This window comes from Notamacropus eugenii, chromosome 1 (genome assembly GCF_028372415.1).
Source record: "Notamacropus eugenii isolate mMacEug1 chromosome 1, mMacEug1.pri_v2, whole genome shotgun sequence".
Classification (NCBI taxonomy): domain Eukaryota; kingdom Metazoa; phylum Chordata; class Mammalia; order Diprotodontia; family Macropodidae; genus Notamacropus; species Notamacropus eugenii.
The window spans coordinates 432,242,051-432,314,139 of NC_092872.1; the positions used below are offsets into that span (position 1 = coordinate 432,242,051).

Below are 72,089 nucleotides of genomic sequence, written 5' to 3' on the forward strand. Positions count from 1 at the left end.
GGTCGATTTAGCTCCAACATTCTCTCTAAAAAATTGAGTATATAGAGATAAAAGGGAAACAGTTTCTAATTTCAAGGAACTTATGTTATACTATGTGGCATAGTAGATAGAATACTAGATTTAGGAATTCAAATATTACTTAAGACATTTTCCTGAATTCAAATCTGGTCTCAGACACTTCTAGCTGTGTGACTTTGGGCAAGTCACTTAATCCTGTTTGCCTTTGTTTCCTCATCTATAAAATGAGCAGGAGAAGGAAATGGCAAAATACTCCAGTGTCATTGCCAAGAAAACCCCAAATGGGGTCACAAAGTGTCAGACATAATTGATAAAATTACTGAATATCAATAATCCACTTATCTGCTCTGAGTCTTAGTTTCTTCATCTACAAAATGGAAATGATTAGCACCCACCTCACAAGGTTTTTGTGAGGATCCAATGAGATAATATATGTAAACCTCAAAGTGCTATAAAAATTGGCTATAAATAGCTAATTATTGGAAGACACGACATGTGCAGTGCTCATATAAAATGTCCCAAATTCCTCTCTGGGTCAGTCTTGCTCAGTGGGAGGAAGGAGCCCCCACTCTCAAAGATGGGACATTTCTCCTTGTGGAGAGATCTCCTTAATGAGTTTGAGCATGTGGGGAAACAGAGATGAGAGACTGGGGATGAGTACAATCAGTCAGTCCATCTACAAGTATTTAAGGTTTTATTATGTGCCAAGTATTGTGCTGAGCGCTGGGGTTGTAAAGAAAACGCACCTCCTTTCAAGGAGTTCACACTCTAATGAGGAAGCAACATGTAAGTTAATAGTTATACATATGACATGTACAGTAGTAAGAAAGCATTTATTAAAAGCCTACCATGTGCCTATCACTGTGCTAAGCTCTTACAAAAATTATTTGAACCTCACAAAAACCCTGAGAAGTGGATGCTATTATCCCAATTTTACAGTTGACAAAACTGAGGCAAGCAGAGATTTAAGTGACTAGTCCACAGTCACACAGCAAGGGAGTATCTGAGGTGAGATTTGAATTTCAGTCCTGAGTCCAGGCTTGACACTCTATCTACTGAACCACCTTGTGGCCTCTGAGAATAGATGGAAAGCAACCTTAGAGGAGAAAGCTTTAGCAGAGAAGGCTTTAGCTTCCCAATATTTATGCTCCAGGAGGCAAAATCATTCATACATGTTTCATCTATTATATAACAGAGTCAAAGTCTTAGTGATTACATTATTTTCCAAATAAATGCACAAAATACAAGTTGTAACCAATCAGCAGTCAAGTTTGCTGACAAATCTTAACAAGTAAGTGTTGACAGGTGAGTGGAATTGCTGGGAAGTCCAGCACACATAGACAGGAATACGTGTGTTTACGTTTACAATATAGGGTTATGTATTGCATTATCAAAATTTCAATGAAGGAAAACCCCCACAAATTTACAATTAAATTTAAGATGAGTCATTTAAAAGATATTTTATTATGAAATGAAATGACAAGAAAAACACTAAAGTGTTAAAGAAAGTAGATTTCCAGGGGCGCTGAGTAATTTTTTTTGAAAAGCCGGCAGTAGGCCAAATAAGTTTGGGAACCTCTGCTTTAGCATCTGGGAGTGGATGAGGGAGAGGGAAATGGGACAAGTATCACTTATCAATCAGTCAGTGAATCAATTAAGTGTCTACATATGTGTTAGGCACGGGCTAGGAGCTGAAGATAAAAATTCAAAGAAGGGTACAGCTCCTACTCTTTGGAACTGTTGCTGACTGTCATGATGAACAATCCAACCCTCCTTAAACTCCTAATTTCTACCCCCACCGCCACCTCTGTGAAAGATCTTAATTCCCATAGCACAGATAAGAGGGCAACATATGAACAGCATGGACTCAGCTACCATCTTGAGGTGCTACCCCCTTAATCCCCATGCTCTGTATCCTTAAACACCTTCTAGCTCCAGTCATCTATGTTGCTAAATGGAGCTTGGTACCTAAAGGAGCAGACGCGGGGAGACTAATCGGAGTCTGGAAGGACTGCATATAGGCTTCAACAAAGGGACCAGGGCCTTTCAGTCCCATAGGGTGTGTGCAGGTGTCTTGCACGGCCTGAGAAAACCCCTTTGTTTTAGCTCATTGGGTGGAAGGAGGACTACATTGTAGGGGAGGACAGGCTAATGATCCTGGGCACGGACTGAGGGAAAAGGGGGGGGGGGGGCTGGCCCTAGCCCCAGAGCTAAAAAAAGAGCTTCATGTTGTTTTTTTCTTTTTTTTTTTTCCTTTTTGATAGACGAGAAAGCTCACGTCTCTCCGGGAGAGAGGAAGGGGAGTGGGGAGGGCAGGGCTGGCCACTGGAGCAGCACAACCCCAATTCCTGCCGGTCTGTTTTCCACTTGTCCGCAGGCCTCACCCAGAGAGCTCATCAGGGGCAGTGCAGCCTGAGCCTTCCCTGATTATCGGGGCTGGGCTGGGGTCAGCCCACTGCTGCTGCTCCAATTGCCCCTCCTCCTCCTCCTCCTCTTCCCTGACAGCCGGCTGCTCCCCAGCTCCACTTTCCTAGTATTGTGTGAGGGCCTGGGTCATCGAGGAAACAGGGCGGCCGCTGGGCTGTGGGGACGGCAGGCCCACCCCCTTCCCCCCATTGTCACACTCCTGGCTCCTGCCACACTCTCCCCGATCCTGCCACTAAAAATAGGCCCCCGTGGGGAGTGGGTCCCCACCCCTGGGGTGGTCCCCAGGGCTGCTGGGGAGTACCAAGCTTAGAGGGACAGCAGTAGACAAGGCCAAAACGTTGCCTGCCCTCCCCTCTCCCCTTCTCCCCCCCCTCCATTTAGAACCTAACTACACTTGACTTTTCTATTGACTCCAACTTGTTCCCCTGTGTTACTATCCCTTTCCACCTGCTCATAGGGTTCAGTTCAGGAAACGGTTAGGGGATAGAATAGTATTAAGGGAAAGAGCATGGAGTCAGAGCAGACCTGGGTTTGGATCCTGGCTCTGCTCCTTACTTACCTGTGTGACCTTGAATGAATAACTTCCCAAGCTGTTCTGGGCTTCCTGCCTGTGTGGGGAGCAATCCTTACAGAAGTAGCTGTAGTCCCCCAAAACTATCACCTTTAATACCCCCCCCCCCACACACACACACACACACTGTTACTCCACGGGAAAAATCCTATGCTGATTTTCCTAGTGTGGTAGGGATGGGATCCATGTGAAATTCTTAAAAGCATTGTAGAGTCACTAGTGAGAGAAAGGTGAAAGGAGTGTGGAAAAAATAAGTCTGTCCAGCCAAGGATAGAATTTAGTGATTCCTTCCAAAGGAAGGAATTTTGTTTATGCCAACAGTCTTGGGATGGAGCTTTTACCTGCTGCCCCCAGCCCTGATTTATCCAGGGGCATTTATCATAAACAACATTAACACAGCATCACCTAATATTTCCATCATAGAATATCAGACCTGGCAGTAACCTCAGAGGGCATTTACTTAATCCATCCCTGAGCAGGAATTTTCTTGAAAGCATGAGTGAATAAATGAATGAAAAAGAATTTATTAAGTGCCTTCTATATACAAAGCACTGGAGCAACGACTGAAATATGAACGCAAATGAAAATAATCCTTGTTCTCAAGAAGTTCATATTCTAATAAGAGAGATAGTTATATAGGAGGGTTCAGTTTCACATCAGATGGAAAGGCCTCATTGTCCTTAGGATACAGAGCAAAGTATATAATTTTGGGAGAGCCCTTATAACATAAACTAGTAGAACATCCATTCATAAATCTAAAGCTAGAAGGGATACTGGCAATTATCCAATCACCTCATTTTATAGAAGAGGTAGTTAATAGTACTGGTGGGATTTGAATTCAGGTCCTGTTCATTCAAAAATGAGTGCTCTTTCCTCCATCCCATGCCCAGACAGTATCAGTGCTAGGAGGGACCTTAAAACACAAAACGTTAATGCTAGAAAGAATCTTAGGGAGACCTTTAGTCTGGAGTCCTTTATGTTATAGATGAGACCCAAAGTCACCTGACTATCAGCAGCAGAACTGAACCCTGAACTCAGGTCTTGGTTCCCAGTTCAGGGCATTTTGCTCCTCCTGCTCTATTCCATTTGAAGATATCCAGTGATGAAGAATTCACTCCCTCCCAAGTTAGCCAATTCCGCTATGGAACAGTTGTTGTTTAAAAGACTGAAAGTGTGACTTTATAGCTTCAGGGAACTCCATGACCCAGATCAGAAATTCTTGTTAAGAAACAGAGAGAGAGTTGGGGAGGTTTTATAATTTGTACTCCATCTAGCACAGCCAGTATATATCAGAGGCAAGACTTGAGCCCAGGTCATCCTGGCTTCAAAGTAGCTTTCTGACTATAATGTTCTGTCTCTCCTTCACTTTGGGACCACTGCAATTTTTAGTAATTTTTTCCTTTTGTTTATTGTCAAATTTACCTCTCTGCCACTTTTCAATCATTGTTAGCAGTTTTGCCTTTTGGGACCAAGTAAAAACAATAACAATATTGACATATATATGGCTATTTAACGTGTGCCAAAAATTTCACCACCCTGTGAGATGAACTGTAGTTATTAGGGTTGGGGTTAGGGACAGGAACTGTGATTTCATTGGCTTAGAGAATTCCCAGATGGGAAAACTCCCTCAACTTTTCAGCAGTTAATAGTCTTAGAAAATTACTTAGAGAAGAGATATCAAACATGAAGCCAACAGCACTTCTGAGAATGTGACCCAAACCAGATTAAAATGTAATTGGGAAATATTTCACAAAATAAATAAAAATATAATAGGACATAATGTTAATATGTGATTTTCTAAGTCAATACACAGCCTATGAGGATCCTTTTGTACTACATAATTAGTAGCTCCGGTTTCTTTCTGAGTTTGACTCCTTTGGTCTAGGGTACTCAGAGAGTATTTGTCCTGGGTCACACAGACAGCTGTGTGTGACTTCAACCCAGTCTTCCTAGTTTTTAGTTTATCTCTCTATTCATTACTTAAAGCTACTTCTCACTACAGGTATTATCTGTATTTTACAGATGAGAAAACAGACTCAAGAGAAGGGGACTAACATGTTGTAGTTATACTATTTGTAAGTATCCAAGGTAGCAGTCCGCCAGTAGGATGCTTACCTTGCTTTCTTATCTCCAAGTGGATCTAGCTGTGGCTGAATAAGAGACTACATTTCTCTAGGGCTATAGAGTTTATCAAGTGCTTCACTGACAGTGGTCTTGTCAGGTAGGTGGTACAAATATTGGCCCCATTTTATAGATGAAGAAATTAAGACTGAGAGAGAAATCAAATGCCCCCAAATCACACAGTTAATAAGAGGCTGAGCCAAAGCTAGATCTGAACTAATTTAAGTCTTCTGACTCCCAGAGTGATGGAGATCTAACCCTTGATTCAGAAAGAGTTGTCCTAAGTATATTCCTGGCTGAGTTTTCCAGAATTGTTGGAGAAGGAAGAAGGGAGAGGGAAGGCATGGAGAAAAACGCTCTGGACTCAGAGTCTGAAGACATGTGTTCAAATCCCTGCTCTGATACTTACTATGTGTGATTAAGTCATTTCAAAAATGCTATCTACCTCCAGAGGAGAACTGATGATGTCTGAATACAGACCGAAGCATATTATTTTTCACATTCTCTCCTTCCTTCCTTTCTTTTTTTTCAAGTTTTTTTTCCACAAAAGGACTAATATGGAAATATATTTTACATGCTTGCATGTAATATTTACATTATGTATGATGTATGCTTACTTTATGATTACGTGATGTATAACCTATATCGGATTGCTTGCCATCTCAGGGAACGGGGAGAAGAAGGAGGAAAGGATAGAATTTGGAACTCAAAACTTTTTTTAAAGTGCTAAAAATTGTTTTCACATGTAATTTGGGGAAATACAATATTATTTTAAAAAGTAAACAAGTCATCTCTCGTCTCTGAGCCTCAGTTCCCTCATCTGTAAAATGGGGATCCTTGTACTACCTACTTCACAGGGTAGTTTTGAGGAGAGCACAGGTAGATCCTGATTGGTTCATATAATGGATCCTGTGAAATAATTGCATGTATGTGAATTTGCACTTTTGGAAATTATAATTACATAAAATATGGAAACTGGTTCTAGCCTAGTGAAAATATTCAGTGTCGATTCAAGTGAGATGACTTCATGGGATCCATTATTTGCACTAATTGGGAGAGAATTGCACCTTTGCAAAACCTAGAGCGCCAGAGGAATAGGATCTTACAAAATACTGTGAAAAGAATTTGGAGAACATTTAATCCAACTCCTTTATTTTACACATGAGGAAACTGAAATCCAGAGAAGTTAAGTGACTTGCCCAAGGTCACACAGCTGTTGCTATTATTATTATTTTCTGTCCTTTGTGGCTTTTTCTTCTTTTCCCTCTTCTGTGTTCAGAAATGCCCAGGCTGTCCCTAGAGCCTTCCTCTGGGCCATTGCCCTAGGAGGGAAAAAGCAGCCTGGATTTCCTGGAACCCTTGAAGCTGGAGTCTGAAGAGCTGGGGAGGAAACAAGGCAGCTGGTCAGAGATCCGCCCTCCGCCCGCCTAACTCCCCCCTACTCCCAACCTCAATCCCACTCCCGGCCCAGGGGAGCTCTCAGAATGCAGGGCCGGAACCCCCTGCCTGTCCCCTCCTGGGAGACCTTCCAAAGACCGGAAAGGGGGGGCAGGATAATGAGAGGGGAGGTAGTTTACTTCCAATTCCGACTGACCCCTGATGGGGGGAGGAGTGGGTCTAGGACTTTAGAGACTACCACACCCAAAAGGTCCAGGGCACTAGAAGTATGGTGGGATTATGGGTTTTGCTAGAGGCTAGAGTCCTTCATCCAAAGAAGGGGAAACAGGGCCAGGATCAAGCCATGTGAAGGAGGTTTCAAAGTTGGTCCTGTGTTGTTCCCTGGGCATGGGGCCAGTCTCAACCCTGCTGATATATCCAGGCAGACCAGGAGCACCCCAAGCAGAGTCACAGACCCATAGGATGCCTATGGTCAAGAGAAAGAGTGGAGTAACCTGGAGTGGGACAGTTGAATCAACTGGAGATTTGACTTCCCTCCGTGGTGGAGAGAGAGCTGCAAGAAAGAGGCAGCTGTAGCATAGAGGGAACAGCACTGTTAGTACTCAGAACATCTGGCTTCTGACTCACCATGTGGAAGAAATTTACTGTGTGACCCTAGACAAGTCACCTCCCTTTCTGGGCCTCAATTTCATTCTTTGTAAGATGAGGAAAACTAGATGCTCCCTAAGATCCATTCCAGCTATGATATTCTATGTATTTTCAATTTTAAGTCCCAAAGTCCCTTCAACCTCTGACATTTCATGTTCTCTATTCTAAGATCTTTTCTGGGTCTTACACTCTATGTTCTAAGTTCCAAGGTCATGTCTAACCTTGGTATATTGTGCTTTGTGTTTTAATGTCCCTTCTAGCTCTGACAATCTTTTGTCTGTGACTCTGTAATCCAAAAAGCAGGTTAATAAAAATAACTTGATGAAAATGTCTGAGTCCTGATCTATCTGGACACTCTATAGAATGAGCATATGTCATAGAATTTCATAGACTATTAGAGATCCAAGGGAAATTTGAGATGAAAAGATGATAGATCTTGGTTCATAAAGGAACTGAGAGACTATCTAGCCTTATGACCTCATTTTAGAGTTGAGGAGACTGAGGTTAAATGACTTGACAAGGGTCACACAGCTAGTAAATAATGAGTCAGGATTTCAGCCCTGGTCTTCCTGGCTCCAAGTCCAGGATTCTATCCATTGCTTCATTCCATGCCTAAGTCATTCAGTCCTCTTCCCTCTCCACTCTGCTTTACAGATGATGAAGATACAGCTCAGAGAACATGAATCCAAAGCAGAGGGATCTGCTCAGCTCCATTTCTCCCACTTCACTCTTATTTCATTTTCCTTCATATTTTCATCTTCCTCATCAATTCCCCTGGTATTTCCTTGATTTTCTTCTCCTCTCTCACTCCCCACCTCTCCAATTCACATTCCCATTCCTCATCCCTTCCAAGCCTCTCAGGACCAATTTTTAAAAACAAAATTCAGCCAGTTAATTAATGAACAAACACTTAGCATCTACTTTTTACTAGGCCATGTTCTTTTTTATAATTTGGGAGAGACAGAACAAGTGTTCTCCAGTAGCTCATGCATTTGGTGAGAAAAAAGGTGCATTCATCAAAAGAAAGATGAAGTAATACTGTCTGATACAGGATGAGCAGTACAGATTGTAGCAATGAAGAGAGCTCTGGGGGCTGGGAAGGCTTCCCCAAGGAGATGGGGGAGGCCATGGGAGATGGTCCTTGAAGGATGGGCAGAATGTTGGAGAGGCAGGAAAGAGAAATGGTAACCTACTTAGGATCATAGAATGTCAGAACTAGAAAGGACCTTAGAACCAGTTAGTTCTAAGGAGCTGGAAGAAATCTTAAGCAGGGATCAGCTAATTCAACCTTCTTTTCTTACAGATGGTGAAATTGGGGTCTAGAGAGAGTGACTTGTCCAAAGTCACATGCCAGGTTCTCAGCAGAGCCAAGACTAGAACCCTAGAACCCTAGACTCCTGACTGCTAGCCCAGGGCTGTTCCTTCCCTACCTCCTTACAGCTAAGGGTCAGCCATTCCTCAGGCGCTGGGGGAAGGTGAGAGGAGACCGGAGGAGGGGGGCAGGGGTGAGGCAAGAGGGGCCTGCCAATCTTTGTTTGCTTTTGCGGGACAGAACAACGTTGTTGCTGTTTTTAATAAGAGCAACTCAGGTGACCTTCAGGTTGGGATTCTGAAAGGTCCCAAGGGCTTGGCCTGGCGGGACTGGGGCCAGTAATGGCTGTAATTGACTTGGGGGCTCTCTTCCCTCCCATTTACTGCTGCTTAAATACTAATATTACAACTTCCGCTCCTTGGGGCTGGCTTACGCAGGCCGCCTCCGGCCGGCCATTGTCTTAGTGTTTTCCGAGGGAAGCTCCCAGAGGAAATTAACCTGCTGCTCACCCCAAGCAGTTGGTTTCACACCCTGTCACTGTGGGGGACTTGAGGGAGGGGGGAGCAAGGGGTTCACATGTTCCTAGCAAGACCAGAGGGACCACATGGGAGTGGAAGAAATAAGGAAACAGGAGGGAAAGGAGGAAAAAGAGGAAGGAGGGTTGTAGGAAGTAGGGAAGGGTATGTATGTGTATAAGACAGAGAGTGGCACGGCAATTCAAATTAAATAGTGAGCTTATCATCATTGATAATATTCAAACAGAGGCTGGCTGACCACCTGTCAAGGCTTCAGGGTGATTCCAGATTGAGCTGGGAGGATGGACTGGCTGACCTGTAAGACCCCTTTCAGCTATGAGATTAAGATTCTATTATTTTAAGATTTCAAAGAAGAAGGAAAACAATCCCCACTCCCTTTATTTTCTAGAAGTTGTATGACCCTAGAAAAGTCACTTTGAGCGCTGTGCCTGGAGTCAAGAAGACCCGAGTACAAATCATATCTCAGACACTTACTAGCTTGTGTATTCCTGAGCAAGTCACTTAATCTTTGCCTTGGTTTCCTCAACTGTCAAATGGGGATAAAATTGCGCCTACCTCTTAGAGCTGTAGTGAGGCCCAAATGAGATAATATTTGTAAAATGCACTTTGCACTGTGCCTGGTGTATCGTAGGCACTATATAAATGCTTATTCCTACCCTACCTCCCATTATTATTGGAGGCTTTTTCTACTCTAAGAGGGATAGTCCTTTCTCTTTTTCAAATTTTTATTGAAATCTTTTATTTTCCAATAGTTCTCCCCTGCAAAAGAGCCATAACCCCAAAAAGACTTCAATTCTTATAACAAAGAATTAAAAAAAAAGGGGGGGAAGTTCAGCTCAAAACTAGCACATTCACCATGCCTGCCATTACATGCTTTCTTCCATGCCCATAGTTTCCCATTTCAGCAGAGAATGGAGGAAGGTCCGTTCCCATATCTCTTTGTCAGGGTCAAGTTTGGTCAATAATTACAGAGCAGTCAGTTTTTATTTTTGTTGTTGTTCTTTCCATTTATGTCATTATACTCATTGTGTACAGTTTTCCTGGTTCTGCTTTATTGCACTTTGTACCAGATAAATTCCTCTGTGTTCTTCATATTTATCATTTCTTACAGAGCAGTAATATTCCACTGCATGAGGCTAAGCTATTCTCTGAATGACAGGTTTCTATTTTGTTTACAATTTTGGGCTACCACAAGAATATTTTGAACATTTTGGTGTATATGACATGTTACTTTATGTCTCTGACCTCGTATACACTCAGTGGAGGGGATCTTTGGGATCAAAAGGTATGGACATTAGCATTATTCTAAAATAGTTGGACCAATTGACAGCTCTATCAACAGAGTATTAGTGTGCTTGTCTTACCATAACTCCTCCAACCTTGACTATTCTCACTTTTTGTCATCTTATTATTAGTGATTTCAAAGTCTTTCATATGGTTGTTAATAGTTTGCATTTCTTCTTTTTGAGAACTGTTCACTTATATTCTTTGAGAACTTATCTATTGACAAAATGGCTTTTGTTCCCATATGTTTATATCAGTTCTTTACATATCTTGGAAATCTGACCCTTGTCAGTGCTATTTGATGCAAAAATTTTACCCCCAATCTACTGTTTCCCTTTTTATTCTGGTTGCGCTGATTTTTTGGGGTGAGGAATAAAAGCCTCCCGGGTGAAGGATAATTCTACTAGTCTTTTATTCATACATTCACTGAGGTAAGAGAGGGGTGCCTTGGGGACCAAAAAATGGGCTTAGGTTGGGAGAAGAAGCTGAAAAATGGATGGGAAGACAGGAGATAAAACAATAAGAAAGAGTGTAGCTGGAAAGCAGGAATGTATGCAGGCCAGAAAGGAGCCTGACCTGATCAGAAGAGGTAAGGAGGGAAAGAAAGCTCAGTAGGTCAGGATAGACAACCCCTAGTCAGGACCAGTAGAATGTCAAGTGCACAAACATTGGCTTGTAGGATTATAAACTCCCTTTGCATCCTTACCCCCTAATTATACTACAAACTTCTTGAAAGCAGGAATGTTTCTTATTTCATTTTATAAAAAAATCTCTGACAACACCAAACACAGAGTACTGCTATATAAAGTAGGCAATTAATAAATGTTTGTCGAATGAATGATTAGCACAAGTCACTCTCTAGGGAGAAGCATTTGAGAGGAAAGAGTTCATAGACATTGCCTCCTATCAGGATTTTGTTCTGTCTTCTTAGGCTAGGAGCTTTTCTTCCAATCATTTAACTAGCTTTGAGTTCCAGTCAACAAATCAGAGCTTTGATACTTTCTACCTGTGTGACCTTGGGCAAGTCACTTAGCTTCTTGAGTCTCCCTTTTCTGACCTGTAAAATGAGAGGCTTGTACTCGATATCCTCTAAGATCATTTCCAGATGGAAATCTATGATCCTACAACCTACTTTGTGGCAAGTCCTGTGCTCAGCTTTGCTTTGGAGGGGGACCATGTTCCTTCCCCTTAGGCTGCTCACTGTCTGTCTAAGGAGCAAGATTTTCAGGCATGGTAAGTTAAAAATAACAGTAACAAGTCTTATTTTTTTGTTATTCAGTCATTTCAATTGGGTCTGACTCCTTGTGACCCCATTTGGAGTTTTCTTGGCAAAGATAATGGAGTGCTTTGTCATTTCCTTCTCCAATTCATTTTACAGATGAAGAAACCAAGGCAAATAGGGCTAAGTGGCTTGCCTAGGGTCACATAACTAAAAAGTGTCTGAGGCCAGATTTGAACTCAGGAAGACTTGTCTTCCTGACTCCAGGGCTTATACTGTATCCACTTTACCATCTAGCTGCCCCAACAAATCTTATAGTAAAAGGTTATTTATTACAAAATGAGACCTTATTTCACACCTCATTTGAACTATGGGGAAACTGAGGCCCCAGAGAGATTAAAGTGGCCAAGATCACACAGCTAACTCATGGCACAGCAGAGTTAAGAAACTAAGCAGGAGTCCTGACTTCTAACTCAGCTATCTTTCCACTACCTCATCTTATTACACATATTTAAGACAATAATATAGAACAATGTAAGAGATTCCACCAGGTCTATTGTGCTCAGTGCCAAGTGGTACAAATAACATTCTACAGGGATTTGTCGGATGAGAATTCACAATGTAGTACAGAGAGCACTGGGCTGGGGGTCAGGACATCTAGATTATAGTGCTAGACCTACCAGTGGCTCGTGCGATCTGGGGCAAATCCCTTTCTAGGCCATACTCTGCCCCTCTGCAAAATGAAAAACTGGATATTCCTCAAGGAAGTAAAAGGCAGAAAAGACTCATCTAATGAAGTGTTCTGGTAAATGTTGAATAACTTACTTTCTGGGGGGAAAATGCATGTGTAACACACTTTTAATTTAATCTACATTATTAACATTTCTTCATCACTTTCTTAAGCTTAAACAATCACCAAACATCAAAACAAATTCAGTTGTGTGTAGCATTTGCTGGTTTCCAAGATGTAAGTGATTATAGGGAAAATTTAACATCAGCTCTTGAAAATCAGTTTAAACTGGCTCTAGTACATGCATGCATATATGACAAAATTATCATAGCAGGATGAGAATCATATATCTGGATCTGGAAGGGACCTCAAGGGTCAGCTAGTCCAACCCTCCCATTTTACAGAGGAGGAAATGGAGGTCCACAGGTTTTAAGTGAAATTGCCCACAACCATGCAGGTATTAATAATAATAACAATTAACACTTGGAGCACTGAACATGTATTATCTGATCTTCATACACAACACTGTGAGTGAGGTGTTATCATCATTCCCACTTTATAGATAAGGAAACTGCAAGGGGAGAGGTTAAGTGATTTGTCTAGTTTTCATTCTTACTAGCAAAGTGAAAATGCAAGATGCACTTCACATCTGGTGCTCTTTCTACTATTACTTTCACTAAATGCTTCTTACTCTGTGGAATCCAAAGGTAAGACATTGTCCTTTATCCTCAATGACTTATAATTTAGTGAGTGGAGAGGACAGGTATAAAAATAACTACAGTTCAGGATGAAATATGATAAAAGGCACAAAGTACTACAGGAGTTTGGAGGAAAGTAAGGACACATACCACTTGAGATGTCAGGCAAGGCCACATGGAGAAGGGGGCATAATTGAACAGGGGCAAGAAGAATGGCAGAGATGCTGAGGAAAATAAAAGAAGTGGAGTTAGGGTCAGATGGAGAGAAATCCTCATTAGAGATATTACTGGATAACTAGAAAAATCTTTTTTTTTTAAAATGGACCTGTGACTTCATCAGAATAGGGAGTTCCTTTTAAGAAACTTCCTTTACTAATGCAGATTTGCGGCACTGGGCAGTTAAGTGACTTGTCCAGAATCTCACAGCCAGTATGTGTCCAAAGAAGGACTGGAAGCTTAGATTTTCCTCACTTAGGAGCTGGATCTCTATCCAAGATGACATAGTGCCTTGAGGAAAATAATAGAACAAAAGATTATTCAGAGCAAGGTTGGCACCAGTGAGTCAATGATCAATCAATAAACATTTATCAATCACCTAATATGGGCCAGGCACTGTGCTAAGTGCTGGAGATAAAAAAAGGCAGGAGCCTTCAAGGAGCGTGTAGGGGAGACAACATGCAAACAGACAAAGACAAAACAAGCCATATAGTGGTAAATGGGAAACAATTAACAGAGAGAAGGCACTGAAATAAAGAAGGACTGGGAAAGGCTTCCTATAAAAGAAAGGAGTTTAGCTGGGACTTAAAGGAAGCCAGAGAAGTCAGTAGGTAGAGTTGAGGAAGAAGAGAACTATGTGCCAGGTACCATTCTGGGCATTCAAAGAGAAGCAAGAACAATCCTTGCTCTCAAGGGAGTCAGAATCCAAAATGTGGCATGGGAACCACATGCAAACAACTTTATACAAACAAGATATATACAGAATAAATTGGGAATCATCCCAGAGGGAAGCAATTTAGGATTAAACTAATAGGCAAAATAATATTGTTGGAATATGCACTAATCTTTAGCAATGTGGTGGCTAGTGGTATCACAGTGTATGACTGTTACAGTGGGGATCCATCCTTATCCCAATTAGTTACATAAAGCCCAGATATCTCCTTGGGTCATTTAATAAAGACATGTAAATGCCACACAGGAACTATGTAAGAATTGGTTGAAGAAAATAAAGTTATGAATCTTAGCATATCATGTAAAAATAGCTAGTCTGAGAAAATTAGTCAAATAGGAGAAAACTCCAAATTGGGGACTAAGGATTTTAGAGGATTGATCTTGGAGGGAAAAGAGAATCTCTCTTCCCTCCCTGCAGACCTTTGCTACAGGGGAGATTAGATTTAGATAACACATCCAACTGGGATTAGGAAGAGACATACAGAAAGCAAGTAGGTCTCCCTAAAAATGGCACCTGAGTATGCAGAGAAAAAATTTACCGAGCTCTAACCCTGTGAACTCTGAAAGACTGAGAGACCTGGAGATCTCATTGGTCCGAGTAGCAGCCTCCACTAGAGCTGGCAGTAACATCTCTGGGATTACAGTATCTGCTTTGACAGCCAAAAGACACATCAAAGAACAACTAGTTTTGGGACTCTGCAAGGATGCTAACCTTCAGAGACCAGCAGGGAGCTACACCTAAAGAGAACTGATGACTATACAAAGATAGAAAAGACTTTCAGTAACCTGGAAATGTTACCCCTTTGGTATTCCCTACTTGTGTGCTTCACTAACATTTTATTTGAAGTTTGAATCTATTCTTCCTAGGGATGGATCTTTTATGTTCAAGGGGAGAGTGTAGAAGGAATGTTTTTGAAAAAAAATATTATTTATCTGCTTAGTAAATACCCTTTCTAAAAGCTAATTAAGTTTGGCTATCAGTGGGAAGCATACTAGTGGGGGCTCATGAGCAATGGTACTAAAAACTCCTGACCCTCAGGTTTACCCCTATAATTTTGAAAAGAGAAATAGATAGTTGTCTTTCTGGGGACCTGACATGTCAATGCAGTAGGAGTGAGCACAGAGTGGGTGCGACATTACTCATCCATCTTCCTTCTATTTTAGCATCTCATAAATCAATCCATTTTTTCTCCTAGCTGCCAAGACTCCTTTTCAAATTTCTCCTGGAAGGGGAAGTCACTTATTGAGGCTGTGTGCTTAACAGTGACAAATATCAAGTTCCAAGATCATTTCTCTTTAGAACTATATTTTAGGTTTAAATCTTTTGGTGAGATCAGATAGCTTGATCTGTTGTCATAAGCTGTAACCTAGTTTCTCACTGAAATCTCTCAAAAGGAAAAAAAAATTATGTTTGCTGGATCTCTGCTGTAAAAAGTAGTTAATATGGAGCCTAGTGTCATTTATCCCTCAGGCAATATTGATGATTCCTACAATAAGGGCATTGTCCATTTTGATGTAGGCTTTATAACCTTTCCTCCTCTGCAGCATGGTCTGAAGCTTGTTGGTATATCATTTAAGGAAGTAAGGATACTAGAGGGAAAAGGTCCCTTTCAACCCTGATGTTTTATATTCTCTTTTCCAAGGTCTCTTCCTAGTCAAGCCTTGGCTCTGTCATCCCCTCACGCATTCTGTATCTTTCCTCCCTTTCACTGCCAAACTACTAGAACAAATTGTCCACAGCCTCAACTTCCCCTTCCTCTCCTTCCTCCTCAAGCTTTGCCATTTGGTTTTCATTCCCTCTACACTCCTAAAAGTACTACTCTCTTACTATGGCTACAGCCAATGACCTCATTTCTGTCCTCATCCCTTTCAACTCCCCTAACAAAGTACTCTCATGGTTTTTCTACTTCTCTGAACACTTCCTGCACATCTCTTCTGCTGGTTCTTCATTCTCTCCTCCATTAATTAAGCAAAATCAGAAAGTAGATGATGTTACATCTCAGTAGTCTCCCACTTCTCTGGTGTGAGGAAGAAGTTTATTTCGTTTTCTCTTTTCCAAAACTTTCATTGGTTTTTTCTTAATTTCCTTTTGGTGACAATTTTTTTCTTTTTTACTTTACCTTGCTATAGTCATCAGGCATTTTGTTTCCTTGGCTCTGCTCATTTCTCTCTGCATAAGTTAATAAATACAAGTCTTCCCAAATTCCTCTGGATTCATCGTATTTATCTGATATTTGTTGTTGTTGGGTTGATTCAGTTGTGTCTGGCTCTTTACGATCCTGTGGACCATTCTGTCCATGTCGTTTTCTTGGCAAAGATAGTGGAATGGTTTGCCTTCTCCAGTGGAATAAGGCAAATAGGGATAAGTGACTTGCCCAGGGTCACAAGCTAATAAGTGTCTGAGGCTGGATTTGAACTCAGGTCTTCCTGACTCCAGGCCCAGTACTTTATCCATTGAGCCACCTAGCTGCCTGATTTTATTATTAGAATATTGTTACTATGATATTATTGCACAATTGCATTCCATTATATTGACCTAATAGTTTTTTTCAAACCATTTCCCAGAGATGGACACACATTTTATTTCCAGTTATTTCCTAATAGAGGTTTTTTAAAAACTTCTTTGAGGTAGGTATATGCATAGCATTGGCTTTCTTCTAATTTCTCACAATACTTTGCTTGAATATCTCCTTTGTATTTATCTCACTATTTTTTGGTTTATATTTATTTGTGTCATTTATCCTTTGACCTATTCAATTGTCAGCACCTTGAAGAAGTGGGGAGACGGGGGAGTTGTGAATATTATTCCGAGGTCACATTAGTAGGAATTTAACAATATTTCTTGAATTGAATTATTGAACATTCTTATTTTAATTTTTTATGTTTCCTAGAATGCTAGAATTATACTCTGTTCTAAGGTCCCCTTTTAGGTCTGACATTCTATGACTTTAAGACATAAACCCCAAGGGGTCCATGGATAGATTTCAGGAGACATGTGAACTTGGAAAGGAAAATAAAATGACATATGTATTTCCATATAATTGGTTTCTTTCATAATCCCATATATTTTATTTTAGACGTAGAAAAACATTCTTGTGAGACAGGATCCATGGGTTCACCAGACTGCCAAAGGGGTCCATAACACAACCAAGGTTTAAGAGCCCACACCCTAGAGGCAGACTTCAGAAAAACCTGGAAGACTTATATGAACTGATGCTGAGTAAAGTGAGCAGAATCAGAACATCACAGACAGTAACGGCAACATTGCGTGATGACTAAGATAGACTTAGCTCTTCTCAACAATGCAAGGATCTAAGACAGCTCCAAAAGACTCACAATGGAAAATGCTATCTGCATCCAGAAAAAGAACTATGGAGTCTGAATGCAGATGGAAACATACTATTTACACACACTCTCTCTTTCTCTCGTTTCTTTTTTCTAATGGTTTCTCCCATTGGTTCTAATTCTTCTTTACAACATGACTAATGTGAAAATATGTTTAATATGAATACATTATTTTCTAGAGCTAGAAAAAATAATATCAAAATTCATCTGGAAGAACAAAAGGTCCAGAATATCAAGGGAATTAATGAAATGAAATGCTAAGGAAGGTGACCTAGCCCTATCAGATCACAAATTGTATTATAAAGTAGCAATCATCGAAACCATTTGGTATTGACTGAGATATAGAGGGATAGACCAATGGAACAGGTAAGGTACTCAAGACACAGTAGTCAATGAATACAGCAATCTACTGTTTGATAAGCCCAAGGACTCCAGCTTCTGGGATAAGAACTCACTGTCTGACAAAAACTGCTAGGAAAACTGGAAAATAGTGTGGCAGAAACTGGGCATAGACCAATGCCTGATACCATACACAAAATTAAAGTCCAAATGGATACATGATCTAGGTATAAAGACTGATACTATAAACAAATTAGGGGAGCAAGGAATAGTGTCTTTGTCAGATTTATGGAGAATGGAGAAATTTATGACTAAACAAGAGATAGAGAACATTATGAAGTACAAAATGGATAATTTTGATTACTTTCAATTGAAAAGTTTTTGCACAAACAAACCCAATGCAACCACAATTAGGAGGGAAGTAGAAAACTGGGAAAGTATTTTTGCAGCTAGTGTCTGTGATAAAGGCCGAATTTCTAAAATATATAGAGAACTAAGTCAAATTTACAAGAATACAAGTCATTCCCCAATTGATAAATGGTCAAAGGATATGAACAGGTAGTTTTCAGAGGAAGAAATTAAACATATCTATAGTCATGAAAAAATGCTCTAAATCACTATTGATTAGAAAAATGAAAATCAAAACAACTTCAAGGTACCACATCACACATATCAGATTGGCTAATATGACAAAACAGGAAGATGATAAATGTTGGAGAAGATGTGGGAGAGTTGGAACACTAATTCATTGTTGGTGGAGCTGTGAGCTGATCCAACCATTCTGGCTACCCCAAAGGGCTACAAAAATGTGCATATCTTTTGACCTAACAATACTGCTTCTAGGACTGTATCCCAAAGAGATCATAAAAATGGGAAAGCATCCCACATGTACAAAAATATTTATAGCAACTCTCTTTGTGATGGTCAAGAACTGGAAATCGAGGGGATGCCCATCAACTGTTGTGACAATCAACAAGTTGTGGTATAAAAATGTAATAGAAAACTATTGTTTTTGCTATGAGAAATGATGAACGGAAAGACTTCAAAGAGGCCTGGAAGAGCTTACATGAACTGATGCTGAGTGAAAGGAGCAGAACCAGAAGAACGTTGTACACAGTAACAACTACAGTGTGCGAGGAATTTTTCTGGTAGACTTAACCCTTCAACAGCAATGCAAGGACCTAAAACATTCCCAAAGGACTCTTGAGGCAAATGCCATCCACATCCAGAGAAAGAATTATGGAACTGAAACACAGAATGAAGCAGATTATTTTCTCATGTGTTATATTATGTTTTGTTTTGTTTTGTTCATGGTTTCTCCCATTTATTTTAATTCTTCTATACAACATGACTTATGTGAAAATATGTTTAATAAGAATGTATGTGCAGAACCCATATAAGAACCCATGCCGTCTCGGGGAGGGAGGGGAAGAAAATCTAAGATTTATGAAAGTGATTGTAGAAAACTGAAAACAAATAAATTAATATAGTTAAAAATATGAATGTATATGTGGAATCTACATCAGATTGCACTCTGTCCTAGGGAGGGAGAATGAGAGGAGAGGGAGGGGAAGAAAATTAAAAACTTAAAATCTTACAGAAGTGAATATTGAAAACTAAAAATAAATTAGTTAATTTAAAATAAAAAAATAAAATTTCCCTAAGAGATTCTTGTAGAAATCCACAGAAGGAAAATCCTTCCTGGTGGATATGGGGAGTGAACTTTACCAAAATGTGAAAGTGTTAATGCAATTTCTGGATGTAGTTTGACCTGGAGGGAGTTAGAGAAAGGCAGAGAAAATGAGAGAAAGCAGGGCCCCTAGGATAGGGAGAAGAGAATGTAGGTAGAAAAGTAGAAACAAAAGAAATGGAAGAAAGTTGTTTGAGAAGGCAGGGCAGAAAGGATTGGGAACAGAAGCAGAGAAAAGAATTACGATGGCCATGAATGGGACAATGAGAAGGGAAAAGTGACCTATGAAAAGGACAGAGGCTAATGGATAAGGAATATGGTCCCTGAGATCTAGTGAAAAAGGTGATGGATTTGGAATCAGGAAGACCTGGGTTCTGGCTGAATAGCTGGGCAAATAACTTAACTACTTTGAGCCTCAGTTTCCCTTCATATAAAGTAGGGATAATCATTCCTGAAACACCTATCTCACAAAACTGGGATGAGAATTAGCCACATTAAGAATAATAATGAGCTTTATAGGGTGTCCCAAAAGTCTTAGTGCCACTGAAAACTGCACTAAAGCTTTTGGGACACCCTGGATAAATGTAATTTATTATTATTATGTCACACCCCTCTTATAGTTCTTACTGAGAACTGGGTTTGCCTCAATAAGAAGAAAGACAAAAATTCTGACTTGGGGGATGCCTTTCTTTAAATGATTTCTGAGCACTTCATCAGCCTGTTCTAGTGCCAGAAAATAGAATCAGAAATGAATGACCTTAGAATTAATTTAATCCAAACTCCTAATTTTACAGAGAAGGAAACTGAGTCCAGAAGAGGTCAAATGACTTTTGTAAGGTATCACATACCTAGTAAGAGACAGAGCTGGTATTTGAGCCCAGGTTCCTCAGACTCCACAATCCAACATTCTTTCCTTGGTATCCCACCAATATTATAGGCTCATTTTATGGGGGCTGAAGGTGAGGGAAAGCTCGTAAGACAGATAAGGGCAGAAGTTTGCTAGAAGCCTTTCCCAGAGTTGAATCTTGGCAAAATCAGAGACTAGACACAGGGGTCCTGGCTCCTATAGTCTCCCCTAAATTTGCAGTCTCCTAAAATAGGAGCTATCAGCCAAGGCCAATTTTGAAAACTACCCCTCGACCGACTGCCCTGGAAAGGACTCCAGCCTGCTGGCCTTTGGGACCAAAGGAAGCTAGACTGCTTCCCGAAAGAAAATGGGCTAGAGGGCTCTAGGCTAGGATAAGATCTGACTGAAGAGGGCGGAGGTCAGGCAGGAGGCTGGCAGTGTGCTATTGGAACCTAGAGAAAGTAACACTTCCAAAGTCCTGATTAGATGGGAGGCAAAGGTGGGGGGTGGAGGGGAGGGCAAGGGGTCATCTGGAGCCTACTTACTTGTGGGTGGCTGCTTGTATAAGAAAGAAAAAGAACACAGGACATTAGGACTGAAAGAATCACAGGGTTATAGTTTTAGAGCCAAAAGGGTCATCTAGGAGACTTTGGAGGTCATCTAACCCAACCCCCTTATTTTTACAGATGATGCAACTGAGGCCTAGAAAAATTAAATGATTTGCTCACGGTCACATAGGTAGTAAGTGGCAAAGTCACAATTTGAACTCAGGACCTCTGATTCCAAAGCCAGTGTCTTCCCACTATATCATGCTGCTTCATCAGTCACACAGCAGGGCCAAGACTTTCCCAGGACACTCATATTCTTTCCACTTTTAAAATAAATCACATGGTCCTTATTGCTAGAGAGGTATAGAGTTTTTGCATAGATATATCATTCAAAAATGAAAGATGTGAACATAAATTGTCATACTTTTAAGGGTCAAAATGAGAGGTACTGACAATAAGGATTGCAGGGGCTCAGAGGAAGTAGAAGTCACTGGGCCTAAGGGACTAGGAGGGGTGGGGAACCTGTGGCCTTGAGGCAGAAAAGAACTGAGGTCAAGTTTTCCAGAACAAATCCTTTTATTAAGGGGATTTGTTTTGTGAAGTTTGTATTCAGCCAAAGGGCTGCACTTGAGCACCTAGAGGGCCACATGTGGCCTCAAGGCTGCAGGTTTCCTACCCTTGGCCACTAGGGCATGTAGCATGATAGGATTCAGACTAGCACATGAGTTGACCTTTCCAGATAAGGAAAAGGGGAATGTGCACTGGACAGACAGTAGAGTAAGGTTGGAAGGAGCATCATAACAGTGTTGTTTAGTAGTTTTTTAGTCATGTCAATCTTTGTGACCTCATTTGGGGTTTTCTTGGCAAAGATACTGAAGTGGTTTGCCATTTCCTTCTCCAGTTCATTTTACAGATGAGGAAACTGAGGCAAACAGGGTTAAGTGACTTGCCACACTGCTAGTGACTGTCTGAGATCAAATTTGAACTCAGGTCTTCCTGACTCCAAGCATAGCATTCTATCCACTGTGCACCACCTAGCTGTTCCCAGTAGCATAACATACTACCAGGAAACAGGTGGGGACTCAACTCTGCTATTCACAGAGTTAATTTCCTTATCTTTAAAATGGACTCTCTTCCTCCTCCATATGACTGTGAAGATCAAATGAGGTCATGGATATCAAGTCATTTTGTAAAATTCCATAGAGCTATGAGGTTTTGTTTTAAATCAGATTGGTTAGATAAGAGAGAATAAGGTTGTGGATAGCACTTTGTACACCTTAAAACGCTATACAAATGTGAGTTAATATTATTACTGTGCAAGGACTTGAATGCCAGGTAACCGGTTTCTTCCTGTCATATTTCAGATTATGTTCGAGTTGGATGGTTCTATGCCCACCATATCCCTGTATCAAAGAGCTTAATGAATGAGTTTTGGAGATCTTGGAAGCCAAACTAGGTCCCTATCCTAGAAAGCAGACATGGTGTTAGCTCAACCACACTTGGCAGCAAGTGTGGAGGGTTGAGTTAGAAGGAATCGCCTGAAAAGTTAGGGTTCCCTAGCCCTGAAAAATCCAAACTTTTCCCAATCGCCACGTATTGTTCTGGGAATTAATGCTCCTGTGGCCCAGAAGGGTGAGGCAGATCTCCAAGACTGCTCCTCCCTAAGGGAAGTTGACTGCGTTCTTTTCTCTTCCGCCTTCCCACCTTTTTGTCCAAGGGGAATAATACAGCATGGGGGAAAGATCATAGGTCTTATGTAACCGTGGATAAGCTACTTCCCTTCTGTGAACCTTGGTTTCCTCCTCTGTAAAATGGGAATAATAAAAACTTCACTGACAGGCATAGCCTTTCAATAAGATAAGAAAGTTGGCCTTGGAGCCAAGGCCATGCGGCATAGAGGGAAGTGCTCAGGATTTGGGAAGAGAACTTGGATTTGAATCCAACTCTGCTGCCTAACCTATCTGAGCCTCAGCTCCTTTATCTGTAAAATGAGGGGATTGGATTCAGTGACCACTGCAGTCACTTATAGCTGTAAGTCTGTGAGCCTATGATCCGGGTTCATGGCCTTCACTTCTCGTTGCTGTGGGCAACTTTCTAAGACTAAGTTCCTGAGAAGTCAGAGGGGGTAGGAGGTTACAGCCTTATTATGTAGATAAAACGAAAGATGTGAATGTGGATTGTTATGCATGCTAATGGCCAAAACGAGTGGTACACGCTGTAATATGTGCAGTGGTAAAGGGCAGGATCTCAGAGAAAGGCAAAGTCTCTGCAGTGGGAAATGCTAGAGAGTCTAGAATTTACACCTCCCAGGAAACTTCTGGTCTCTGCACTCTCCCCAGGGATAGATTATGGGCACGTTGCTTGGGAAGTGGACTGAACATCTTTTCTGAAGGGTGTGTGTTCTATCTCACCATCTAGGCCACAGACTCACTGGGCAGGAATCACACTCTCTTTTTTTTTCCTTCCTTCCTTCCTTCCATCCTTCCTTCCTTCCTTCTTTCTTCTTGTTCTCTTTGTCTCTCTCTGTCTCTCCCCCCTCCTCCACCCCATTCCCCTTACTAAAAGGCAAGACCTTGACCTCAGACAGGCCTATGCATGAGGGAGATTCTCTTACCAGCGAAAACCTAGGTCTGATCCCCATCCCTCATTTTTAACCTCTCAGGCATGATTGAAGATCAAATAAGATAATAAAAGGGGTACTGTTGCTTAATATCTAATTGATACTAGGCAAGTTGCTTCATCTCTCTGGGCCTCAGTTACCTTATCTGAGAAACGGCAATGGTGATACATGTACTTCCGTTCTTCATGACCTGTGGTGGTAGGTAAAGATCCTTTGTAATATACTGAAAGGATGGCTGCTCCTGACACTGACCTCACTTCTGTGAAGGATCATCTTCTATGGAGCTGAACAACTCATTCTGAGGAAACCTCAGACCCTGACTCATTACCGTTTGCTATCCCAGGAAAGTTCATATCTGCCACAGGCCTCGATGCCATCTAGGAGCAGCTGGTTTCAATGAAAGGTAATTTCCATGGGCTCTTGGGAAATGGGAAGTTTCCTTTTCCTTACTAATCTTTAGTCTACACAACCACTCCCCTCAGCACTGAGAGTCTTATTTTATATTCTATATATTAAATCAGGGTTATTCCTTCAATCCTACCTTTGAGAGTCAAACTGGCCTAGGAGATGGGCAGTGACCTAGTGAAACAGCCTAACATGGGAAAGGCAAGAAGAATATATATGATCCTTCAGTTGGTGTTGGATGATGTGATAATATTTGTGCAGCCAATTCATAAATTTCCTTCTCCAGATCCCCATTGGGCGACTGAGTGATGCAATGTGGATAGAATGCCAGCCCTAATTCAAATGTGGCCTCAGACACTAGCTGTGTGACCCTGGGCAAGTCACTTAACCCTGTTTGCCTCAGTTTCCTCATCTGTAAAATGAGCTGGAGAAGGAAATGGCAAACCACTCCAGTACCTTTGCCAAGAAAACCTCAATTGGTGTCATGAAGAGTTTTCCATGAATAAGCAACAAAACAGTGCCAAAGACCCCCAGTGCCCTGAAGGCATCACAGTGGAAAGGATAGAGTACTTAAGTTGGAGTGGTGGGACCTGGGAATCGTGGGGATGTAAGTTCAAATCCAACTTCTTCCACTTACTACCTTGTGGCCTTAGGCAAGTCACAACATCTATGGCTCTCAGTTTCCTCATCTGTAAAATGAGAGGGTTGGACTAAATGATGTCTGAGGTCCCTTCCAGCTCTAGAACTGTGACCCTAAAGGGCAGAGGGGAGAGACTTTTGAACAGTTGATTTGCTGGAGGCTGTTCTGAGAGGACATCTTTTCCATTTCTAGGAAGTTAAGAATTATGTAATTTTGTACAACCAAATACCAATACAACCCCACTCCCCAGGTGCAAAACATGATTTGTCCCCAACCTCTAGAGACATCTTCGCTACTGGCAGTGATGCCCTTGGGCTTTTTACACCAACTGATGGTCTCGGATCTCTTTTCACTTTCTAGGGATGGTTTATAAACCCATTGCTTGGGAAATGGACCAAATTTCTTTTCTGGAGGTACGTCCTAACTCACCAACTATACCACAGACTCCCGCAGGGCAGGCACCAGTTTTGCTTTCGTTGTTCATTTTGCCACACTGCCCTTAGAAAGGCCTGCCCTATTCTAAGTTCATTAAATGGAACTTTAGAATGCAGAATGTAAGAGCTGGAAAGGGCTTAAGAATTGAAAAATCTCAGGGAGGATATAGGATCACTGGACTTCGAACGCATGTTAGGAGATAGAACACAGAATGCTGAGCTGTTAGAGACCTTCAAACAGAGGATGTCAGAGTTGAAAGGGTCATGAGATATAAAATACGAAAAGTTAGCTCTGGAAGGGAATTTGGAGACTTTGTTGTATAAGGGTTTTTAACCTATTTTGTATTGTAAGCTCCTTTGGCTACCTGGTGAAGCCTGTGGACCCCTTCTCAAAATATTGTTTTTAAATTCATAAAATAAAGCCCATGGGAGGACTAAAGAAACTACTGATCTTGAAATAGTTATCAAAATATAAAAAAAGTTAATGGACACCAGGTTGAGAACCCTTGATCTAGTCCAAATTCTTTACTTATAGAGGAAGAAAAAGGATCAGAGAAATTCATTGACTTTCCCAAAATTACACATTGAATTACTTGGGTGATGAGGCCTAAAACTCACATCTCCTCAGTCCTAGCCCTGGGATCTCTCCACCACACCCTGCTGCCTCCCATCTTTGGACTGAAACAGAACTTTCATTTTTACAAATAAAAAATTCTTCTTCAGATGCAGAGGAGGGCCTGGCTAACACACCAACCAGGCCAGCAGGTTCCCAGCCCAGAATCCTGGAGAAGGACTGGAGCCAATTCCAAGGCTGAAATGTTTGGGAAGGAAGTCAGGAAGACCAGGAGGAAAATGAGGAAAAAAACACCCCCAACCCAAATCCTACTATAAAAAGCACATTTTCAGACATCAGGCTAGAAATGGGCTGTTTTTTTCCTTCTTGAAGAAAGAGAACATCCACCCCCTCCTCTTCTTCCAGCACAAGCCTAGCACAGCTGTGGCCAGTCCAGTTCCCAGGTGATGTCAGACCTGGAGCAGGGCCAGCCCAGGCCCCGCAGAGACAGTCTTGGTGGGTTCAACGCTGAGTGTTTTTCCTTCCTGAGACTTGGGGACACCTTCCTGTCTCAGAGAAAGCAGCCCAGGGCCATGATGAGGGTGTCTGGGAGCTGAGTTGGGGGGAAAGGGAGGAGAGGAAGGCTCCAGCCCCAGCTGAGGTTGGGGAGGCCAGGGGGAGAAGACAGTGGCTGAAAGTTTCAGAGAGCAGGGCTGGGCAGGGGGAGGGGCAGGATGGAGGAGGGCCCTAGTTCAGGCAAGAAAGCCAGGGAAGCCAGGAGAGAGGGCAGTGGGACACATATCTGAGGGCCACAATGAGGTTGTCTGAGAGTAAAGCTGGAGGGAAAGGGGGAAGCTCAGGAGAGTCAGCACCCAGCAGGGAGAAGCCGAAAAGCCAGGGAGAAAGGACTAAGGGATAGGCAGACAGCTGAGATCGAAAGTTGGACTGGGGGTGGGGAGAGTGGGAGGTCCTATCTCAAGAAGGAGAAGCTAGGAATACAGGAGAGAATGGACAGAAGGATGGACATCAAAGGCTATTTTGAGGGTGTCTGAGAATAAAATTGGGGTTGATGGAAAGAAAAAGAAGCAGGGAAAGGGTCCCAGCCCAGGGAGGGAGACACATGAAGATGAGAAGTTGGTGTTCCAAGCAGTGAGGGGGAGAGGGAGGACACAGCCAGACTGCCGGACAGCTGAGGTGGCTGTTGGGAAGCAGGAGACTACACACAGACCCGTTACCACTGTAAACACTGGACTTCTCTTTAACCCTGGGGCTGCTGGGTGCCCTGTGGCTCTTGGGTCATTGGGAATCCCTTGGTGACTGGGAAGGGGCTGGCCAGCTGGGACTGAGGCTGGGGTTGGGGGAATGAGGGGAGGAGATATTCCCACGAAGTTTCTGTGGCTGGTCAGCACTTTCCCACTTAACCCAGGGCAGCTGGCTGGGCCCCCTCTACGGTCCCTGGGCCTAAATGATCCCATTCCAGCTGAGTACTCAATTCTAAACATTTACTGAGTTCCAACAGCGAACCAATCCCTACCAATAGCTGTTTCTAAGTTATTTGTAATTCACTCTGTGCCCCTGGATAGATCACTTCTCATCTCTGGGTCTGCTTTCCCATTGCTAAAATAAAGAGATGGCACTAAATGGTCGCTGAGTTCCCTTTTAGCCCTATCATTCTATGGTCTTAAGGTCCCTTCCTGCTGATGCTCTATATTGCTAAGGCCCCAACCAACTCTAATATATGTCCATATTCTAAGGTGCGTTCTAACTCTGACTTTCTGTGTTCTGGATTGGGAGTCAGGAGTCGTGGATTTGGGTCTTATCTTTGCTATTCACTCTGCGTCCTCTGACAAGCCCCTTCTTCTCTATGGGACTGTTTCATTCTTTGTAAATGGAGGCGTGTTAATAATGGTCTCTAGGGTTTCTTCCAGTGGTGAAGTTCTCTGTATGTTTGCTGTATGTATGTATGTGTCTGCACATGGACAAATAGGTATCTATACATGTACATATATCCACATGTGTGGCTCTAAGTAAGGATTTGGCTATGTAGATTGGAGATTGACACAATACTGGCAAGGATGAAGCCTCCTGCCCTACAGAGAATGGGGGAAAGGAAGAATGAAGACTGTAGAAACACTGTAGAAGGAAGAAGATATCTCTCTAAATGATTATGTCTCAGGGAGAAGCATCAAGGTCATTAATAAACTCTTGGAGATCAGAGATTAGATCTTATTTACTTCTCTTCCATCCATGCTTGGGCCAAAAGCATTAACAGAAGTGTGTTGAACGGACACTAACTTCACGTGGGAAGAGATAGATAGCTGTCATTGATTCTCTGCTACTTGGTTAATCCTACTTTCCCAGGATTTTATAGTGGAAAGGGCCTTGGACTTGGAATCAAAAGACATGAGCTTAGGTTTGAAGATCTAATGTGTCTATCTGTGTGACTTCAGGCAAGTCATTGCCTCTCTTAGCCTCAATTTCCCTAATTGCAAAATGAAGAGATTGGCCCTTCATTTGGAGAATGGCTGAACAAATTGTGATATGTGAATGTAAAAGAATACTATTACATTGTAAGAAACAACAAATAGGAAGAATGCAGAGAAGCACTGGAAGACATAAGAATTATTGTAGAGTGAAGTAGGCATAAGGAAAATGTACACCCACTGACTACAAAAATGTAAGTAGAAAGAATAAAAAAAAATTGAACTCTGTGTAACTATAACTACCAAGCTTGATGCCAGTGAAGACAGAGAGATATGTTTTCTCAGAGAAAAGATAAAACTTATATCCCTCTCTTCATGGGGGATGGGGGATGGGGAGTGTGAGAGACTATGGCCATGGAATGTTGTATGTGCTGTCAAAGTCAGTCAGTGTACTACTTGGTTTTCCTCAACTTTTTAAAATCTTTGGTACAAGAGAAGTTTGTTAGGTAGAAGAGGTAAAGTGACATATTCAGAAAGGAATGTAAAGTAAAAAATAAGATCAATAAAACATTAAAAATAAAATTGAAGAATTTGAAAAGAGATAAAATAATGAAAACAAGGAGGCTGGCCTAGATGATTTCCAACGTACCTTTCATTTGTCATTCTGTATTTTAATCTAAAAGTCCTCCCAACATTTATTGAAACATAAAAGAAAGATGAACAAAGTGCTTATGTGGACCTGGGAATATAATTTCTGTCCCTAGCCTCATGGTCTTTTGTTCACTTTATCAAGGACTGTGAGGGATCTTGGGGAGCATCCACTCTAACCCCTCATATTCTAAGTGAAGAAATGGAGGCCCAGAGAATATGGAGGCAATGTACTATAGTAGAAAGAAAGCTAAATTTAGGGTGAGATGATCTGGTTCAAATGCCAGGAATGCTACTTAATACCTGTGTGACAAGAATTTGGGCAAGACTCCCTGGGCTTGTTACTTCATCTATAAAATGAGAGAGTTGAACTAGAAAATTTCTGAGGTTTCTTCCACTTTTAAATGTATGAACCTGTGATCCTGTTAAGTAACTTGCCCAAGGTCACATAATAAGTTACAGATTCAAATTCAAGTTATCTGACTCCAAATCCAGTTCTCTATTGCCTCCCCCAGTTTTCTAGGATAAGAATATGTATCTGAGCCAATACCAGGTCCCAAGGGGGTGCCATTGGCCTCTATCCCTAGCCCCCACTCTCCATTCTCCCGTACTGTCCAGCAGCCCAACTCATAGTCAGTTCCCACCCTCTCCCCATTACCCCCTCCTTCCCCAGTCTTGGCCTGTGGCTATGTTTCCAGGCCCTACCACTCTGCCCTACAACCCTGGTCTCCTGGGAGCCCCGGTCCCAGGGCCCCTCAGGGTCCACAGAGGTTGTAGAGGATTAATCAGGTCTGGTACAGATTAGATACGCTGAGAACCAAAGTCTACTTCCCCACTACCTTGGCCAGTCAGGCCTATTGGAGCACCAGCTGTGCTGAGGTCAAGGTAACATAAATCACAACTGGAGGATGGAATAGAATTGGGAAGACCAGACCCCCATCTCCAACAAGATGCCTAATTCTCAAGGATGGACTTTAGTGGGGAGTTGAGGTTTGGTTTGGATAGACATCAGTCTGAAATTCTTATTCCTCCCTCAGTGATGGGGGTTAAGGGAAGAAGTAAAAGAAGCTGAGCTGATTTATTTTATTTTCATCATGCCATGGGGTTCTGATGTCCTTTTTTCTCACCTGGGTCCCTCATCCCCCCAATTCCTGTTTCAATTCCTGCTCAGGCAGGACATCTCAACTCAGGCTCCCAACCCAAGCAGGGCAAAGCTGGCCACTCCTAGAGGCTGGAGAAGGGGGCCCCTGCTGTACAAGGAAGAACAGTGGGTTTGGGAAAACAGCTCCCAGAGGTGCCTGGTCCACAGCTGTGCCTGTTCCAGTCATGTGAACTGGGGCCTGACCCCGATAATTCCCAGACGCAGGCAGAGCCTCTTCCAATGTTAGGGGTGTGGAGGTGGGGGTGATTATGAATTTTTAAAGAAACTCTTAACACTTTGAAACTTGGAAGGGCTTATTTAAATTAACTAAAACATTCTATTCTTCCTTTGGGAATGGGAAAATGAAGGCCCAGAGAAGACAAGCAATTTTCCTGAGGTCACACAGCACGCTGATTTATAACTCTAGGCCCAGAAAGTTTTATCTCCATCACTGAATCAATTCAGGGAGCAAGAATCAGCTGATAGATCCCACTCCTCCATAGCTTCTGCTATTAGGCTGCAAATCTTTTTTTTCTTTTAATAGGCCTAATTAGAGAGAATAAAGAATTTGGAGGATAATGTGCTTTCTCAATTAGCTGGGGGCTGAGGACCTGGCCAAACTGGGACATATGAAAGGCAGTTTCCCCTAGAACAAGTGAAAACGAGACCCACAAATTTTGATAATAGTTCCAAATTTCAGAATAAATCTGAGCCAAAGTATCAGGGCACATTAGCTCCTGTCTGAAAGCATTAATACTCCTCAATTTAACTTCTCCTCATGCTGAGAAATCAGGCCCCTCAGCCAATGTGGCAAATGCTTGGTATAAAGAGTGCCATTAATTTGACCTGGGACCTTGAGTAATTGGTTCCCCCTCTCTGGGCTTCTTTCCTTCTCTGTAGGATTAGATCAAGAGTGGGGAACCTGCAGCCTCAAGACCAACTTGGATTCAACCAAAAGGCTGCACCCAAAGACCTAGAAGGCCACATGTGGCCTTGAGGCTGCAGGTTCCCCACCCCTGGACTAGCTGGTCTCTAAGGTCCCTTCTGGTTCTGACAGTCTGAACTTCTATAATTTTTCCCCTTTTCTGTATTCTTTACTCCTTTATTATTCTAGGTGACAGAAGGGGGGCATGTTCCATCTAGTTCATTAGATCCAAGCTCTGGGTCTGAGATGGAGCCAGAAGGAAAGCCAGTGGGCACCTCACTATAGGGCCCTGGTAGCTCTCACTCCCTCCTTACAGAGTGATCTCCAGCCCTGAGGATAATCAAGAGGAAAGGACTATTTTCAGGCAGAAGTAGGTCAGGTTCAGTGAGGCCCTTGCCCAGCAGTATCTCTAGTCAAGGCCACCTCCTATTTCTAGGCAGGCATGATGGGAGGCATTGAGAAGAGCAGAGGAATGAGGGGCAGTAGACCTGGTTTCCAGACTGGGATCTGTCCTCACATGCTGTGTAACTTTGAGCAAGTTCCATTTGCCATCTGAGTCTCAGTTTTCTTTTTTCTGTTAAATGATTCTATGTTTTCTCTAGTTTGTTAATCCCAGTTGGTTCTATTTTAATCAGTTTATATTAGAGATGTAGAGATATAAACCTCTTAGAGGGCTAGCTGAGCCCTTAACCAGTAGGTGGTAAGTCTGTAAGAACCTCCTCTCCTGACTGGGATCAGGACACAGGCCAGCACATCAAAAATAACTTTTATTTCAAACCTGAACACACACATGCCTATATATTCCATAAACATTTCCCAGCACACATACACATACACACACACACACACACAGATACACACATGCACACACATACCAATAGACTTAATTCTTAAAGTTCTGCATTGTCTCTGACCAGTGAGGACTGGTATAGTTGGGACTCTCTGGGAGTTGGGCCAGAGCCTTGAGACCTTCAGAGGAGGAGATCCAGCCTACCCCCCAGCCCAAGTGCTAACATCCCTACCCAGTCTCTTAGCCTGCACAGGTGGCATAGCTCTGGGACTCTTAGTCTCCTCATGGTCTGGCCAGCACAGGCCAGCGAGGCCCCTTTCCTCCCTGCCCTGTCCTTCGATCCTCTCTCCAGGATTCTGGGACCACCACGTGGAATGAACACTTCAGGGAGGGACTCTGGGATCATCTCCTTGGCACCCGAAGTGGGGCTGCCCCTCTTGCCTTCAGACAGCTGCCTCCAAAGTCCCGTCGACTGCCCTGTGACAGAACAACATGGGTAAGGAAGAGGAAAAAGAAAGGAAGCCTTAGATGATCATGAGCCAGCTTGAAACCCCACCCCAGGGGCACTAGGGTCCACAGCTTTCTCTGTCCCAAGGTGCCCAATGGATTTGACCCAAATAAAGTCATTGTGAAGTAGTGGATGGAGCCCTGGACTTATTATCAGACCTGGGTTCAAGCTGAGGCTCTCTTCCTGACTTATTATGTGACACTGAGAAAGTCAGTTCTCTGGGCCTTAGTTTTATCATCTACGAAATGAAGGGGGCTGACTAGGGATCAGAAAAATTGGTTGAGATCCTGCCATTGATGCTTACTTCCTGTGAGACCTTGAGTTGTCACTTTATTTTTTAGGCCTGAAGCTCCTTCCAGCTTTATTTCTCTATGATCCCTTTAAATTGTTGATCACATGTAGTCCCAGTGCTGGGGTCTGTTTCACCAGAGATGGAATGCCCAGGACAGGTCTCTGCACCCTTGACCTTTGGCATCCAAGCACTGAAACCTGGGTTAGAATCTTGACTTTGATCTTCGGTACTTGCGTAGCCTTAGACAAGTCATTTCACCACATTAGGGTATTTTTTTTCTGCTATAAACACCCGACTCTTGTGAGCTCTGCAACCAAAGCTTAAAATCTCAGTGTTATCTAGAGGCTGCTGTACTAGCCTCCCCTTAACAACAGTGATACCAGTAGAGGGAATGCAGGACTGGTGTTATCTCCATTTCACAGATGAGAAAACCAAGATCTAGAGAAATGAAATGACTTCTCCAAGGATAAACAAAATTAAAAAGAGAATTAGGCTAAGCTCCAAGTTCTCCATTCTTTTACTGTACCACAATGCCCTTGGCTAGTTCATCCTTCTTGACAGTGTTTCTTCATGCAAAGGTCACAGATACAGAACGTCAGAGCTGAGAAACTGTTTAGAGTTCAGTGAGGGCAGGAATTCTTAACCTGGGGTCTGTGAACTTGTTAAAAAATTATTTGGATAGTTGTATTTCACTATAATGATAAATCATAAATACATAATATAGTTAATATAGCAACTATAAATATGTAGTTATAAATTCAGTATAAATTTATTTATAATATATATATGATATACATATATATAAAATAAACATGTTTATTTTCTACATTAAAAAAATTTTTTTTGAGAGTCTATAGGTTTTACCAGACTGTCATAGGGGTCCATGATACAAAAAAAAGTTAAGCACCTCTGATCTAGTATAATGCCCTCATTTCCAGATAAGGGAACAGATTCAGATGGGGCCATAAAGTGACTTGCCCAAGGACACACAGTGCCTGAAAGCCAGGTCTTTAGATTCCTAGGTTCTGTGGTGCCTTGAGCTGGGTTGAAAGGAAGGTAAGGTAGGGAATCTGGAAGGAATCTTCAATTGCCCTCATTTAACAGAAGAAACTAGAACCCAGAATAGAGAAATAACTGGAGGTGGGCTTGGAACCTAAGCTCTTTGACTCTATAGAAGTGGTTCAATTGTACTGCACTGCCTCTTCCCTGTCAGCTCCAGGGCAAGGGAAGGACATCCAGGGTAAGCTGGAACTTTCTGGGACCTCTTCATGGTCTTGGAACAACATGTCTCTTCACAGGCAATTCTATTTTGGGGGCAGAGGCAGCAGCCAGTCCTAGACATGAGCATTGGAGCTCCACAAGCAGACCCTGTAGGGGGAGGGGGATGTAAGAAGGAGGAGGGACAAGACAGAGGGCCTCACAGGTGGTCAGTCAACTTCAGAGGTGAGGGCAGCCTGGGATAATCTCACCTCCCTCCCTTCCCTTGAGGCCCTCATTCTCCCAAGATCCCTCATCCCCAATGGACAGGTCTGGGTTGGCATTTTGCCGTTAGGATCTGAGTTGCCCTATTGAGAGCAGAGTTAGCATGGATGCTTGCTTAGAAATCAATGACCTATGCTCTCCCTTTCCTTCAAAGCTCAGTTCAAAATTCGCCATCTCCAAGAAGTCTTCCTAGATTCCAAATAATGAATCTACCCTTTTTTTCTACTCTTATTGGCTCTGTACTGAGATTCTGATGATACCACAAGGAGTATGGTCTCTGTGTGCACCAGATTCAGAGGCTTGAATTCTCTGCCATTTACTAGATGTGCGAAATGAGGATGCCTCTGGAGGGTCTCTAAGGGGCTAGAGACACAATGTACATAAAGAGAAACTTTGTCAACTATAAAGCGCTACAAAATGTCATTTGTATACTTATATATGTATATGTATACATATGTATAAACATTCTTTGTGTGTTTTGTGTATGTATATATACATACACACAAATATACACACGCATATACTTTATTTGTCTTAGTCTATGTGTATAGTGTTATCCTTAAGTAGGGAGACTTTATGGAAGGAAAATGGTCTGAGTCACAAAATTTATGTTCCAGCCCTAGTTTTGATATTTATTACCTGTGTGGCCTTGGGCAAGTCATTTTCTTTTAGAGTCTCGGTTTCCTCCTCCTTGAAATGGGGATAATCCTAAAGTGCCATAAAAATGGACACTAGCTATCTGGTGTTTCTCTGGCAGCACTTCGGTTTAAGTACCCAGCAGGCTCTCAGTCAGGGCTGCTCCATCACTCTCTACTATAACCTCTGGGTGAAGTTCTGTCCTGGCTCCCTCAGGCCCTACCTTCGAACCATGCCAATCTGGTATCTTAGTAGAGGGACTTCAGAAAAGGGCTACTGTACCCTCCTGCTCCCAGATCCCCTGGACCATGCTGCTTCCTCCCATCTGAGTCTTAGAGTCACAACACAACAGAATCCCTCCACCCCCTTCCCTAGCTACTCCCGAGAGGAATCAGCAAGGGATGGGAAAGTGGCTTCTAAAGCCAAATTTGGATGGGCTTCTGCTCTTAAGATGCTCTGGTCTTTCAAACAAATCCCAAGGAATAAAGGAGAAGGGGCAGGGGACAAGTTTCTGCAGCTGAGGGTTTGAGTCAAAGGCTCATCCTGGCTCTGTGGTTCCTTGTAGGGACAACTCTGACAGGTATCCAGGGCTTTCTGACCCTTACAATTAATCTTGGCACTGATGATCTAGAATGGGAGCATAAGCTCTTTGAGGGCAGGGGCTGTGGCTTAGCTTAAGTTTGCATCTTCTCTCCTGATGACTAGTAGAATAACCAGCTTGCAAATAAATAAATAATGCCATAACTTACCTATTAGACTGAGCATGATAAGAGATGGGATTATGTCTTATTCAAACCTATCTCCATGGTTGTCAGGCACAGGATTCTGATGAATAATATTTGTTGCCTATTGGGGCTGGCAGCAGATGCTAACTGAAATTCAGCCACAGATCAGGACAGTTCTAGAGCACTCAGGAGGATTCTCCTGTGAGTTTCTTCCATGTTCCAGGCCTATTGGCAGCCATGGTAGGGTTAGGACTAGAGGGTAGCATAATCCAGCACTCTACAGAACCCAGAGGACATACATCCAGATTTTGGCTCTGATACATGTTATCTGTAGGACCATGGGCAAGTCACTTCATCTCTCTGAGTCTTGGTTTCTTCATCTGTGAATTGACTAAAGGGACAAAATGGCCTGTGAGGTCCCTTCCGGTTCTCAATCTATGATTCTAAAGCCTGTAACAATGAACTTGGAGTCAGAAGAAAGGGGGGTTTGAATCCTGGCTCCGAAACCCAATGGTGGTAAGTTTGTTCAGTTGTTTTTTTCAGCCATGTCTAACTCTTCAGGATCCCATTTAGGGTTTTCTTGACAAAGATGCTGGAGTAATTCGCCATTTCCTTCTCCAGCTCACTTGAGGCAAATAGGGTTAAGTGACTTGCCCAAGGTAACACAGCTAATATGTGTCTGAGGCCAGATTTGAACTCAGGAAGAGGAGTCTTCCTGACTCCAGGCCTGGCTCTCTATTCACTGGGACACCTAGCTGCCCAACGTCTGTATGACCTTGAGCAAATCTCCTCATTTCTGAGCCTCAGTTCCTTCATCTATAAAATGGATGAACTCTGTGTGCTGTTTCTCACATAGAGATAAATCTTTGCACCACAGAATTATTGGGAGGAAAGCACTTTTAAAACATTAATCACTCACACTTTATTAGCATCCCATACTTGACTTTCTGATACAATCTCAACTCTGCACTGGTCTTAACGTATTACCTCTAATAAGTCACTTCCCTCCTCTCCCCCGGGACTTTACTCTGCTTTGTTAAATGAGACAGGGTTAGAGGAGCCGATCTTTCATGTCTCTTTCAGTTATAAGTCAAATGATTCAAATTTTCTGACTTCATGGTTTTGTAAAAGAAGAAACATTATGTTGTTGGCAGAACCAGGCCTACTATTGGGGAGAAGTAAACAAAGTAGATCCAGAAAGAAACTACTTATTTAAGTAAAATTCCCCCTTCTTTCTCTTGCAGGAAAAGGAGTGAATTGCCCATCCATGACTAGTGCTACATCGTGGAGAGGGCTTAGGGTGGCTGTATAAATCACTGAGCAACCACCTAGGAGAATACAGGTGGCTCAAAGGACTGGGGGGCTACAGGTGTCTCTGACCTGGGTTTTCTCTTCCTTACTTCTGACTTCAGTTGGCCTCTCTTAAAGAGTGGTTGAAGAGGATCCAAGGGGAGTATATTTGCTAAAACACCAAGCAGAAAAATTGAAAAAGAACTCAGTGTCCTCAAATGACTTTTTGTGACTTGAGAATTAGAAGGAGCTTAGAATTTAATCACATGCTCCCTCCCACCCACCCCACTGCATTTTAGAGATGGAGAAACTAAGGCTCAGAACATGACTTCACCAAATGTGACTTCAGAAAATTACTTTACCAAAGTCACTCAGGAAAGGCGTAGAGTCAAGATTTGAACCCAAGTTCTCTGATTCCAAATCTTTTTCATTACATTGAATTATTACCTATTAGGACTCCTTTTAGAGCAAAGTGATAAACCTCATCTTGACAAATCAGAGTAGAATCATTGCCTAGAGAAACAGCCATGGTGACCAAACCCTTATTCTCTCCCTGGGAAAATATCTTGAACCTCACTGTGTGTGTGTGTGTGTGTGTGTAATATAATGTTCAGAGGAGCAAAGGAACACATCTGAAGGAGGGGAAGCAGTAGGGCACTAGACAGCCCTTATCCTCTCCTCTTACTATAGTAACTGAAAACTGAGGGAAAGAGAGCAGGACTTATGCAGAGCAGGTAGAAAGTCTAGCACGGTGGAGCAGAAAAAGTTTAATAATCCTTACTGCAGAGCAGACAGACCACTCCACATGGAATCAGAGAACCAGGGTTCAAATACTAGCTCTACTGTTTACTAGTCTTATGACCACGGAAAAGTCATTTCACTTGCCTATCTGAGCTCCTATTTCTTTTTATATAAAATAGGGACAAAAACCTCAAACTTCCTACTTAGAAGAACTTTAAGGAAAGTGACTTGGAAAACTTGAAGTGCTATAGAGATAAGAGTTATAATTCTTTTTAAGTTCAAAGTAAGGGGGGGAACCTTTGAGTCTAGACTTCTGCACACACACATACCCCAATACAGTAAGTCCTAAACTACCCAGCACTCCTATGTTTCCTAAAGGAGAGAATTAGCCCTGCCTTCTTAAGGTTTCAGCTTTGCCACTAACTAGCTATTTGATAGTGAAATCACTTTTCCCCTCACGGGCTAGAGACCTTTCTCACATTCTAAAAAAGTTGTAGTTACTGAAATTTTTCGCAGATAGAGAAAGTTCTCTGTACCGATTTTTAAAAGCCTGGGAATTGGAGGTGGATTTTGAAAGCTGATCTTTTTACATATCATATATCTTGATCATGAAATGAAAACTTACTCAGGCCTATTGGATGAGGAGGAAAGAACCCTAGGAATCAGAATGTGTAAGCTCTACTCCTCCTTGCTCACCTCAGTGTCTCCATATGTAAAATGGGTGAATACATGATATGATATTCAAGATTCTTCTTAGCTCTAGATGGTGGGATTCCTGTGCCTACCGATTTAGAGGGCCAGCCATCTACTACACTATATCGCACCCCCTTCTCCCACCGCAACTCTCCACTTTGAACAGGTGGAGAAGAAGGCCTCATGCCCAGTTAATATCTTGGCTCCTTATGACCAGACTGTTCTCTCTGTGGGGACTCAAAGCTCATAAATTTGGGTGAGGTAAAGATACGGAAGGACTTCTTGGTTCCATCTCTCCACTCTTTCACTGTTCTGCCACTGGCTTCATGTTCTGTCTTTGACAAGAGGCAAGAAAGAGTAGCATATTGTGAGAGGTCAAGGCTGGGTCCAGCTGCCCTTCCGGTCAACTTCACAGCATAAAGATAGGCTCCAACCCTCTGAAGCTGCCTTTAATAACTCCTTGGGGATATGTCATCCAGAATTTAGCAAGCCCTTATGGAATGTGTTTGTATTTCCCACCTGTATCACTTTGTAGGGGAAACAAATTACCATTTGCCACCATCTCCCTCCCATTATTAGTGGAAGACGGCATGACAGTTAAAAAAAAAAGGAAAAACAAAAAAGAAATATTGGACTGGGAGTCAAGAGACCTACGTTCTAATTTCGGTACTGAGACCTTGGACAAGTCACTGGACTGAGGGGGTTAGACTAAATGATCTCTCAGGTCCTTTCCAACGCTGACATCCTATGTATGGTTCCAGCCCTTGGCTGGAGGTGGAGAGTGGTGGAATTTCTGGCTTTTAGAACCGTGTGGAGGGAAACTTACCCTCAACATCTGGCAGTGAGTAAAAGGCCTTGAGCCCGAGAAATCTCTTAACAAACTCAGTCTGAGCCTCCCCTCTCCCATTTACCCGCTCATTGGCCTCCAGGACTCACCGCCTTGCGCTGGTTACTGAGGCAGAAGGTACAGATAGTGCGGGGTTGTTGCCTAGCGTCTCCACCACCGCTCCCAGATGCGCTGCGCTCGCCTTTGGGTCCGCAAACGGCGCGGAAACACGGCTGCCCGTCGTCGCAGCCCTCGCCCAGCAGCAACACGTTGGCCAGGTGGGAGATGTAGCTGGAAGCCAGGCGCAAGGTCTCGATCTTGGACAACTTGCGATCCACAGGCTCGGTGGGAATAAGCGTGCGCAGCGCCGTGAAGGCCGTGTTGACACTCTGGGTCCGGTCTCGTTCCCGCGCGTTAGCCGCTTGTCTCTGCTTCACTACCACCACCGGTCCCCCGCCACCTCCAACACCGCCCCCGGCCCCAGCGCGGCGGCCGCCACCGCCCCCGGCCGCGCTCCCGGCCCGCCGCCGAGCCGGCTCCAACCCTTCGTAACCGCCGTACGACTGGTCCGAAGCATCGCTCTCGCTCCGGTTCTCTTCGTCCTCACTTAGCAGGCTGAGGTCGGGGTACAGCACGTGGGCGGCCACTGGGCGCAGCATGGCGAATGCCATGGGGACGGGGGCGTCTGGTCCCGCTTCGGACCCTGCCCTCTTAGTGCCGTGCCGTCCCGGCTCCTGGGTGTCGGGCCCCGGGAGGGAGGGGCCTCGACGCGGGAGAGGGGAGCTCAGCAGTACCGCACCTAGAAGGGCTGCGGCGCGGGGCCGCCAGCTCAGACCCCCAACCTTGCACTCCGTGTAGGGACTTCGGGTCTGCGCAGCGTGCGCTCTAAGGGAAAGAGCCACCGGCACAACTATTTAAGGACTGGGAGTTGCCGGAGTTGGAGGGAGACTCCTTTAATAACCAATGAGGCTACGAAAGGCTCTGTTGACGGCCCAATCAGAAGACTCGGGTTTTCTCTGCCCCTCCGCCCCCAACGCAGATAGCGGTTTTCGGGAGCCAGAGACAGGACACCTCGTGGAGCTCTGAGGCAGGAGACCCAGGGTCCGTGGCTCCCAGAGACTTCCCACTGCTGCCACTATCTCAGGCCGCACTCCTGACCAGCTGCTGTGTCCGTGGGCCAGCGGTCTAGAGACGAAGAGAGCTGACCTGCAGAATGGTAGCCTCCTTCCGAACTTACCAACACTCAGATTTACTTTCATCAGTCTGTATATTTTGGAGATGGATCTGGGTCCTACTAAAATTCAAATATGTCCCTAAGGGAGCTCTGGTGATCCATGAAGCTTTAGTGTTATGTTACGTCATGTTATCTCATGTCAGAGCTGAAAGCAACGCTAAAATCTGTTTCATGGCTTTCCTAGCTTCCTACAAGATTCAGCTCAAATTCCACTTTCTGCAAAAGTGGGTACCCCCATTGCTAAATTCCTTCCCTCTGAAATTACATGCTAATTTCATTATCTGTATTTTGTATATGTATAATTATTTGCATGTTGTCTCTTCCCATTAGAATGTGAACTTTTTGAGGTCAGGGGCTGTGTTTTTGCTTTCTTTGTATCCCTTGAGCTTAGCATAGTGCCTGGCACATTCTTGTTGGTGATGATGATAATCCACTCCACCCTGTTTTACTGAGGAAGAAACTGGGGCCCAGAGAAGGGAAATAAGGAGTCTAATCCCATATTCTGGGATTAGAACCTAGGCTTTCTGATTCCCAGTCGAGGGTTCTCTTCATCATAAGGTATTACTCCTCACCTTTTGGAGTAATGGAGACTGTCTATATTTAGGTCTCAGATATATATATTTCCTCCTTCATTGAAGGCAACAACCTTTCCATACTTAATTCTTTTTCATGATTTTTTTCTTCTTTTTTTTTTGTAACAGATCCACCGCTGAAGAGCTGCCCAGTATGCTGGAGGTTTCACTCTAGGTTTTGTTTTGTTTTTTAATATTTTACGTATATCAGGATAAACTTGGGCTATCTCTCTATTATCTCTCACTCTCACTATGTCCTTTTTTTCTGTCACACATGTCATGTGTAAGGTCTTTTATACAACTTCTATTAGGCAGATCATATTTGGTAATATGCTGCTATCTCTGCACGCTCCTTCTTTCTATCTCAAAGCAGAACAAAGGTTCTTCACTTCACCTGCAATTTTGCTTATTGGAAAACTAAAAGATCCCATGAATTGTAGCCATATAACATCCAAGGCTAAAAAAGATGGGATTTGGGAATTGCTTGGGACTGCTGAAGATGCTGGGCAGTTTTAAAGATATCACCCAAACTGCTCTCCTCCTATTCAATTCTAGGCCCAGATAATTTGTCCATCTTCAGTGCCTATTCTATATGCGGATATTTGTATATGAACACAAATATGTATATATATATATAACATTATGGATAAACACATATATTGTACCTCAGGACATATGTAGAGATATATGTAGGTATGGAAATATATGTATTTGACATGTATTTAAGTGGAAACCATTGAATTGCATGAAAAATGTGTTTTTAGCTACTTGTTATTTTTATGTGGATGGGTTTTTTTTTTAGGTTATACTTGTGCAATTATGTAAAACATTTCCATGTTAGTCATTTTGTACAAGAAGACTTGAATAAAAGAAAAAAATGAAAGAAAGGGGAAAATAGCATGATTCAGTTTGTATTTAAATAAAATCAGTTATCAGTTTTTTCTCTGGAGGTGGACAGTATGCTTCATCATTTCCTTTGGGATTGTCTTGGATCATTGTACTGCTGAGCAGAGCTAAGTCATTCACAGTTCTTCATCAAACAGTATTGCTGTTACTGTGTACAATGTCTTCCTGGTTCTGTTCACTTCACTGTGCAAAGGATACCCAAATGATGGGCATCCTTTTGATTTTCAATTCTTGGCCACCAGAAAAAGAGCTACTGCAAATATTTTTTGTACAAATAGGTCCTTTTCCCTTCTTTTGTCTTTGGATGTCTTTAGGATATAGACCTAACAGTGGATCATAAAATATGTGCAGTTTTATAGCCCTTGGGGCATAGATTAAGATCTTTGAAAGAAAAATTTAATCTTTGCAGGAAAAAAACCATCCATGGGGTGCACCCTGGGTAACCGACAAGGGAGACCCTTCACCCTGGGATGAATCATAGCTGGAAAGGAAAGGCATTCTCTTCCAACCTTCTCACTCCTAAGATCAGAACACCAAGACCCAGAGAGATTGAGACTTGTTCAAACTCATACAAGTTTGGGTAGTTAACAACAGAGCTGGAATTGAAGCCTGCTTCCTCTGATTCACATTTCAGGACCCTCTCCTTTATGCCATCCTTTCTCAAGAACTCATGTATCCTACCTCCCACTTGTTTCTACTAAATTGGCTCCAGCAGATTCTTGCCTCAGATTCCCTGGTGTCAAAATCATAAGGGAAATGCTCTTTGGGATCCTCCTGCAGGCCCCCTTCTGCTCTGACTCCTCTCCTTCACACCCTTTCTTTCACTAATAGGAATCCATTCCAGACTTCTGGCTGCCCAGGGATTCCAGGTAGGCCCCCACAGTCCTGCTCTGTTTCTCCTCATCTCCACCCTGACTAATCCCCAAATAATTCAATCCAAGAGCTGATAGGTTCATGGGAGCAAGGTAGAGAAACAATACATTTACATTTTAATGATGTTTTAAATACAAATATTGATTAAGCCCTCTAGTTTCTTCTTAGCTTAAGTAGGCTGCATTTTATTCAGTGGAAATGGCCCCTAAAACATCATCTAGGGAAGGCATAATCAGAAAAGACGATGGGTTGGTCTTGTGAAAACAATAAATGACATATGGATAGAGTGCTGCTTGGTACCCCTTGAATGTTAAAAGGGCAGTCCCTTCAGTTTACAGAAGAATTGAACAGAGTTTCTGAATAGAGGTCCAGAGGTCTATGTGACTTACTCATGGTTACACAGTAAGAAAGATGGGGAAGACTTCATCTAGGAGGGGCTACCTGAGCTGTGTCTTGAAGATAGAAAAATATTTTAACACTTGGAAGAAAGAGTAGGGACTTCAGCCCAAGCAAGGACTGCCTGTGGGAATGCAAGGAAGAGGGACATGTTCTTTCAAATTAAGGGAAGAAAGAGATAAAAGTCCAGTTTGGCCTAAACATGGGATGTTTGAAGGGGTATAATATAAAATATAACTGGGGAGATAGGAATTTGACAGAGATTCCAGCCAGAAAATAAACCAGCAAACATTTAGCATCCATTCCTCTATCTGAGGACAGCAGGTCTACAAATTTTTATCCATTTCTGGATCTCCTTGGGTGGTAAGCATGGAGGTAGAAGAACACTTACGAATCTTTTTGTACTGAATCCCATTATCCTAGGACAGGGTGAAATATCTTTGAAAGTGGCTCAGGAGAGATTTTTATTGCATTATCATTTCATTATTTCTCTTCTTTGGGTCCACTTACCCCCAGGCCATTTTTCTTGCCCTGACCCTTGCCCCAACCTTGTGTCTCTTCAGCCTTCTACCCTTACCTTTTGCTCCAGAAACTGTAATCAAGCCAACACTACCTCTGCTTTGAAAAGAGATGGCCAATCAACCACCCTATTCCTTCATTCACCACCTCTTTGATTTCCCACACCAAAATAACCTTCTCTGGTTTTCCTATATGTATTGTATCTGCCTCCCACCCTGTTAGAATAGAAGCTCCATGAGGGCAGGAAAATAAATCTTGATTTTATATTTATTTTCCCAGCACTTAGCACAGTGCTTGGCACATAATAGGCACTTAATAAATGCTTTTCATTCACTCACTCATTCATTTGTTCATACTCCCAGCTTTCCATCTATGACCCTATGAACTAGAATCATAGAATATTAGGGGAGGAAAGGATTTTAAAGATCCCCCAGGTCAACTATATTCTTTGATGTATAAGTAATACTGACATTCAGAAAGAAATAGTTTGCCTAAGGTCACACAGTCTAAGGGCAAGGCCAAGACTAGAAGCCAGGTGTCCTGATTCTGCCAGACCAGTGCTCTTTCCAGTGTACAACCTCCCAATAAAATGCTAGATAATTGATTGACTGGTATAAATGGTGATGATGGCAGGGCAGATGAGGTTGGGAGCTTCACCCCCAGGGTTTCCCTTAGATCTTCTGGTTCTCTTCTCCAAGGCTTAGGCTGACCTTTCACCCTGACTAGAAAAGTGAAATTAACTCCATCCTCTCTGGCCTTGGTTGTAGGGGATCAGAGTCTGCACTGGCTGCTGCTGAGGCTAGCTCTTGGTGGGCAATGAATGATTCAAGTCGGTTCTAGATTCTGCCAGAGAGGCCCAGAACACTTGGTCCAGGCTTCCTGCTGCCAGGCCTAATCTCCACCTCCTCAGTATACCCAGGGAGTGGCTTTGGTCCCTCATACTTCTCCCCACCCTGGAGCCCAGCAAGGTCAGTATCATACAAGTGGCCTCCCTCTGCTTCCTGAGCTGATGAATTATTACTAAGAAATTCCCTTTCCTGTCTGGTCCTTGGCAAGGTGACTCTCTGCCCCTGTGGCTGCTACACTCTCACTTTCATCCCTTCCCCCCAAGCCCAAGACTCAAGACAAGACCGGAAGCCCAGCAGGGAAAGCAGCCTTTTTTCCTCAGGGGTCAAGGGCTTCCCAAGGCCCCCGAAAGAGCATGTGGGTGTTGGGGGTTTATTATCACTAACCCTTACAAATCATACATCTCTGGCAAACCACTTCACTTTCTTGAACCTCAGTTTCTTGATCTGTAAAATGGGGATAAAACTGTTATTCTGACCCCTGCATAGCATATCGTTGCTGCGTAGTGATTTTAGTTTCCTGACTCCCATCCTACTGCTCTCATTAGGGTGCTGCCATTGTGTTCCTTGGCTCTATTTTTAAATTGCTGAGGGAACTTGGGCCAATCATTTGGTTCCTGATGATTTCATTTTATAAAATGGATTAGTTAGACTAGATGATCTCTAAAGGCCCTTTCAGTCTTTTCCAGTTCTAATATTCTGTGATTCTGGGAGGATGAGGAAATAAAAAACTAGGAGAAGGGGAAGAAAAAAATCCTGGAGACTTGGGGCAAGTAATGACTGTCCCAGCCTGAGGAGGTTTAAGCTGAGCTGGGCCCCTTTAGGCTGAGCGGAAATCGGATTTTTGATTTCAGTGGGACTCAAGAGAGATGTTTTCCTTCTCTGTTTGTCTGCCTGTGGAGGGCCCATAAATTCCACCGGAACTCCAGGCGGCATAGAGGAATTCCTGTCGACCAGGGTCTGGAGACAGAAGGAGGAGGGGGTTCAAAAACAGCTGCCTTGCAGTCAGCCCCTTCTATCTCAGCCCAGGTGGATACTCTACCCTCCCACTCCCCTGACTGCTGCTCTTCAGACTTAGGGATTCCCTCGGAAGCTTCCCTGGGGTTCAGCTGTGGGGTTCAAGGGCAAGGTCACTCATCTTGCTTTTGATATGAGGGGCTATGTAAACTTGGGATGGTAGGGAGAGGCAGAGCCAAGGAAAATTCTGGGGAGAGGGACAAATTTGGAGGAAAAGGCACTTGCATGAGTGGAAAGAGGGGTTCTATGATTTGTCAAGTAACTCCATTGAACATTTCCATAAACAGTGATTAAATACTTACTAGACTGGGAGCCCACTGGCTCTGCTCCACCCTGGGGATAGAAAGATAGGTATGATAAGAACTAGTTCACAAGTAACCTTGATAAAAGAAAGAGTAAGATATGCTTGAGGGGAAAATGCTCTAAAAAGGCTGGGGAGGTAGAGGTTACTTTCAGGTGGGAGTGGAGGGAATTATTGCCCTCTGAATTGGGCCTTGAAGGAAAAACCTGGCCTCAACAGATGTGACTGGAGTAATGGGTTCCATCCAAGCAGAGCAGGGGCAGGGCTTCTTTCAGAGCTACATGCCCAACAATCTTGCAAGGAACACACAGGTGATGGCTGCCACTGCATGCACTCTCTTTGAAGGAGAAGAAGTATTTGCAATATAAGTAATAGAAGGGAGGCTATGGGGCATGGGGAAATTCAAGCAGGGTGTCAGGAAGCTGGTCCCCATCTTTATCCACCTTCTGCTTCTAATAATAAGAGACTCTCCTTCCAGACCAAAAAGCAATGGCCATAGGGGGAAGTACCTTTACCCTCTCTTAGATTGCTGCTGCCTGCTGATACAGCAGTTTAGAGAGTAGGGACAGAGTGAGTTATTAAACGAGTTTTTCTTGTTCCCTTAGCTAACCATGCTAGACTGTAAACCATTTTAGGCAGTGGAGCCAAGAGGACTTATGACCTATATTCTGTAGAAATTTAGGAGATTATAGTTTGGAAAATGGTGGAGGAAGTATTTAATAATAGCTAAGATTTATATAGTGCTTACTGTATGCAGGCACTGTGTTAGTGCTTTACAATTATTATCTCTATTTTATTATTATCCTCATTTTACTGATGAGGAAACTGAGGCAAATGGAGGTTAAGTGACTTGCCCAGGGTCACACACCTAGGAAGTAGCTGAGGTCAGATTTGAACTCAGGTCTTTCTGACTTTGAGTCCAGGTTTCTATCTATGCTAACTGTCCCAGTATTTACTGTTTGATTCATATTCTTGTTTTACATGTTGCATCCTATTTTAAATAAATGTTCTTTTGCAACGTTGTGATGTCACTTAATTAAGTGGGTCATGGGAGAGGTTTAGAGAAAAAACATCAGGGCTTGGGAGCAGTGTTTGAATAGATGTAGATCAGAAACAAATTCAAGGAACCTAATGTGGCAGTAGGGCACTCACTATATGGGAAGGTGGGGACAGAGCAAACAAAGGCACAGAAGCAGAAAAGGATAGGATAAGACCACAGGACAGAGTTAAGGGGAAGAGCAGGTTTGGAAGGGAAATTGACAAATTCCATTTTGGACTTTGTTGAGTTTAAAGATGTTCTGTATGCAACTGGAGGTGCTAGAATGGTCAAGAGTAAAAATATAATCCACTCATCAGTCATCAAACATTTATTAGGCACATACTCTGAGCTAAGGTATACAAAGAAAAAGCAGAAACGTTCCCCACATTCAAGTGCTTTTCATTTTAACAGGGGATATAAAGTATATACATGTGTACACACATGTATATACATATATACACATGTACACACACATATACATAGATATATGTATACACATACATGTGTATATACAAATACATTCATATACACACATGCATATACACACATATGTATACATATATATGTAATACAAAGTGATTATTAGAGGGAGTTCCTTAACAGCTGGGAGTGATCAAGAAAGACTGATAATTGAATAATTGAACTGAGTCTTGAAGGAAACCAGGGATTTCAGGAATTGGAGGTGAGGAAAGAGTACATTCCACGCAGGTCAGTGCAAAGGTATGGAGAGGAGGGGGATAGAGTATAGCACATGTGGAATGACAAGTACGCCAGTATGGTCAGATATTGGAGAGATGTTGTAGAGGTAGAAGAGACAAGATTTAGCAACTTACTGCTTATGTGAGGTAAGTGAAAAAGAACAGCAAAATATAACATTAAGGTTTTGAATCTGAGTGAGAAGGATGATCATACTGTCAAAAGTATTAGGAAAGTTTTGAAGAGGGGCAGGGTTTTGGGAGAAAGATAACAGATTCTGTTTTAAGTATGTTGAGTCTGAAAAGCCTTCAGGATATCTAGTTTGAAATATTGGTGAAGCTGATGATATTGTACTAAAACAAAGGAGAGAGACTAAGGCTGGATATAGAGATCTGAGAGTCATCAACATAGAGATAGTAATTAGCCACTGATGGGAGCTAATAAAATCACCAAGTGAGGGGCCCATAGGTGACAGTGGATAGAGCACCAGCCCTGGAGTCAGGGAGGACCTGAATTCAAATCTGGCCTCAGACACTTACTAGCTGTGTGTCCCTGGGCAAGTCACTTAACCCTGGTTGCCTCCCCGCCCCTCCAAAAAAAATCACCAAGTAAAAGCGTAGGAAAAACAGCCTCAGAACAAAACTTGTGCTTGTCTGTGTATCTATATGTGTGTGTATATAAATATATGTATATATATATACATATATATGTATATATATATATATATACATATACATACATACAGCTAGAGGGAATACCATGAAAGATGATTCTACAAAGGAAATAGAGGAGTGGTCAGATAAGTAGGAGTACCAGGAGAGAACAATGTCATGAAAACCCAGAAAGAAGAGAATATCCAGGAAGAGAAAGTGAGTAATGTTGCAGATATTTTTTTCGTCTATTTAAAATTTTTATTTTCAGTTTCAAATTCTCTTAATCCCTCCACATTTCCCACCCTTTTTAAAGGGAAGAAATATGATACCCATTATACATTTGAAGTCATGCAAAACATATTTCCATATTATTCATATTGTGAGAAAAAAAGCAAGAAAAATAAGGAAAGAGAAAAAAATATGCTTCAGTCTGAACTCAGAGTTCATCAGTTCTCTCTCTGGAGGAGGATGGCATTTTTCATCATGAGTCATTTGGAATTGTAGTGAATCCTAGTATCCATCAGAGTAAGTAATCTTTCACAGTTGATTATCATTACAATATGGCTGTTACTGTGTACAATGTTCTTCTACTTCTGCTCACTTCACTCTGCATCAACTCATAGAAGTCTTCCCCTGCAAAGATTTCAAAGAGAACGATGATTAAGAAAAGGCCATTAGATCTGGCAATTAAAAACCATTGGTTACTTTGGGGAGAGTGACTGTAAGGAGGACAGAAGTCAGATTACCAGAGATTAAGAAGAGCCTGAGAGTAGAAGAAGTAGTGACATAAAGTTTACATTTTTTCCCAAGGAGTTTGACTAACAGAAGGAGAGAAAAAAGGACAACCTCCATCAGTAGTGATGGAATCTCCTGAGGGTTTTTAAAGTTTGGGGTACAGGGGACATGGGTGTCATTGAAGGCAGCAGGAAAGGTATGAAAAAAAGGAGAGATGAAAGTTGGGGGAGGATGAGAGTAGGGGTAGTCTGCCAGAGAAGTCAAAAGGAGACACAATTAGGGCTATATAGATTGGGGTTGACTTTGGGGAAAGCGCTACCTTTTTACTACAGTAAAAGAGAAAATGTTAAGGCATAACATCAAGGATTTGTGAGATGAGGAGAGGAGAAGATGGAGTTCTCCACAAATGACATGATTTTTTTCTAAGTAGGATAGGAAATCAATCGGGGAGGAGTAAAAGGTCAAGTCTTGCTGTAGTGAGGACACAGTTGAGAATAGACAACATAAATTTGTAAGGGATCCACTTAGCATAATTTCAAGATATTCTCCAGCTCCATTCAGTAGTATATGAGTCAGAAGGAAGGAAGCAGATAATGGTAGGACTGAGACCGGGGGTTTGGCAAAACATGAACAGCAAGACAAGTAAGAAAGGAAAGCTAGAGTACAGGATAGCATGGCATTGATCTGGTTCACTAAGGAGTCAATATTGGGAAGGGATGTAAATGTAATAAGAGCAAGGATGATGGCTTTTGGGTAAAATACAAAGGGGCAGAGAAATTGCATGTTATGGTGAGGACAGAACAAAGGCTTGAGAGGAGTAACACAAAGGGGAAAAATGACATAACAGGAAGTTGTGATTGGATAAAGAGTAAAGTTCTTGAATGTGGAAGTGGAATATGAGAGTGTGGCCATATTTGTGTGGGGCAGAGTTGGAGAGGAGGAATAGGTCATGGGAATGGAGAAGACTGAGGAAATAGAAAGTTAGGGAATTTGAGGGAACATCAGACAGATATGTTAAAGTTCCCTAGTGTAATGGCAGGAGGATATTGTGAGCCAAGCACTGAAGTCATTGAGAAAGAAGGGAGAATGGCCTGGTTAGATGAAAGCCACCAGAATCTATATTGGGTAATAAATCTGGGTAGAGGGAGGAGAGATTGCTGAGTGATTACAGGAAAGGAAGAGTCTAGAAGTAGCAATGGGAGATGAGGAGTATTTCAACTTCATCTCTGGTGCAAGTGAGTTTAAGGATGTGAGAAGAGGTGAAACCAATACTGAAAAGGAAAGTCTGCTTCATTCTGTGGTATCATCTAGGAGAGGCAGCTAAGTGACAAAATGGATAGAAAGTCAGAAAGACTTATCTTCCTGAATTCAAACCTAGCCTCAGACACTAGCTGTGTGACCCTGGACAAGTCACTTAACCCTGTCTGCCTCAATTCCTCATCTGTAAAATGAGCTGGAAAGGAAATGACAAACCACTCTAACATCTCTGCCAATAAAACCCCAAATGGAGTCATGGGGAGTCAGGACTGGAAATAGCTAAACAACAACAACAAAAATTCATCTAGGAGGACCCAGGGCTCAGTCAGAGTCAGAAGACAGAAGGAGGGAGACAGAGAGAGGTGTAAAATGCCATGGAGTTTTTTGATTGTTGATTGGAAGTTTCAATGCTCACAGTGGAAGGTATAGGCAGATAAGGAATAGACATTGGGGGCATAGTATTGAGGTAGAGGAGAATGAAGGGTTGGCGAGTGAAGTTTGCTCTTTGGTAGTCAAGCATTTACTGTCATAGGGATGGGGAAAGAAAGAAGGTGTGAGATTGCTAAGCACTGGGGAACGAATCAGAGCAATGATGGCCTTCTGGGGTCAGTGGTATGGACCCTGGGACCATCATATATGTCCTCACCAGTAAGAACAGTAAGGTAAAAATGGAGCGACAAGAGAGGAGGCTGACGACAAGGTCTTGGCTTAATCCTCTATAAAATGAGTATAGTAATGTCTGTCTTATCTTTTATAAGGTCTGAAAGTGACATTGGAGGTTATTTGTGGTTCTTTGCTCCTCATTCTGGAAGAGGACCAATGAAACCAGCAGGGTGAGGTCTTGACTTGCAAGTGAATTGGATTTAAGTGAGGCAGGGCTGTGCAAAGTCATCTGCCTCATTCTCTCCTCCAGAGTCATCATAGTCCAGTGGCAAGACATAGTTCAGGACAGCTGGAGATGGCCCAGGATGTGGTGTGACAATGGAGAACAGTTTACATTGCTATTGAATTGGAATGAAAAGGGTGCTAGACTGGCAGTCATAGGACGTACCTTTGGGTCCTAACCCTACTACTCTGCAATAGGTTACTTCTTCTCTCTGGCCCTCAGTTTCCCATCTGTAAAATGAAGGGCTTGGAGCAGATGCTGTTTAAAGATCTCTGCAGCACTAAGCGGATGTTTGAGGAAGCAGAAAGTAACATTTATTCATCCATTTAGGAAATATTAAGCAACTATTATGGGCAGAACATGGCTACAGTTGCTACACGTGGGGAAGCTCCCAAACTTAATGGCTCTTTGTGGCTCCTCACCCACTCAAAACATCATCACATGAGTGCCTGCTGATGCTGGTGCTGTTTAGTTGTTTTTCAGTTGTGTCTGACCCTTTGTGACTTCATTTGCTCTCCTGCTCATTTTACACATGAGGAAATGAGGCAAACAGTTTTAAGTGACTTGCCCAGGGTCACCCAGCTAGTAAGCGTCTGAGGTCGGATTTAACCTCAGGAAGATGAGCCTTACTGAATCCAGGTCTAGTACTCTGTGCTCTATGGTTCCACCTAGCTGCCCCCCCCCCCACTAATATTTACCTTTATTAATCAACCAGGAGATACAACTAGTTCAAAGCAAAGGCATTTAATGAACTAGCATAGTAAGAAAAGTAGGAATAAAACATTTCCCTAGAAATTTGCAACATTTTCCCATAAATTCACATACTGTCAACAGGAAGAGTGGATATACACATCGGGGATACATGTGTTCAATTCCCCATGTCAACTTACACCTCTGATACTGTCTGTCAGTTGATACTGTCTCAGGACATCAGCTAGTGATAACATCAGGCTGCTCTTGCTGGGCCTGCTTCCTACTTCTCTTTTCTGGGCCAGTGGCCTCAGCCAGAGGCTTCTCTGCTGGATGTGTGATCACTGAAGGCTGCTGCCAACCAAGCAAAACTCCTCTGGGTTGTAGAACTTTGGCTTCTGACGTCGGCTGCATTATGGATGACCTGCTGTACAGTAGGCTTTAGTTCGAAGGCCAGTGGCTTTTTATATCTCTTTCCAAAAATCAGTCCTTGGACTTAAGAACTAAAGAAAAAAACCCAAAACTTTGCCTCTTTTTTTTTCAATCAATTAATGAACAGGGATTTATTAAGCACCAACTATGTTTCAAGTCCTGTGCTGGAGCTTTCTGTCTGTTTCTTTTAAGGACTTGGTGAGAACATATTTTTCATCTCTACTAGAAATCCTCAGGTGCTATCCACTTTTAGAACATAAACAGGGTCATTTGCTGTTCAGTTGTTTCACAGACTTCAGGCCTGGCACTCTATCCATTGTGCCAGCCATGTACAGCTTGGTTTTATAATAATAATACTAATAGCTAACATTTCTTTGCTGACAACTTTACAAATATTATCTCAGTTGATCCTCACAATAAGCATTCAAGGTAGGTGCTATTATTATCCCATTTTATAGGTGAGGAAATGGAGACAAACAGAGGTGAAGTGAGTTGTCCAGGATCACACAATTAGCAAGTATTTGAGGTCATATTTGAACTCAGGTCTTCCTGACTGTCGGCCCAGTGATCTATCTACTGCATCACCTAGCCACTATTGGAAATATAAAAAGCTTATAGTCTAGAACACTGAGTTCTTTTATTTTTTTTCCTTAAAAAAAAATCTTTATTTTTATTAATAGCTTTTTTTAAAAAATCGACTTTCTTTACATATGTATCCCTCATTTCTCCCCTCTTATCCAGTTAAGTAAAACCAACCAACACCTCAGTCTTGTCTGACAGGATATGCAATGTTCCATACCCTTAAAGACACTGTCAGGGGTCCCTAACTTTTAGGTGTCATGGGCCCTTTTGGCAATCTGGTGAAGCCTAGGAATTCTGTCTCAGACAAATGTTTTTGTTTTTTAAAAAATATTCTCTCTATTTTTTGTATTTTTATTTACTTTTGGTAAATATTTCCCAATTATATTTTAATCCAGCTTGGGCTGGACTCAGTATATTGTGGGCCACATGTAGCCCACAGGTATGGTTGACATTTTTGTGTTCCACAACTATGGTTGGAGAAGAATTCTTTTTTTAAAAAACCATTTATTTATTTATTTATGTTTTAGTTTTCAGTATTCACTTCTATAAGATTTTGAGTACCCAATTTTTTTTTCTCCCTCCCTTCACTTCTTACTCCCGAAGATGACATGCAATCTTGTCATGACAGGCTATACATGTACAATCATATTAACATATTTCCACACCAGTCAAGAAATGCTAAATTTCAGTAAGAGGCTAAGTGAAAATAAATATATAATCTTTTTTTTCTATCGGAGTGCACAGAACCCTGCTCTAATCTTGGCTTTTGTGTGATCCTGAACAATTCTCTTCTCCATTTACCTCTCATCTCCTCTCTCCTTCTTTCTTTGTAAAGTGAGGGAGTTGTGTTAGATGATCTTTCAGGACTCAGCTCTCAAGACTTGCAACTCAGACTCTGCCCTTTAAAGTTCACACAAACATAATTGGTTGAATAAATTGTACCATGTGAATGTAATGGAAAACCTGCTATTAGAAATGAGAAAACAATAGTATCAAAGAGACATAGGAAGATTTTTATGAACTGATGCAAGGAAGTGAGAAGAACCACAACAATTTATATTCTCACATGGATATTATAAAAGGGGCTTCTAGGTGGTACACTGCATAGAATACTGGCCCTGGAGTCAGGAGGACCTGAGTTCAAATCTGGCCTCAGACACATGCTTCCTGTGTGACTTTGGGCAAGTCACTTAACCCTGTTTGCTCCAGTTCTTCATCTGTAAAATGAGTTGGAAAAGGAAATGTCAAATCATTACAGTATCATTTCCAAGAAAACTCCAAATGGGTCATGGAGAAATAATATGACTGAAATAACTCAACAACAACAGATATTATAAAAATGAACAATTTTTAAAGACTCAAGAATTCTGATCAACAAAATGTTCAGCTATGATTCTTGAGGACTGATAAAGAACTTGAGAGAGATAATGGATTAATATGTAGAATAATAAATTCATTTTTTCAATATTACCAGTATGGGAATATGTTTTGCTTGATTGTGCATATGTAATACATGGGTTCTTCCTTCCTCCTCCCCCCCCCCATTCTTCACTTTCTTCCTTTCTTTCTTCCTTCCTTCCTTCCTTCCTTTCTTGTAGAGAGATGAGAAAGAAAAAATAAGTGCTCAATAATTGAAAAGTAATAAAATTGTTTAAAAATTTAACTAACAGACATAGAATTTCAAAATCTCAGAGCTGGTTGTGACCTCAGAAAAGATCTACGATATCCAAAGTCATCTAGCCTTTGACTGAAAATCTTATGAAGGAAAGGCCCCTACCAGAAATTCTATTTCTGGACAATAATTCTCATTGGTAAGCTTTTCTTTCTATCTGGGTATAAATCTGCCTCTGTGTATCTGCTACCCATTGCTTCTAGTTTAATAATTATCTGCATCAATAGTAAAAGAACAATACATTCGACAAACCCTTATTAAGCATCTAGTGGATATAGACCACTCTCCCTGAATCTGGAGCAGACACAAAGAAAATAAAATGGGCAGACATACTTGCAGTCCTTTTTTATTTGCTTGGTTTAATTTATATTTGTTTTTCTTAATATTCTTTCTTTTCATTATTCTAAACTTGACAAACATTAGAGTATTTCCATATACAAAAAAAAAGAAAAAGAAGATTCTATATGATGCCACAAATCAACATTATGTAAAAACAAATGATATTTTTGAACAGTGAAGTCTAATATAGAATATATTGCTACATGATACTGGGGAAATGGGCAATCGGTCAAGAAAGAGATCCGTATGAACCTGAGTAATAAGGGAAGGCTTCAAGGAAGAGGCAATACTTGAGCTAGTCCTCAAAGGACAGGGAAAGTTTGACTAGGTAAACGGAGGTTGAAGGCATTCCAAGAATTCTTCGGTTTACAAACTTCTATCTCTGGGGAGCTATGAGGATGACGGAATTAGGATCTCTGGGCTTTGAAGACTGAGATGTGCTGGGTACTCTCCCGGTGGCTCTCCTTCCTGGTTTTGTGTTCCTTCAGGCACTGGGCATGTAAACAGGATCTGATTTCTTCTTGGAGAAGTACAATGGGGCCACAGAGCCTGGCCCTGCTGCAGAGGGAATGTGGGAATGACCCCTGGGGAAATCCCTAAGGGTCACTTCTGCATTGGTATTATGTCTTAGGATCATAGTGTTTAGATGGCAAAGGGACTTTGGAGGTTACCTGGTCAAATTCCCTCATTTTAATAAGAAGGAAACAGGCTCAGAGACAGGAAGTGAGTTGTGTAAGGTCACAAAACAGTATGTAGCAGAGCTGGGGTTTGAACCCTTTTCTTTTGACTCCAAATCCAGCAGTCTTGCCTGACATTCAGCCCTGAGAAATGAGTCAAATTGTGTTCTAAGGTCTTTCCAGCTCTGAGCTTTTTTCTGTTCTGTATTCAAATGTTCTTTCTAGGTCTGACAGTCTGTATTTTAGGTACCCTTCCTCCTCTAACATTTTGTGGCTCAAAAGTTTTTGATGCTCTAACTAACTACATGACAAGGAATATAGCACAGTAAAAACCAGGCTGTATTTAACAAGGATTCAGTGAAGGGCATAGACAGTGATGGAGTTAGGAGCTCTGAGGAGGAAGAGAAGGAGATGACTAGGGGTCTGGGTAATCAGGGAAGGCTTCCTGGATGAAGTGAGCTGTGAGCTGGTTTTGGACAGATGGGTGGGAATTGGAAAGGAGCATAAAATAAGGAAAAAGAGAAAGGCAGGTCAACTCTGACCCTATGAGCCTCCATTCCAGCTCCCTTTTTCCCTCCCCCCCACTCAGGCCTGACAGCTTTACAGCCCTCCCCTCCTCCCCCATTTGGCTTCCCATCCCCTGAGAGAGGCCCTGCTGTGTTCAGTAGTGGCAGCGTCAGTTCTGGCCCCTCTCAACCCTTCCCACCCTGCCCCCCCAAGCTCAGTTCAGACTGCAGCTGCAGGTGGGGCCTCTTCCACTTGTGTCCAAATGACCCAGAAAGCTGAGGCTCTGAGGGAGAGCTGGGAGTGCAGAAGGCCACTGGCCACCAGCCCAGGCACCAATGCTTGGGTGGGAAGGGACAGAAGGAGAGGTGAAGGGGAAGTTTGAACCAGAACCAGAGACCTCATCTCCCAGGAACACTGATGATATCATAAAAATGCAGAGTTGGAAGGGACCTCAGAGGTCAGCTAAACCAAGCCTTGTTTGGACTTGAAAACCCCTTTAGGTCTCTTACAAGTGATCAGGTGAGGTGGATAGCACTCAGGATGTGGAATCAGACAGGAGCTCAAATCCAGCCTCAGGCACACTAGTCATATGATCCTGGGCAAGTCCCTTAACTGCTTTCAGCTTCTATTTCTTCATCTATAAAATGGGGATAATACCACCACCCATGTCACAGAATTATTTCAATACTAGGTAATATGTGCAGAGCACTTGGCAAACCTCAAAGCCCTGCATAAATATTGACAATTGTTTTCATCTCACTACCTGGTAAGGCAGAGCATTCCATTCATAGGCAGCTCCTTAGGTTCCTTAGGTCTTCCTTAGGTTATGTTGAAATTTTTTTTTTTTTTGAAGGAGGGAGGCAAGGCAATCGGGGTTAAGTGACTTGCTCAAGGTCACACAGCTAGTAAGTATCAAGTGTCTGAGGCCAAATTTGAATTTGGTCCTCCTGACTCCAGAGCTGGCACTCCATTGACTGCTACCCAGCTGCCCCAAAATCTTTAACTTTTCTTTGTATTTCCCCAAATAAATCTGCTTCCCTCTCTTTCATAATGGCCCTTCAGATATTTTATCATGTCCTTCCCTGGATATGCTATCCTGTCTTTTCCTAGATAGGGTTGACAGATGCCTGGAAGATGGAGTGAACACAAGGAGAATTCTTAAAGTTTCCATTGGGTCTCCAGCTCTTAGCACAATGTTTTGTCCATCATAAATGCCTAATCACCCAGAGTGGAGAGCCAGAGAAGACCATGGTAGAAAGGACTTTTGCCCAGTAATCAGAAGACACAGACTCTATGTCCCACTCTGCCAATAAGCTGCATTTATATATTCCGTTCTCACCACAAAACTCTGAGGGAGGTGCTGTCATTCTTTCCCCTTTTTGTAGATGGAAGAAAGGGGACTCGAGAGGTTACCTGATTCACTGAGGGTCACACAGCTATTAAAGTGTCTGAAGCAGGACCTGAACTCATCTTCTGGACACTGCTCTATCCATTAAGCCATTCTGCTTCTCTTGATAGTAATGGACAATTATGTGGAACTTGTAAGTTTGCTTTACATACATGCTCTCTATTTGATCACTATGGGACCTTGGTCAACTTATTTCCTAGTTTCACCATTTGTAAAATGAGAAAGAGGGCTAGGAAGTTCTTCATCAGGCATAATTCAGCCAAAATAATCTCTAAGATTCCCAGCTCTAGAAATTCAGTGGCATCAAGGCTCATCTATATCCCAAGGGTCCTTAGCAACAGATGGTCCCCAGTAGGGGGCTTGGTGTATGTGGTGGAAATGTCTATTTGGTTTCACTGGTTCCAGGGATGGGGAAGAGGGCCCAGATATGGAGCAGGAACTAGAAATAGGTGGCTAGAGGCGTGGGTGCCATTTGCTCCTCTGGATGGATTGAGTGTTAGGGATGCTTGATAGTCTTCTCTCTGGGGATCCTCTTTTATCTGCCCTTTCCCTTTCCCCTCCTCTTGCCTTCTAGGGTATCAGGGGACACTGGAACTTAGGCAAGGCAGAAATGAAGCAATTACAATACTTTGCCTCAGTGTAGAATTTTTAGCTTAGCTGTTAAGAACAAAGTAACAATGAGGTCAAGGTCACAGGGATTCCATCATTAAGAATGCGAGGATCTTAGAAATGGAAGGAACCTTAAAACATTAGATCACTTAGAATGCCAGAGATGGAAGAGACCTCAGAACATAGAACCTAGAATACTGGAGTTGAGAAGGACCAGAGAACACAGTAGGTTAGGACAGAAGGTCAGAGCTGAGAGACTTTACAATTATCTCTCCCATTCTCTCAGGCTCTAGCTTATACTCAGTAGGTTCTCACAAATCCATTCTACAAACATACATATATATCTAGCCCATAGGGAAAAGTTTGGGGGAAAGGGATTAGCTGGGTGGAAAGTGGGTGGGTTTTGTGAGGAAACCCACACAATTGGAGTTTTCCAGGGATCAGAGGAAACTGGGAACAGAGAGAGGAGGAAGAAAGGCCAAAAAAACTTAATTAGTATACGGAGGAAGCTATCTTCAGCATAAAACAGTGTACTCCCAACTTTCATGCCATGACCAAAGTAGAGCTTTGCTCTCAGACTTCCTGTTGGAGGCACCTCTCCTCTGAGAGATTTCCTTCCCCCTTCCCCCTTTCTCTCTACCTGGAGCCTGGATATTAATTAATTACAGGGATTGCTCAGGAATCTACCTCCCCATAGTTCACCTTTGTGTGGCACTTGACAGTTTATAGAACCCTTCCTTACAATCATGACCAATGTGAAAATATGTTTAATATGAATATAGAGAGAGAGAAACTATATCAGATTACACTCTGTTTCAGGAAGGGGAAAGGAGAGAGGAGGAGAAAGTTTAGAACTCAAAATCTTGTGGAAGTGAATGTTTAAAACTAAAAATTAATTAATTAAAAAGAATCACCTTATGTATCTATTACTATCTAGTGTGTCTATTACTAGCCCCACTTTACAGCTGAAAAAACTGAGCCTCGGAGAAGATTGATGACTTGTCCAGGGTCAAAGAGCTAGTAGGTATCTTAAGTTCTAGAACTAGAAATCAAGTCTTTTGTGGTCTACTCCAGGACGTCTTCCTCTGTAGGATGCAGGATGCTTCTCTATGCTTTCTATTGTGAAGCATGATGATGGAAATGACTCGATTTTTTTGGACCTAAAATTGATTTCTCTGGGGTAGAGAATATTGAGGAAGGAAACTGCAGTTTATAGTCTGAGAGTTGCCTGAGGCACTGGGAAATGGAGACTTTCTTAATTTCTCATAACCCAGAGATGACCAACCTGAACCCTCCTTTTCTTGACTCCCAAGCTGTCCTACTAACAATACTCTGTCCTTATTCATACCTGTGAAGTAGGTAGGAGAAGTATTATAATTCCCATTTTACCAAGGAGGAAAGTAAGACCCAGAGAGGGGAAAGAGACTTGCCCAAGGTTACACAACTGGAAAGTGGACTCAAATCCAGGTCTTTTGACTCTCAAGACTGAGACATTTCTATTGGCCAAGGAATGTAACACACAATTCCATACCAGTTCTTTTCCCTCTTCTAGGTATTGGCTAGTGGATAGATCACAGGTCTGGAATTGCAGGATTGTAATCTGAAAGATTTCAGTTGAAATTATATCTCAAACACTGTGTGACCTCAGACAAGTCACTTAACCTCTATCTGCCTCAGTTTCCTCATCTGTCAAATAGAGATAGTAACTACCTACCTCCCACAGTTATTGTAGGGACCTAATGACACTAATATTTATAAAGCACATTGCAAACCTAAAAGCACTATATAAATGTTAGCTTTTATTCTCTTTCTCTATGTCACTGTTCTCTCCCTTCTCAAACTCCCTCTCCCTCTGTGTTGGCAAAGGGGTAGAAAGAAGCAAAGGATGTTGGGATACATTTAATCTTAAGAACAGGTACTCTCTTTCTCTAGCATTTCATTGCTTACCAAATTATTTTCTCACCACCTGCAAGGTGGGTAATAACAAGGATTCTTGTTCCCCTTTTACAGAGGAATGAAGTGACTTTGCCAAGGTTATATGGTCAGAAAAGGGCAGGTCTTGAGTCCCCTGACTCCCAATCCAAGTCTGCACCATTGCAATCAATGTTCTGCCTGTCTTGTGTATCCCCTCCAGGTGGGAAACAGGGAGGGGGTAATAAAAAGCCTAGAGTTACCCATCCTCCCCCCAAAGGGATCTGGCAAAGTGCCCATGCCCCCTGGCCCTTCTCAGCTTCCTTTTCAGGCCTCTCCCCCCACATCCTCCTACAGTAGGTCCCCCCTCCTCCTAAGGGGGCTCTTCCCCCAGATCCCCTGCTGGCCCAGGCCTCGGAGCACCATTGATCCTCCTGACAGCAGCAAGACAGATTGGCTGGGAGTGTGTATTCAGGTGCAGCAGCAGAGCACATGGACACCATATGAGGGGAGGGAGGGGAAGCAGGAGAGGCAGGGGGTTGGGAGGTAGGGGTTCCCGAGAGGGTCCAGTCCCAGTCCTAGTCCCAGTCCTCTGGATTCTGGGCCTACCTCAGACACCTGCCTTCCCTCTCTCAGTCTTCTTACCCAGCTCTGGTCCTCTGTCCCAAAGGTTCCTCTTCTGTCCCCAGGGCATCAAGCAGGCGTGAGGTGGGTTTGAAAAAAGTTCAGGCTGAGATTGAGATCCAGAGGACTTAGAGAGCTTGAGCCCACCCCAAATCTGTTGCTAGCCTCTTTATAAGCCCACCCGTGCATGCACGGCTATAGCTCTCTGGAGATAAGGAGCTTCCATGATCCCCAAGTCCAAGAAACCTCAAATTCTTGTCTTAGACAAACTGGATCAGAGGATTTAGAAATGGAAGGGATCTTATGACAAAGTATCAGAACCATAAAGGCCTTCAGAACATACAACGGAATGTCAAGCTGGAAAGACTCTTAAAGATCATCTGTCCCATTTACAGAGGAGGAAACTGAAGCCCAGGAAAGAGAAGTAATTATCTCCTGTGGCCCCTATATTTGCTAACTGTATGAGCACCTCAAATACAGGTCTCCCAAGTCCAACCCAGAGTGCTATCCACTCTACCACAGTGCCCTTCAAGGAATCCTTTATAGAGGAAGTAGGCCCAGAACTGTTCCAACCGTGGTGTGGGTCAGACACTCTCTCAGGAAGTATTCTTGGAGAATCTGTGAAGTAGTGGAAAGAGCTCTGGATTTGAGATTGAGGAAACCTCAGTTTAAGGCCCAGCTTTTCCATTTAGTACCTGTGTGACTTTGGTCAAACCACTTCCTCCTTCCTTGTTCCCCTCTCACCAGGGTTGGAGGTGTGGCCTGGGCACCTCCTTTCCCAAGACAACTCTTGTAACACTTTTTAGTCTGGCAGATTATACTCCTCTGAGGCCCAACAACACTTTTGCTCACCCTTCTCTCCCCATACTGTTGTTTTGGTACCTTTCTCCCAGGACCACCTTTTCCTCCAGTCTTCAAGGAGATACACAATAGTTCTTGAGGGTGGGAGGTGGAGATGGGCCATACCCCTCTGCCAGTGAGACTGCACTCATTTGGGATATTCCTGAGCTCAAACTCGCTCCTGGACAAGCTGAAATGACTTTAGGTGCAAGAATTCCTAGTTCTTGTCCTTTTGGGGAGGAAATGCATAATAATCCTTGCACTCCCTCCCTCCTAGATCTATTCTGCGATAAGAAAATGTTTTGTAAAATGTAAGTACTAGTGAAAAGAGGACTTGTGTTATTTCTCCAGATCACAGTGAAGCCCAAGAAGGGAAATCTGGAACTCCTACTAGATATATTCTCAAAGTAGATAGAGCAAGACCTGAGTTCAAATCTGGCTTTAGACACTTCCTTAGCTGGGTGACCCTGTATAAGTCACTTAACCCTGTTTACCTCAGTTTCCTCACCTGTAAAATGAGCTAGAGAAGGAAATAGCAAATCACGCTAGTATCTTGTCAAGAAAACCCCAAATGGGGTCATGAAGAGTCGGACATGACTGACAACTGATAGAGCCCTTGCCAAAGTGGGAAAGACAGTGTGGTCCAGGGGAAAGAGTCCCAGTTATGGAGTCAGAGAACCTGAATTGACATTCTCCTTCAGGCATCTATCAAAGCTACTGAAGTGATTTTCCTAAAGCACAAGTCTGATCATGTAATGGTGCCCTTGAACCTATAAACTCCCCCATTTGACCTTTCATAACCTGGTCCAAACCTGCCCATCCACTCTTGTTACATACATGACACCTCATTGTTCCTCATGTACATCCCATCTCCCATCTCCGTCTTTGCATAGGCTTTCTGCCATGCCTGGGATTCATCCCCTTCTTGCTTTTATCTCTTAGAATTCCTATTTTCCCTCAAAACTCAGCTCAAGCAGAAGCTTTTATATTAAGCCTTTCCTGATCCTACCCCTCTCTCTTCCATCTGCTAACACTGTCCCTTTTCAAATTGACTTTTTATTAGTTTTATATATTCTTAGTAAGGAAGTATTATCCCCCTTCGATAGAAAATTATATCCTTGAGGGCAGAGACTGTTTCACTTGTCTTCCTTTACTCAGTTCCTAGTGATGAGGGCTGGAAGGAGGGGTGAGACTCCCACAAAGACTGGAATACCAGGGCAAGTTGGTTGGAATGAATTCATGGACTCAAAACATCCTTGAGGTCAAAGCGAAGATTTATTTATTTTGTATTTATTTTATTTCATACTTATTTTCAGTGGGCAAGAGCTCTTAGGGAACCTACAACCTTACAGGGATACAGGTAAAGTTTATATAGGATATTCTGTAGGAAACATGTGCCAAATGCTAAGTAGGTGATTCAGGGTGGGATTAGGGAGTGGTTAAGGACTGGTTAGTTCTTAAAGAAACATGTACTTTTGGTATCTACTGAGCAGGTATTTTACCCAAAGTTCATCAGGAAATAGCCCAAGGAGGGGTTACATGGAGGTATGGTTTTAGGTCTGAAATGTCACTAAGTCAACTAGCAGTTGGATTGATTCAGGAATACCAGGCTGCTCTCATCAATGTCTTGTTAGCCAAGATAAATGTAAGGGAATATACGTATGTCTAAGTCTAGGATACATATGATTGGTCAGCGAGTAGTAAATGTCGTTATGACTCAGTGCACAGCCAGTTCAGACTAATAAGTTCTGTAGGTGCAGCTGGATGCCGTATCCGGAAGGGAGATAATGGTTGTTGCTGGGGCAGGCTGTGTCCTTGGGCTGCGGAGAAACTCTCTGGGATAGTATTGTGAGGCTAGGGAGAAATGTGATTTTAGAATTGGGGTCCAAGCACATGCCCCCAAGCACCCTGTCACTAGCACTTAATAAATGCTTGTTGATTGATTGCCTATTTGATTAACCTGTATCTGAATCACAGTGTGATCTGGGGCAAGTCACTGAACCTCTCTGGACCTAAGTTTCTTCATCTGTAAAACTAAAAAGCTGAACCTTCCAACTTTGATATTCCATAATTCTAGTCTTGACTCTGGTCCTTGATCTTAATGGAACATTTTGACATGAACTAAATATGCTGTTTTGAACTAGATTGTCTTGTAGATATTTTTAAACTCAATAAATTTAAAATTGAACACATTGTCTTTCTTCAATAAATCTAAAACTGAACTCATTATCTTTCTCCTCAAGCTTCTTCCACCCTCTTCCAAGCTTCCCTATTACTGCCAAGTGTACAACCATCCTTCCAGTCTCCCAGGCTCATAATCTGAGCAACATGTTCACTCCTCATCTTTCACCTTCCTTCCTGCCCCCCATATCCAATCTATTGATAAGGTCTGCAGATTTCACTTTTATGATATCCCTCCAATATGTACTCTTCTCTTTAATGTTGTTGCCACCTGGTACCAGAACCTCATCTCCTCACTCTGGACTACTGTAATAACTTGCTGATTGGTTTGCCTACTACAAGTTTCTCCCCATTCAATTCCACGTTCAATTCAGCTCCAATGATTTTCCTACAGATAAGTTCAGACTACCCCCCCCCCCCAAGAAACTCCGGTGGCTCCCTATCACCTCAAAGATCCAATACAAAATCCCCTGACTTTCAAGGACCTTCATAACCTAGCTCCCCTGCCCTTGAGTCTTCTCATACCTTCTACTCCTCCTTCACATACACTCTTTGATCCTGTGACTGGCTTTCTTGCTGAAAAGGGCAGAGGACTAGATATGCCTGATTCTGATACTTTCAGTTCAGAATCCATTTTTTCCCTAGTTTCTTATATTTCATTCTCAAGGATGGCATAGGCCAGAGGCAAATCTCCAAGAGCTCCCCATTTTAGAAGAAATATCAGCTCCTTTCAAACCATCCTTCTTACAACTAATTATCATTAATGAGCAGCTTACATAATTTCCTCTATAGTTGTATATGGCAGAATAATCAAGATTATTAATAATAACAACTATGAGACATTGTTTCAGGGAAGCAACTGATCATCTGTTATCTTTAGAAGAGAGAGCAAGATGACGTTGTTATAGTGACAGAGAATTGTTAGACAGCAAAAAAGACTTTTTGGACTTTGGAACAGGTCTGGAACATTGTAGAAGGTGGTGATATTTTGTCCCCCACAGATTTTTGGGGGAAAACCCAGTAGGGAAAACTATGGGGGGTGCAGATGGGTGACTGGGGGAGTTAAGGAACTTATTGCCCTCCAAAGCTAGTTTGCAATATGTAAGAGTCTAGGACTAACTAACCTTCAAGAAGGAACCTTCCAGGGGGAAGGAGCAACAGTAGTCTGAGTCCTCAGGACACTCAGCCCCAAGGCCTGGTTTCCTGGAGACTGGATTAGCCTTCTGGACTATTTTACGACTCTTCATTGAAAAATTTTATGATCTCTTATCTAGGCTGTTAGGGAGATATATTTGCATGAGGGTCTGTACTAGATGTCTTCCGAAGTTCTCTCCAACTCTTGACTCTGTGATGATAATGATCCCAGGATATCTGAATTGAAAGATACTTTAGAACACAAAACACAAGACCCTGAAGAAATCTTAGAGCCTAAAATCCAGAACATCAAGATTTTGAGGGAACCATGGAACATAGATTATTAGAGCTTGAAGAGACTTAGAGAATAGAAAAGAAAAAGCCAGAGCTGGAAAGGAGTCTAAAACATAGGATGTCAGAACTGGAAGAGACCTGAAAAGAAATGAGAACAGAACCTAAAGGGACCTAAGAAGACAGAATATAGAATGTCAGAACTAGGACTTCTGAGATAATCTAGACTAAGGCAGCTAGGTTTCTCATAGTGGCTATAGAACACAGGACCTGGAGTTAGGAAGATGTGATTAAGTTCAGATCTGGCCTTGGATTTACTAGCTTTATAACTCTGGACAAATTACATGACCTATCTGTCTCCATTTCCTTATCTTTAAAATGGGAATAGTAATGACATCTACCTCACAAGGTAGAACAGCTAGGTGGTGCAATGGATATAGTGCTGGCCCTGGAGTCAGGAGTTCAAATGTGCTAACTAACTAACTAACCCTGGACAAATCACTTAACCCTGCTTGCCTCAGTTTCTTCATCTGTAAAATGAGCTGGAGAAGGGAATGGCAAAGCACTCCAGTGTCTGACAAGAAAACTTCAAATGGGATCCCAAAGAGTTGGGCCTGATTGAAAAATGACTAAAGAACCCCTCACAGGGCTGTTGTAAGGATCAAATAGGTAAAGTATTTTGCAATACCTAGGCTAAAGCAAAAACAAACTCCCTCATTTTACAGAGGAGAAAATCACATGGCCAACTTGGTAATTTTTCGCTAATAGTGAGAGGTCCCACTGAAGAGAGTATGTACCTCATTCAGAGTCAAGGATGCCCTCAGGGAACCCTAACCTAAAGGTGGAGGAGGCTTAGGAGGCTTAGAATGGAGGGAAGGAAACAGTAGCAGCTTCTGCTGGGCAAAGACTGACGGTAACCTTGTTTCCAAAGTCCCACAGGTAAACATGTCACTTGCTAGTTATTTGACCTTGGGCAAATTACTTCTCTTTGAATTTCAGTTTATTTATTTGTTATATGGGGATAATAATACCAGGCTGTGATGAAGACCAAATGGAGGCCTGGTTTGCAAAGCACTTTGAGTACCATAAAGAAAGCTCTTTGTTGTCATATCAGTGATGGACTTTGGACACCAAGTGTCAGCAAAGGGCAGAGAACCAACCAACAGAGCGGGATCTTGCTCTGTGTTGAGATACCTGGGATCTTTAGCAAGAAAAATAGTTGGTGGGGACTGGCTGTCCTCTACTCGGCCTTCTCTCCACCTCCCCCCCCCCCCCCAAACAACTCCTTTCTCAGCCCCTTCCCACTCATCCCCACGGGGTGTAGAGATGTTTGGTGCCCCTGGTCAGGCCAAGAGGTGATATTTCAGGATAAATAAATAAACAGGGAGCAGATGGCCAAGGGAGCTGGAGGAGGGCCTAGGGCCTCACTCTGGCTCTCCACAGCTCAGTTCTACGCCTGCTAGGAAAACATTGCTCAGGCCAGAGCAAATGGATTCCAGATCCTGGGATGGGGAAATGGCCACAGCAGGGTTAGCCTCCCCCTCTGTGTGGCCCCTAGAGCTACCCACTGGGCCTCCCTCCTGGCCAATGAAAGGTAGCCTAGGGGCTGTTAACCTTGGGCCTACTGGCTTTTCCCTTTGGCAATCCAGGTTGGCTCTTTCAACCAATGGGTGTCTGAGTTCATGGGTGGAGGAGGGGGGATGGGGATGAAGGAAATTGAGAGCTCCTTCTACAACCTGGTAGTCCCTTTATGCTGGTGGAGACTTCTAACTCATCAGGAAGAGGGAGGGTCAGGCAAATCTTACTGGAGTTAGTGAGGGGCATCAGAAAAGAACCCCGGACTAAGAACCCAATGTGGGCTTTCACATAGGTTATCTCTTTGACTTTAGGCAAGTCATTTCTTCCTGTGCCTCAGTTTCCTCCCCTGTCAGGTGGGAATCCTAATCTCTCTGTGATAATGATATAATAATCCATTCTATAGATGCAGCCAGGTTCAGCTCCTCGAAATTCTGCTGTATGTATGTCATACTCCTGCTCATGACCTGCTATGGTTTCCTTATAGGATCAAGGCTGAACTCTTTAATTTGACATTTGAGACCTTCTATAACTTGAGGCCAGATTCACTGTACAGCCCACTCCAGACTGAATTCCTTATTGACAGGCCTCCTTCCCAGCTCACCCCCAAAACCTTGAATATAGCCTTCCCATTTTATCTTTCTGGGCCTGCCTCCTCCAGAAAATCTTGCTGACCACCCTATCTAAACAGATTTTTTAAAAAGATTTTTTTTTACCTTTTTTTTTTTTTTTTTTAGAAACATCACTATCACTTCCCATTGACTCCCCTCCACCCCTCAATGAACCCTCCCTAGTTAAGGGAGTTAGTTAAATAGTTAAGCAAGGCAATACCTGATTGTATCTGAAAATATATACCTCCATCTGTGGTCCACCACCATGCTTCACCTAAAGCCCTCCATCGTCACAATTAGTCTTAATGTCCATCAGAATTCTGAAGTTTTTCCAATGTTGTTCTCTTTTACAACATTGTGGTCAGTTATGTGTGTTATTCTCTTGGTTCTGTTTACACTTCGCTGCTGCAGCTCATACAAGTCCTATCATAGGATCAGAGATTTTGATCAGGAAGGAAACTTAGAGGCCTAAATCCTTCTCAGAATTCTCATTTCTTACCATGTGATAACATAGATAACATACTATTGCATTCATACGTCAATATGTTCAGCCACTCACCAACTGATGGACCCTCGTTGATCTTTGCATCTTCAAAAAGTTACCAAACACAACTTTTTATTGTCATTGTTATAACAAAGAGCTGGAAGCAAAGGAGATACTCACAGAATAGAGAATGGCTAATCAAATTATGATATAAAATGTAATAGAATGTTAATATTACTGTGCCAGTGGAAACAATTAATATGAAGAATATAAAGAAGAACAGGAAAACCTATGAAGTAATGAAGGATGAAGCAAGCAGAACCAGGAAATCAATATACCGTTGATGTAAATGGAAATGAGCGTTTAAAAACTCACAAAACTATGTAATTACAATGACCAACTTTGGTCGGAAAAAAATGAGAAAAAGCATCTCTTCAATACAAAAGGTAATGGATTTTGAAGCAAAAAATCTCAGTTCAAATGTAACCTCTGACATTTACCACTTGGGTGACATTAGGCACTTTTCCTTGGGCCTTAGTTTCTTCATCTGTAGAATAAAAGGCTTGGATTTGATGATCTCTGAGATCCTTTTAAGCTCTAGGTCTAGGATCCCATCATTCTTTGCAAGGTTGGGGCATTATCAGTGCAGAACATGGTATGCATTATCCTGGCTGGTTTAATATAAAAATAAAAAAATCAATATGATTTTTAAAAAGTAGCAGCTATAAATATTTTTGTATTTAAGGGCTTTTTCCCCCCTTGTCTTTGACCTCTTTGGGCTATATGCCTAGTACTGCTATAAATGGCTCGAAGGGCCCATAGGGATTTCTCTATTTGAGATTCTCTTGCTTGTTCCTCTGTCACCTGGTCCTTAGCACAGTTATGTCCAACTCTTCATGACCCTGTTTGGGGTTTTCTTGGCAAAGATGCTGGAGTGGTTTGACATTTCCTTCTCCAGCTTAGTTTACAGATGAGAAAACTGAGGTAAACAAGGGCAAGTGACTCTCTCAGGGTCACACAGCTAGTACGTATCTGAGGCCAGATTTGAACTCAGGAAGACAAGTCTTCTTGACTCCAGGATCAACACTCTATCCACTGTGCCATGTAGCTGCCCCTAGCACAGACTACTCTGTATTATTTCTATCTTGAGAATGTGTTTATTGTCTCCCCCATTACACTATGAGCTCACTAAAGTTAGGAGTTGAGTCCTAAGCTTGTGTCTCCTTGGCAATGCTAAGCACAAAGGATTGCTCACGTTAGCCTTTGAAATGATTATTAAGGTTGCTGTTAACTTGAGATATGGTCTTGAGATAAGTTACACCACCTTCCTGGGCAGCAGCTGTAAAATGAAGGACTGTATCAGAAAGAAACCATGATGTAATGGATAGACACTGGATTTGGCATCAGAAAGCCTGATACTTGCTAGCTATTTGATCCTAGATAAGTCACTTAATTTCTCTGTACCCTTCCACATCTGCAAAATGAGGAGGTTGGACTACATGGCCTCTAAGATTCCTTTCAGCTCTCAGCCTAGGATTCTATGATCGTTGAGGTCCAGTCCCAGCTTGGCTTGTTTCTTGGATCCCTTCTTGTTTTGGGTCCAATGGTTCTAATATCTGTATCTATGATTCTGTGGTTCCAAGATTCAGTAATTTTAAGATACTACGGTAGTACTTAACATTTTAAAACTATCAAACTTAATGGCTATGAAATACTTTACATGCATTATCTCATTTGATGCTCACAAGAGCCATGTGAGATAGGTTGGACACAGATTATATACCACATTATATAGATAGGGAAACTGAGACCCAGAAAGGAGAAGTGACTTGCTCCAAGTTACATGGAAAGTCAGAGGAGGAGCATGAACTAGAACTTAGGTCCCCTGAAACTTAGACCATTGCTCTTTCCATTTCACCCTTAGCAAAAGGCTCCATACATGGGCTGAGGGCAGGTGGTGCCAGGGAATTGAGGAGACCAGTGATGGGAAAGCCTTAGGACCTGTTGGGACCCATTCACTGTTTGTGTTTATGTGGAGTCTGACAAAACTGTGTGAAGGCAGAGGAGAGAGAAGATGGGAGCTGTGGTTCTTCAGCAAGGGTCCCAGTATTCTCATGATAGCAAAGGTGGCAAGAGGATCATAGCTTTAGAAATGAAAGGAACTTCAGGGTCTAGTCCACCACCTTCCTTTCACACATGAAGAAACTGATTACTAAAGAGATTAAGTGACTTCACAAGAGATTTGAACCCAGGTCTTCTGACCCAAGGGGCTTTATCTTCCTCTGTATCACACGCCTTGGAGAGTGGGGAAATAGGGTGGGAAGTAGCTTGGCTTCTGTTCTCCTAGATCAATGTTTCCTTAAGCCTAAGACCTAGGTTCTAATCCCAGCCTACCTTGTCACTATCTATGTGACCTTGGTCAAGTTCTCTAATGACTTCTCATCTATAAAATTGGTATTTAGATGGGGGAGTTCTTTCTGATTCCTTCTAGCTCAAAATTTATGATACTCACTCTTTGACTTCCTGGTAGGGATAAAGGTAAATCAGTGAACACTGGATGTCAGAACTGGAAAGGATGCTAGAACATAAGAAATTAGAGTTGGAAGTGACCTAGAGATGACCTAGTGCATTTTATCATTTTTACAGTTGAGGAAACTGAGGCCTAATGAGGAGAAAAGACCTCCTGCTCAAAAGGACTCAACCAGTGAGTGACAGATCTATGACTAGAATCCAGGTCTCCTCTTGCCCTGCTCTGTGTTCTTTTGAATATATGTTGATGTCTCTCATGTTGGAGCAAACTTGGAACCGGGAACCATCTTGGAAAGGGTGTGTTAGGAGGTTGGAAGCCGATTATGGGATTTTGGACATAATGATCTCCCTGTCAGCTAAAAGCCTGAGCCATGGGCCTGGAAGACATTACACGCTTGTCCAGTGGGATAGTCTCTTTGAGTTCCGGAGTTGGGACCCCAGCAGCCCAAGTTAGGTGAAGGGATGGGACCCCACCCTCCACAAAGCTCCCTTTGTTCCTCCCCTCCCCCAGGCACCAGAACGAATGGATTGGTGGCAGCTGAGGTCATCTGTCAGGCTATATCAGGGGTCAGGCCCAGGGAAGGGAGACAGGTGGGGAGGGGGCAGATAGACTGACAGAAGAGCTGGTTTGGGGGGAATTTAATGAGGCAACATCATGTAGGGGCCTGGGAGTTATAGGAGCATAGGATTTAAAGCTGAAGGGTGCATTGGAGGTCACCTAGTCCATTTCCCTCATTTCACAAATGGGGAAACTTAATTCCAGATAGGTAGTACATAGCAAAGCCTGGATCTAAACCAAGGTCTTCTTCTCCCAAGTCCTCCAGTTCCATACTCTATCTACAATCCCACAAAGCCATTTCATTAAACATGAATTCTTACACTGGTTACACTACCAATTTGCTGTTTGACTTTAAGCAACTAACCTCTCTGTAGGCCTCAGTTTCTTTCTCTGTAAAGTGAGGAAGAAAGGTATAATGGGATAAAAAATTATGGTTAAAAGTATCTTTTCTTGTGCCTTTCTCTATGCTGTGCCCTACCTAGGTGGCTTCCTACTTTGTCTACCTTGTCCAGGTTCTGCAATTAAGCAGCTGTGGACAGTGTTGGACTTGGGGTTAGAAAGATGAGTTCGAATTCTATCTCAGGTACTAGCTGTGTGATCCTGGCCAAGTAACTTAACTTCTTTCTCAATTTTTCTGTCTATAAAATAGAGATAATAATAATAATACCCGCTTTACAGGGTTGTTGAGAGGATCAAATGAGATAGCCTATATATAATGCTTTGTGAAACTTCAAGTGCTATGTAAATGCTAGCTATTTTTATCATCCCCATGTTACACATGAGGGAACAGGCAAGGTGAGGTTAAGTAGATTAGAAAAATTTCATTTAGATCTGAAAGGGGCTCACTGGGTAACAAACAAGTGAGCAATATATTTGAATGAATGAAATGAAAAAAAAAAGAAGACGTAAATAAAAATAAAATTAAAATACTTAAGGCACATCAGCATTCTGATCAATCAAGTGATTAATTCTGACTTTAGAAGTTTGATGTTGAAGCCTGCTCCAGACTCTTGTTAGAGAAGTGGTGCACTAGTGGTGCAGAATGAGGCAGACATTTTCAGATATGGGTATTGTGCTGATTTATTTTGCTTATTTGTTATAATGGCAAGGAGTGGACAGGTAGGGGTAGGCTGCCTCCATGGAGAAAGAGAAATCAGGAGGAAGTGATGATGATGTAAAAATAAAGAAAGAGAGAAAAGGACATCAACAAAATATTTGTTAAAAGAACCAGTGGAAGCCTTAGAGATAAACTAGTCCAAACCTCTTATTTTAGAAATGTCTAAACTGAGAAGTGACTTGCCCAAGGTCACATAGCTCTGAAGTATCATAGTAAGATCTCAAACCTATGTCATCTGGCTTGAGTTCAGGGGTCATTTCACTCTACAATTCTGAAAGCAGTGAGATTCATTTCTTTATAAGTGGCTTATGATGCCATTTCATTACCTCATTCATGACCATGCTCACATCGATGGAATATAATCTCCCTGAAGGCAGGAATTGCTTCACTTTTGTCCTCAGAGGCTAACACAGTGCCTGGAACATAGTAGGTCCATACACTTTTTGATTGATTGTGTATGTATATGGATATGTTTGTGGTGTGTTTGTATAAGGCTGGAGGGTGGAGTGGAAAGTGCACTCAACTGGGTGTTGAGTTGTGGGTTCTAGATTGAGTTATACCACTATCAAAGGTCTCTTCCAGCTCTAATCTATGATCCTAATTCACTGACATTAGAAAAGACACTTCCCCTCCAAGTGCCTCATTTTCCTCCTTTTAAATATAATCTCTAAGATTTCTTTGAGCTTTAACATTCTATGTTCTCATCCTCAGAATTGTATTCTTTATCATAGTAGATGCTTCACAAGTGTTTGCTGAATTGAATTGTGGAAGCCCAATATCACCTCTATTATTCTATGTCCTAAGATCCCTCCCAGTTCTGAGGCCTAGGACTTTGAGAATGATTACTGCCAGTAGGCTAGAAGCCAATCCACACTGGACTGTTCTCTCTAATTGCTATAAATTTTGGGCCAGGTCTTAGGCTGGTAGGATCACAGTG

General features: G+C 42.5%; 1 protein-coding gene across 2 annotated transcripts; it reads right to left on the reverse strand.

Moving 5' to 3' along the window:
- Window positions 1-6,277: 6,277 nt before the first annotated feature.
- TCF15 (transcription factor 15) lies at window positions 6,278-39,325 on the reverse strand. 2 transcript variants are annotated; one of them, XM_072631683.1, is made up of 2 exons: window positions 38,562-39,325; window positions 6,278-6,517 (listed from the first exon to the last, which is right to left on the reverse strand). In XM_072631683.1, exons 1-2 carry the CDS (start codon window positions 39,120-39,122, stop codon window positions 6,434-6,436), a joined length of 645 nt encoding a protein of 214 aa, XP_072487784.1. In that variant the 5' UTR covers window positions 39,123-39,325; the 3' UTR covers window positions 6,278-6,433. The 2 variants fall into 2 exon arrangements, with proteins under 2 accessions (XP_072487784.1, XP_072487785.1); XM_072631684.1 differs by lacking the exon at window positions 6,278-6,517 and adding an exon at window positions 31,216-31,735.
- Between the last annotated feature and the right edge of the window lie 32,764 nt (window positions 39,326-72,089).

Excerpts from the sequence above, each read along its gene's own strand:
- TCF15 (XM_072631683.1), bottom strand. The coding sequence starts at position 39,122 with ATGGCATTCGCCATGCTGCGCCCAGTGGCCGCCCACGTGCTGTACCCC. Across the intron at positions 6,518-38,561 it reads TCAGTAACCAGCGCAAGGCG|CTCTTCAGACTCCAGCTTCA; the intron begins GTGAGTCCTGGA and ends TTTCCTCCCCAG.